Source organism: Cibotium barometz, chromosome 36 (assembly GCF_041138505.1).
Source record: "Cibotium barometz isolate CiBa-2024 chromosome 36, ASM4113850v1, whole genome shotgun sequence".
NCBI classification, from domain to species: Eukaryota; Viridiplantae; Streptophyta; class Polypodiopsida; order Cyatheales; family Cibotiaceae; genus Cibotium; species Cibotium barometz.
The window spans coordinates 16,169,220-16,241,308 of record NC_141081.1 but is presented as its reverse complement, the minus strand read 5'-3'; positions in this window follow the sequence as shown (position 1 = coordinate 16,241,308).

Below are 72,089 nucleotides of genomic sequence, written 5' to 3'. Positions count from 1 at the left end.
TATTAAAATTACTCATAGTTTCTTACTAATAAACTTTATACATAGTCAACTCTTCATCTTATGTGAGCATTTATTAATAAACTTTGTACATAGTCAACTCTTCATCTTATGTGAGCATTTACTCATTTTTTGGGTATCTTCTTTTACAAAATTGGATTTATCTCTTTCCCACACATGGATTGATGCTATTGGCCCATAGGAACCTTAATTGGACCATAGTCCTCAATATTCTCTCTCTAGAATATTTTCTCTCTCTATGTCAAAATAGGCAAAGACAAGATCTTTTATATTTCTGAAGAGGAGATTGATTACAGGGGAAGATGCTGGACATCTTGAGAGGTTGGGGAGGAATCTTACATTCTCTCCCACTTGAAAAACGCGAGATGCCCTCATCTTGCAAACTGGGGATAATTTCGCAAGATGCACGAATATGAGATAGAGAAAATTTTTAATTAAGATTTACCACCAAGAAAAGTCTCAAAGAGAGCAAGACTCAAGACAAGAACAAAGATTTCAACTTTATTCATTCTTGGAACATATACAGTAAAGATAGAAGAACTTTTTACACTTCCATAAGCCCGTCCATCATATGGTCACAAAAGCAGCACTCACAAGCTGCACACGTATAAGGTAATTCATCTATGGAAATAATTCGGCCGGTTATTGCAGCACCTATCTCACTGGTATGAGGTGACCTATTAAAAGGACCTCTGAGAGGCAAGCCAAAAACGGGATAAAGGCATATCTTCTGATGAGGAAGAAAACACGCCAGTAAGAAGACCCGCTCAGAAAACCCAACATGCCTTGATCTCATCACGCAGTAGTATCGGGGTCCCAAACCCAAAGCTTCAATAACCATAGCCAAGCGAACATTGTTACAAAAGTGCAGTTGACCCCACGGTGTTACCCTAGTTATGTCTTGATAGGTCCGCCATTTGGTCTGAGCTACAGAAGTTCCCAAGTGAGGGAAAAGTGAGCGCTCATACAGTGCTATAAAATCCTTCTTCACAGACTCGCTTGCGTCTTGAAGGTGAGAAATCATCATGGATAAAACCAATTCTTGTTGCCAAGCCATAAAGGAGATTAAGAAAGAAAGGGAATCGATGGAAGTAAGATTACTGCGAGTGACAAGTAAGAGTTACGACTTATATAAAAGAAGGAACTAGCGTAACCTAGAAGCCAACGAGGTATCTTGCCACTGAAGTTTTACCGTCTTTCCATGATTTGGGTTTGGCACATATTTCTATAGAAGGCTTACATGAGATACGTTATGAACTTTGAGATGAGGATATAAAAGAAGCTCGTAGGCTAAGTCACCTACTTTCTTTGAATTCAGATAAGGCCCACAATATCTGGGGGATAATTTCGTACTCGAATGAAGACCAAAACCTTGATATCCAAAACACCGATTTTCACTTCTGAACTCATTGTTCTGAATCCTTAAAACAGGGGACTTCTGAGAAGTATTCTAGGGAAAGGGTCTTCCTTTTTTAAACAGAATCTTTCTTTTATTTTAGAGAGGGAATAATTATAAGATCAGAAAGGGAGATTCTTACTCCTGCATACCTTGAAGGCTGGGGGGAGGAATCTTACATTCTACCCCACTTAAAAAGTGTGAGATGTCCTCATCTCGCAAGTAGAGGACAACTCATTTTTCTTAAGATCCAATTTATTCTGGGATTCCTTATATTCAGGTCAACCCAACAGAATACGGGGATAAATATCCCTTATATAGAATTCATCATTAAATAACAATTCATTCAGATCATATCATTCATAACTTTAACACGATAATGGTCCATTAGACCGAAAAATTTCCTTCTGAACATTCTTCCACGGGAATTTCAGTTAAGTAAGTTCTCAATTTGACATCCCTTAATGTGATCATCTGTGTCAAGTATTAACAGTAGCAATTTGACAACACAATCCACTAATCTCATAGTGATTTGCTGAAATCATTATCATCATTTATCATCACAGGGACTCGTCCCATTCATCCTCGTTGTGGTGTTGCTCAGGTTATTATATTTCAACTAAATTTCAGAAATCATCATTTTTCAATCAGAATCCAAATCAATTCATCAATTCTCAAACAAAATTAAAATCATATCAACCACATTCAAAATCATCATCTGGATAACATTAACGCTTATAATTTCAAGTCTTAGATTTACTCGTATATACTGTCGGTAAAGAGCTACAGTTATACCCTCGGTATATAGGTTTAGTCATGATATAAGGTAAATACTATCATGTCTAAGCCTCAAGCAAGTCAGGGTTCCATATAATTGCAGTACTTCCATTTGAAGACCCAATTACTAATTTACGAAATTAGTTTGAATATCAATTTGTATGAATTATATCACACAATTACAACCTTTTTGTGCTACTTGATAAATCTTTGACATATTTGGCTTCTCAGTTGATCTTTATTAGCCAATTCGCTCTGATACCAACTGTGAGATCCCTGTTTCTACCGCGCAACGGATTCGGGGTACTAGCAGTGGAAGTAGCACTTCATGTGCGAGGCAGGGTCCCACACTCGGGGCCTCGTCCCACGGATATCCGGCGGACAAAAGACTAATCCGTCGGTTTTTCCAAAATCGAACCCGGAAAAACTTCCCTTATCCGGAAAGCACGCGCGATTCCACCAGGATAACTTTTACTCTAACGTAGTCAAGACCATTTCTGATCAAGCTGATCCGACTGTATCTATAAAGATACTTGGTCAGATCAAGGAAGAAACTTGCACTTGGATCATTGGGATCAACGCTTTTTTCCCCATCAAGAGGCATAGCCGTTGATTCCTATCCATAGAACAATTACTATCTGGGATTTACTTTATCTATCGTAGTAACAGAAATTGAGTCTCGATTTATGGATCCATCAGTCTAGCCTAACCCCATCCAGTCCCATGGATTAGCCAACCGCCCAACCACTGTAGTGATGGGATCCAATTTAGAATTTGATTTTTGTCCCGGGTACTAGGGAAAAGAGTTCCCAGGCCCCCTAACCGGATGTTCATGCAAAAATAAAACTAGTCACACTACTTACACACCCAATATGAAATTGCCTTTTTCACAAATTCAACCAGTTTTAAAACAATCCTTTAATCAACCATAGTATCACTGATCATAATCTTCCAAATCATCCGGTTGATTCTTAACTTCCCATTATTCCTTCATCAGAGTATCTATGGCATCATTGGTAACCAGAACGCTCACCACCTGTCCACTCGGGGGCCTTTTCAATAGTTCCTAGCCCATAATACTCGGCAATATAATCACTTATCAAGATGGACTCTCCGTTGAAGATCAGCAAGATCAACCAACAGATCCATATAAAGAGCCATGGACTCATCCATTGAAGACCAGCAAGGTCAATCAATGAAATCCATGCTCGGTTTCAGAAAACAACTCTTACTCCTTGTTCCAATATATTCCTCGACGCACGTGTGGGTATCCTAGGTGACCCAGAGCCCGAGCACCGTATGGTCAGTACCCTCTAGGATCCTTTCGCAGGTGACCTAGCGCTTCACTCATAGGCCGATTCCTTGGTCCCTCATCCACCGTACTGGAAGCTCACCATTTTAATCAAACCGAGGCTGGTCAAGACCTCGGCCGACTTTGCTACGCGAGACGTCCTCCATTGACTCTCTGTCAACAGTTGTAACTTTATCAGTTAGGTCTCCACGACCTTAATCACAAGACGGTCAAAATGCTTCTCCAGCATTCTTGACATAAAACAGCCATTTACAAACAGTTTACAAATACAATTTCTATATTAACTCTCATTTTTTCACATTATCCCTCATCAATCCACTTTACTTATTCCACATTCCTTTTATATGTGTACTCATCCAATCACATCATTTTCCATCTCGTCACTTCAGATTCCTTCACATCACATATCATATATTCATATTCATACATATATCCACATCCACATCCGCATTCACATCCATACATCTACATCTACATCCATGCATCCATTTTCACATCCACCTACATACTTCCACATCCACACATACACATCCACATCTATATGCATGCATCCATTTTCACATCCTCATTCATACATCCACTTCCACATACTTACATCCACATCCATTTCTACATCCATACATCCACATCCACATCCACATTCATATCCATACCTCCACATCCACATCCACATTCACATTCTTACATACACATCCACATTCATTCATACATATCCGTATCTACATCCATACATCCATATTACATCCATTCTCGCCCTAACACATTCCATATACATCTTATCATATCCTATCACATCTCATACACATCTTATCACATCTCATACACCTCTTATCACATCCTATCACTTCCCATACGCATCTTATCACATATTATCACATCTCATACACCTCTTATCACGTCTTATCACATTTCATATCTTTTTATAGAATACAAGAGAATTCTTATATTTGATATAAGATTTCTCTACATTTTTATTTATGCATAAACTCCATTTAAGGAGACTAACACTTTTGAATGAAAAATCAATCTTTTATGCATCTTCCTATGCATAATTTCATTTTAAATGAAAATGGCATTTTTGAATTAAAATTCAATCTTTTATGCATCTTCCTATGCATAAATTCAATTTGGATGAAAATTGACATTTTTGAATTAAAAATCCATCTTTTATCCATCTTTCTATGCATAAATTCAATTTGGATGAGAATAACATTTTTGAATTGAAATTTTATTCTTTTATGCATCTTCCTATGCATAAATTCAATTTAGATGAGAATGACACTTTGAATTAAAAATCAAACTTTTATGCATCTTCTTACGCATAAATTCAATTTGGTAGGAATTACACTTTTAGAATAAAAGAATTTCTCTTATGCATCTAAGTTATGCAAAAAATCCATTTATGATAAAAATCACACTTTTAGTATAAAAAGAATATCTTTTATGCATACCTCTATGCATGAAATCCAATATGATAAAAGTAACACTTTTACAATGAACTTTTATGCATACCTCTATGCATGAAATTCAATTATGATAAAAGTCACACTTTTATAATGAAATAATCAACTTTTATGCATACCTCTATGCATGAAATCCAATTATAATAAAAGTAACACTTTTATAATAAATAATCAACTCTTATGCATACTTCTATGCATGAAATTCAATTGTGATAAAAGTAACACTTTTATAATAAAATAATCAACTTTTATGCATACCTCTATGCATGAAATCCAAATATGATAAAAATAACACTTTTATAATAAAATAATCAACTCTTATGCATACTTCTATGCATGAAATTTAATTGTGATAAAAGTAACACTTTTATAATAAAATAATCAACTTTTATGCATACCTCTATGCATGAAATCCAAATATGATAAAAGTAACACTTTTATAATAAAATAATCAACTCTTATGCATACTTCTATGCATGAAATTCAATTGTGATAAAAGTAACACTTTTATAATAAAATAATCATCTTTTATGCATACCTCTATGCATGAAATTCAAATATGATAAAAGTAACACTTTTACATTAAAAGGTGTAATATGAATGGCTACGCTTTTTTGAATATTCGTGGATTATTATACTATAATCTTTGTTTGTAAAAGCGTTAAAATAATAATCTTTTATGCATACCTCTATGCATGAAATCTAATTATGATAAAAGTAACACTTTTATGTTAAAATAATAATCTTTTATGCATACCTCTATGCATGAAAATTAATTATGCATAATATAAAAATCAATTTCTCTATGATTACAATGAATATCTTCAATTAATCTAGGATGATAATTCCTAGAATATGGTAGGAAGTCCTCTTTTCATGCTTTGAATGAAATTATTTTTTGCGTAATTTTTATAAAAATTTTGCCATAGCTCTGCTGCTATGAGGACTGATAAATCTCAATTTTTCTAAGGGATAAAGCTTATCATTAAGAAATAATTAGAATGATCCCTAATTGGATCAATAATCCATAATGCATTGAATCATCAATATTCATTAAATACATAAACTAAAAGCATAGAAAAAAGCCATTAATTTGGCCTCAAGCATAGATTAATCTTGGATTAAGGAAAAGCTTTATGAAAAGCTTCATTTGGATTGAGAATGGGTCATGAGTATGACCATTTCTTGAGTGAGAGAGAGAAATTACATAAAAACCATTTGAATTAAGCATAAATAAAAATTTATGTAATTCTTAACTATCATTAATCAATTAAATTCAATAGCATTCATCAAATTATGTAACTCTTCACTACCATTCATCAATTAACTTCAATAGCATTCAAAAACCATTCCAATTAAGCTTCTCAAGCTTGAGAGAGGTTGAAAGAGAGAAGCATTGAGAAATTATAGAAAAGATCAAAATTCACCATTTACCTTACAAATTGCTTGATTCTTTGTTCACGGTAGAGGCCCCCAACCAATCAATTGGTTAAGTATGTTGATGGAGCCACCAATGGGGATTGAAGAAAGAGGAAAGCTCCAATTTCTTCAATTTGGAGAGAATTTTAGAGAATAGTAGAAATTAGCAGTATTTCAGCATAACTCTAGTATAGTAAAATTCTTCCTTTTTGTTATTCCACCCTTCACCAATCCATACCGCTCAAAAAGAGGCCTCTCCCAACTCTGGACACCCAATTGCCTCGCGTTTTCTCCCCACTACCCAACTCTCCAACAGCCCAATCCAACCTCCCCAATGCCACCAAAGTTACTGACCCCCCTGCAAAACTAACCTCACTAACAACACTAACCCTACTAACAAATCTAATTGACGCACACAAGGCAAACATTCTTGCTAGTGGATACCTAAGAAGCTTCTCACAGCCCAGGGGTATTATGAAGGTAACACTACTCTGTGGATCCCTTGCCGATCCACTCCCCATACTCATATATCAACAACATCATCGCCAAATTTGGGTCCCCAAATCACCAAGGTACCAACTTCCTACTCTCGTCATCTCACAATTACCAACCTTCCAATGGAAGCCCAAAGTGGCCTCGGCCACTACTTTTGCACAGGGAAAAGGGGAACAAAAACTTTATGAAGCACCCTTATGAATCCAACCGAAGCTGATGGTCCCTAACTATGATATACCCTTGACTTTGGCTACTCTCCCACCTCTTGTTATCTGGCTACCTTTGAGTACTCCTGCTAAGCCCTTGGCCTCTCCACCCTCAACTACTCCCTCTTGAAAGCCTTTGAAATTCCGAGGGATATACCAACCTTGCCATCACTCAATTGGAACCGTCTTCTCACTTTGGCAAATTGGGCACAGAGTCAGTACAAAACCCGCAATGGGGTGCTGGCCACATAGCCCAGGGGTACTAAACCTGTTTGTAGGGTTCCCAAAAAAAAAAATGCCACAGTCGTACCAAAATTAGCCATGGCCGTACCAAACCAAAGCCACAGTCGTACCATTCTCTATCCAGGTTGCCACCACGACTATTCCAACGTCAAAAGCCATGGCCATACCATTCTATATCTCAAGTGCCACGGCCGTACCAACTCGATTCCATGTCCGTTTCATCTACTGTGCCCACGCCCGTACCATCTAAAGTGTAGACCCTTCGCTAGAGATCCCAAATCCGTACCAAACTTTGCCATGGCCGCGTCCTTCCTGCAAAACTATAAATAGGGGCCCTCCACTTCATTTTTCTCACTCTTTGCTCTCTCCCTAGCCAAACTCTTGTAAATTATTTTCTTGAGCTTGCACCTCCCTGCCTCCTATATTCCTCCCAATGGCTGAACACTCAGACTTCTCCCTAGAGGTCCTTCCCCACACTCCCCAGAAAAAGAAGCGCCGAGCTCGAGGACACTTTGAGGAGTGTGGCCGGCACCCAACAGAGTTGTCCCACCTCGAGGAGAACTTGATGAAGCAGGTCAATGGCTTTGGACACACTATCCAAAGCCTTTTGCTGAAGAACAATCATAAGGTGGAGCACATGAGTTCTATGGTCTAAAAACGAGTTTCAATGAGTCACTAGCATAATTTCTTAGCAAGATGAAAAGCATAATGACACAACTAGATGCCAAGATAGGAGATAAAGATGCATTAGTCATTTTCTTAAAAAGCATACCAAAAGTTTACAATGCATGGGTGTGACTACACTACAAAATTTGCGAGAACCAACCTTTGAAGATGTGCTTCCTCTCTTCTTGAAGAAGAAAAAGAGATAAAGCAAGGAAGCACAATTGTGCAACACACACTCTTCAACAAAACAACAAAGAAATGCTTTCACTGTGGAAGCATGGGGCATTACCAAAGCGAATACAAAGTCAATCACAAGCCAAAGTGTCACCATTGCAAGAAGCTAGGACACAAAGAAGAAGAATGTATATTCAAGAACCAAGAAGCCAACTACATCGAGCAAAAGAGGAGATTCCCAAACAATGAAAGACTCTTCTAAGAGCTACATCAACAAACCTCATTACACTTGAGCCTATCTTTCAGCCTACATGTAAAAGAGGGGTCACCATATGAGAGTGGAGACCCATCTCATCTCATTTCAGTTGTTTCCACTACACCTTACCACCTTAAGTAGCTATCTTGGCACTAAGGGGGGGTGATGACATGGTGTAACCAACCAAAACTTACCACTTAAGAGTAGCACATAAAGCACCTAGGGGGGGGGGTATTGGAGTTTTGAAACCTTATCTCCAGCCACGTTGCAGTATCCTAAGAATATGGCACCAAAGGGGAAGTGTTGAGAAATATGGTGCCATGAGCACAAGGAAGGTAGGGAGTGAGTGTAAGTCTAACAAGCTGCCACATGAGTAAGCAAGAACTATTCCACATGAGTAAGCAAGAATTATCCCACATGAGCTAACAAATCCAAGATGTGCCCACCTCATATAAAAGGGATCACTTTCAAGCAATCAAATCAAGCAAGTTTTGAAGCCTTTCTACAAGTACAAGTCTCAATCTTGTAACCTAACTAAACTTGAGTCTAAAGCTTAATTAGTTTAGTTTTTTATCGATATAAGTGTCCTTAGGAAACATCCACCTCAGCTTAAGGTTTAACATCATCTCTTTAGCCCACAAGCCTCCATAGCCATAGCTTGAGGAACTCATGTTTTTAACAGAAGCCAAGCCCAAGAGCAATCGAGACTAGCTAAGAGGGTACACGTGAAGACTCTATAGAGTCTCCATCTCCAATCATGGTTCGTAGACCTAAATGAACAACGGCGATAGAGTTTATCTCTTTCATAAAGCGACCCACATCATCCCCTAGACCTTCATAGAGTTTGTAATAGCAAAAACAAATTCAGCCAGCACCTATTCAAGAGAATCTAATCAAAATATAGAACATCCAGGAGAGCCCTAACAAGAAGAAGAGGCACATGTATCTCCCCGCATGCCAGGATTCCTTTGTGGAAATGAAGTGCCAAGTGAAGACATCGAGGCGAGAAAAAAGCTAGCACAAGAAAGTATCTCAAAGTTAGACAAAGATGAAGAGGTAAAGAGGCAAAGAATTGAATATCTATAGAAGGAAAGGGAAAAGATCAATATGGAGCATGTATGGGACATCCTTGCACACAATGCAAAACTCAACGAGAGCAAGAAACAACTTGTAATTGAGAGTTGGGAGCCACCACAAAGTGGTAGCTCACTTAACCACATCGCCATCAGCTTTGCCAGCAGCCTTTGTAGTTGGGTGTGTGGTAGCCCAAGTCGGTGAACATAAGAAGGATTTTCCCATCAGCTTTGTCAGCTGTGCCAACTCAACGATGTAGAATGAAATTATACCACCACTAAGAGGGAAGGGTTAGCTATGGTTTACATGGTCAAGAAGTTTTGCCATTATCTTCTGACGACCAAATTTATTTGTTAAAGATCATCAAGCTCTTCTCAACAAACCTTGCACAACCGAAAGAATCACCCGATGGTTGCTGATCTTGCTTGAGTTCGACTTAACAGTGCGGAAGGGCTCACAGCATGTCTTGGCAGACCATATGCCACGCATTCCCAACAGCGAGCCACCGGTGGGAGTTGTTGATGACGATTTACCAAACGTTGCCTTATTCCAACTATGCTTAATTCCGAAATGGGGAGAGGAGGTTGCACACTTCCTAGCCAATGGCCTACTAGTTAACCCACTCCTCAAGAAACACCATGCATAACACCTCATTAACACAGGCAACCCCCTACCAATTAATTGCAAGCCAACTCTATACATGCAGGGAAAAGACAAAATTATAAGACACTATTTCTGAGAAGAAGAATATGTCTTCCTTTTAGGACAGGCTCACTCCGCCTGTGTGCTGGGGGGGCAGTTCGCAGTAGATATCAATGCACATAAAGTCCTCACCACAGGACTACGGTGGCCCACCTTAATGGTCAATGCAATGGAATATGTCAAGCAGTGTGGTGAATGCCAAAAACGACGACGAGTAATAATTCCACGCTTTAAGGAAAATATGTCCTCAACCCAGTTGTGTTCTATGAGTGATCTACTGCAGAATTCTTGTATGAGTCAATGATTATATGCTTCAAATGCACTCTTAAAATCCTGACAATGGCATGCACTTCATTAATGAGGTAATCTAATGCCTCTTACAAGAATTCCTTATCACATTCACAAGAAATCTTCCCCACACTACCCCTAAGCCAATGGCCAAGCAAAGGGCACCAATAAAGTTCTTTGTGCCATTTTAACTAAAATAGGTTAAGCGAGCTGCAAACGATTAGGAACAAAAGTTGTATGTGGCATGTTGGGCTTATTGAACATTCTCCTACAAGGCTGCTACTAATGTGATACCCTTCACTATGACCTATGGTACTGTACGGAGCTCTTGCTCGCAAGTTTCTGAATTGCAGTAAATGAAAAACAAATGGGCAATGTCCTCGGCTCTATCCTATTTGAGCTTAAAAAACTTGACAAAACACGCCTCCTCGCTATCTATAGTATAAGTGTCAAAAAAATGAGGCGTAAACAGTGGTTTGATTATGACCAGCTTAAGGGGACAAACAAATGAATGAGGGCGACATGGTCCTCGTGTTTAGCACAAAAACCCATAAAAAGAAACTCAAGCTCAGAGCCTTAGGACCTTTCCTAGTCACTGAGATAACCCTGCAAAAACAAGAAGGCGGAGTGCGCATAGAGACACTCGGTCACGTCGCGATAGCGGGATATTTGAATTGTAGCAAATTGAAACGCTACTATGGCCACTAACTAAAACCACCCTCATGGCCATTCATGACAAAAAACAATGGTGGAAAACCAAACACGAACAGATGAAACACGTAGTCCAACAAGAGACTAAGGAACGGCAAGCCAAACTTTGGGAGGAAAACATTGTGGTTAACATGGCCCAAGTTGTAGACCTTGAAGAAGAAGATTGGGAGGTGAAACATGCTCGGTTATGGTTAGGAATAACCACCCCGTCAAGCTCCACCCAAAAATTGACTCTTGTCGATACAGGGGCTATTTGCAACTTGATGTCTTATGACACATGGCTTTCCCTCATGAGGCTCATATTGAAAGACACCCCCTTCCATAGTCACAACCGTGGCCTCTCAAAAAGTAGCTTAATGTTTAGTCACAACAATCACAACCTTATTCCACATTGGAAATAATCCCTTAGAAGGGAAGTTTTATTTGATGTCTCCAGGAACTATGCGTGAGTAAATTCTTCTCGGATGAGGATGGATGGGACACAACCGCTGCAACATCGACTCGGACGCAAGAACTGCCACCCTACAATTGGCCTCCTCTGGCCAAGTTACAGTCCTAATAATGGATGAAGAACCCGTGCCCTCCAATCACTCATGCCAAGATGATAACCCCCATCCTACCCTCACTATTGTTATTCCACCCTTCACCAATCCATACCGCTCAAAAAGAGGCCTCTCCCAACTCTGGACACCCAATTGCCTCGCGTTTTCTCCCCACTACCCAACTCTCCAACAGCCCAATCCAACCTCCCCAATGCCACCAAAGTTACTGACCCCCCCGCAAAACTAACCTCACTAACAACACTAACCCTACTAACAAATCTAATTGACGCACACAAGGCAAACATTCTTGCTAGTGGATACCTAAGAAGCTTCTCACAGCCCAGGGGTATTATGAAGGTAACACTACTCTGTGGATCCCTTGCCGGTCCACTCCCCATACTCATATATCAACAACATCATCTCCTCGTCTCTCTCAAAGGAAACCCTTTGGTAACCCCAAGCCCACAGGGTACAAGACAATCGTCGCCAAAACACTCCCCAAGGCCAAACCATCCTCCCCCACACCCTAACCCTTGCCCACCAACAAATTATCGATGGATTCCCAAACCTTTACATCAAGCTCAAAATTACTAATCAAGACAATCGCCAAATTTGGGTCCCAAAATCACCAAGGTACCAACTTCCTACTCTCGTCATCTCACAATTACCAACCTTCCAATGGAAGCCCAAAGTGGCCTCGGCCACTACTTTTGCACAGGGAAAAGGGGAACAAAAACTTTATGAAGCACCCTTATGAATCCAACCGAAGCTGATGGTCCCTAACTATGATATACCCTTGACTTTGGCTACTCTCCCACCTCTTGTTATCTGGCTACCTTTGAGTACTCCCGCTAAGCCCTTGGCCTCTCCACCCTCAACTACTCCCTCTTGAAAGCCTTTGAAATTCCGAGGGATATACCAACCTTGCCATCACTCAATTGGAACCGTCTTCTTACTTTGGCAAAATGGGCACAGAGTCAGTACAAAACCCGCAATGGGGTGCTGGCCACATAGCCCAGGGGTACTAAACCTGTTTGTAGGGTGCCCCCAAAAAAAAAACAAATGCCACAGTCGTACCAAAATTAGCCATGGCCGTACCAAACCAAAGCCACAGTCATACCATTCTCTATCCAGGTTGCCACCACGACTATTCCAACGTCAAAAGCCATGGCCATACCATTTTATATCTCAAGTGCCACGGCCGTACCAACCCGATTCCATGTCTGTTTCATCTACTGTGCCCACGCCCGTACCATCTAAAGCGTAGACCCTTCACTGGAGATCCCACCTCCGTACCAAACTTTGCCATGGTCGCGTCCTTCCTGCAAAACTATAAATAGGGGCCCTCCACTTCATTTTTCTCACTCTTTGCTCTCTCCCTAGCCAAACTCTTGCAAATTGTTTTCTTGAGCTTGCACCTCCCTGCCTCCTATATTCCTTCCAATGGCTGAACACTCAGACTTCTCCCTAGAGGTCCTTCCCCACACTCCCCCAGAAAAAGAAGTGCCGAGCTCGAGGACACTTTGAGGAGTGTGGCCGGCACCCAACAGAGTTGTCCCACCTCGAGGAGAACTTGATGAAGCAGGTCAATGGCTTTGGACACACTATCCAAAGCCTTCTGCTGAAGAACAATCATAAGGTGGAGCACATGAGTTCTATGGTCTAAAAACGAGTTACAATGTGTCACTAGCATAATTTCTTAGCAAGATGAAAAGCATAATGACACAACTAGATGCCAAGATAGGAGATAAAGATGCATTAGTCATTTTCTTAAAAAGCATACCAAAAGTTTACAATGCATGGGTGTGACTACACTACAAAATTTGCGAGAACCAACCTTTGAAGATGTGCTTCCTCTCTTCTTGAAGAAGAAAAAGAGATAAAGCAAGGAAGCACAATTGTGCAACACACACTCTTCAACAAAACAACAAAGAAATGCTTTCACTGTGGAAGCATGGGGCATTACCAAAGCGAATACAAAGTCAATCACAAGCCAAAGTGTCACCATTGCAAGAAGCTAGGACACAAAGAAGAAGAATGTATATTCAAGAACCAAGAAGCCAACTACATCGAGCAAAAGAGGAGATTCCCAAACAATGAAAGACTCTTCTAAGAGCTACATCAACAAACCTCATTACACTTGAGCCTATCTTTCAGCCTACATGTAAAAGAGGGGTCACCATATGAGAGTGGAGACCCATCTCATCTCATTTTAGTTGTTTCCACTACACCTTACCACCTTAAGTAGCTATCTTGGCACTAAGGGGGGGTGATGACATGGTGTAACCAACCAAAACTTACCACTTAAGAGTAGCACATAAAGCACCTAGGGGGGGGGTATTGGAGTTTTGAAACCTTATCTCCAGCCACGTTGCAGTATCCTAAGAATATGGCACCAAAGGGGAAGTGTTGAGAAATATGGTGCCATGAGCACAAGGAAGGTAGGGAGTGAGTGTAAGTCTAACAAGCTGCCACATGAGTAAGCAAGAACTATTCCACATGAGTAAGCAAGAATTATCCCACATGAGCTAACAAATCCAAGATGTGCCCACCTCATATAAAAGGGATCACTTTCAAGCAATCAAATCAAGCAAGTTTTGAAGCCTTTCTACGAGTACAAGTCTCAATCTTGTAACCTAACTAAACTTGAGTCTAAAGCTTAATTAGTTTAGTTTTTTATCGATATAAGTGTCCTTAGGAAACATCCACCTTAGCTTAGGGTTTTACATCATCTCTTTAGCCCACAAGCCTCCATAGCCATAGTTTGAGGAACTCATGTTTTTAACAGAAGCCAAGCCCAAGAGCAATCGAGACTAGCTAAGAGGGTACACGTGAAGACTCTATAGAGTCTCCATCTCCAATCATGGTTCCTAGACCTAAATGAACAACGGCAATAGAGTTTGTCTCTTTCATAAAGCAACCCACATCATCCCCTAGACCTTCATAGAGTTTGTAATAGCAAAAACAAATTCAGCCAGCACCTATTCAAGAGAATCTAATCAAAATATAGAACATCCAGGAGAGCCCTAACAAGAAGAAGAGGCACATGTATCTCCCCGCATGCCAAGATTCCTTTGTGGAAATGAAGTGCCAAGTGAAGACATCGAGGCGAGAAAAAAGCTAGCACAAGAGAGTATCTCAAAGTTAGACAAAGATGAAGAGGTAAAGAGGCAAAGAATTGAATATCTAGAGAAGGAAAGGGAAAAGATCAATATGGAGCATGTATGGGACATCCTTGCACACAATGCAAAACTCAACGAGAGCAAGAAACAACTTGTAATTGAGAGTTGGGAGCCACCACAAAGTGGTAGCTCACTTAACCACATCGCCATCAGCTTTGCCAGCAGCCTTTGCAGTTGGGTGTGTGGTAGCCCAAGTCGGTGAACATAAGAAGGATTTTCCCATCAGCTTTGCCAGCTGTGCCAACTCAACGAGGTAGAATGAAATTATACCACCACTAAGAGGGAAGGGTTAGCTATGGTTTACATGGTCAAGAAGTTTTGCCATTATCTTCTGAAGACCAAATTTATTTGTTAAAGATCATCAAGCTCTTCTCAACAAACCTTGCACAACCAAAAGAATCACCTGATGGTTGTTGATCTTGCTTGAGTTCGACTTACCAGTGCGGAAGGGCTCACAGCATGTCTTGGCAGACCATATGCCACGCATTCCCAACAGCGAGCCACCGGTGGGAGTTGTTGATGACGATTTACCAAACGTTGCCTTATTCCAACTATGCTTAATTCCGAAATGGGGAGAGGAGGTTGCACACTTCCTAGCCAATGGCCTACTAGTTAACCCACTCATCACTACACTCAAGCTCGATACATCTTGCAACCACATACTATTGCACAAAGTGAGCCAAAGCAAGGACTATCCACAAGGCTAATGAGTGATCTATTGCAAAATTCCTGTATGAGTCAATGATTATATGCTTCAAATGCACTCTTAAAATCCTGACAATGGCATGCACTTCATTAATGAGGTAATCTAATGCCTCTTACAAGAATTCCTTATCACATTCACAAGAAATCTTCCCCACACTACCCCTAAGCCAATGGCCAAGCAAAGGGCACCAATAAAGTTCTTTGTGCCATTTTAACTAAAATAGGTTAAGCGAGCTGCAAACGATTAGGAACAAAAGTTGTATGTGGCATGTTGGGCTTATTGAACATTCTCCTACAAGGCTGCTACTAATGTGATACCCTTCACTATGACCTATGGTACTGTACGGAGCTCTTGCTCGCAAGTTTTTGAATTGCAATAAATGAAAAACACATGGGCAATGTCCTCGGCTCTATCCTATTTGAGCTTAAAAAACTTGACAAAACACGCCTCCTCGCTATCTATAGTATAAGTGTCAAAAAAATGAGGTGTAAACAGTGGTTTGATGATGACCAGCTTAAGGGGACAAACAAATGAATGAGGGCGACATGGTCCTCGTGTTTAGCACAAAAACCCATAAAAAGAAACTCAAGCTCAGAGGCTTAGGACCTTTCCTAGTCACTGAGATAACCCTGCAAAAACAAGAAGGCGGAGTGCGCATAGAGACACTCGGTCACGTCGCGATAGCGGGATATTTGAATTGTAGCAAATTGAAACGCTACTATGGCCACTAACTAAAACCACCCTCATGGCCATTCATGACAAAAAACAATGGTGGAAAACCAAACACGAACTGATGAAACACGTAGTCCAACAAGAGACTAAGGAACGGCAAGCCAAACTTTGGGAGGAAAACATTGTGGTTAACATGGCCCAAGTTGTAGACCTTGAAGAAGAAGATTGGGAGGTGAAGCATGCTCGGTTATGGTTAGGAATAACCACCCCGTCAAGCTCCACCCAAAAATTGGCTCTTGTCGATACAGGGGCTATTTGCAACTTGATGTCTTATGACACATGGCTTTCCCTCATGAGGCTCATATTGAAAGACACCCCCTTCCATAGTCACAACCGTGGCCTCTCAAAAAGCAGCTTAATGTTTAGTCACAACAATCACAACCTTATTCCACATTGGAAATAATCCCTTAGAAGGGAAGTTTTATTTGATGTCTCCAGGAACTATGCGTGAGTAAATTCTTCTCGGATGAGGATGGATGGGACACAACCGCTGCAACATCGACTCGGACGCAAGAACTGCCACCCTACAATTGGCCTCCTCTGGCCAAGTTACAGTCCTAAAAATGGATGAAGAACCCGTGCCCTCCAATCACTCATGCCAAGATGATAACCCCCATCCTACCCTCACTATTGTTATTCCACCCTTCACCAATCCATACCGCTCAAAAAGAGGCCTCTCCCAACTCTGGACACCCAATTGCCTCGCGTTTTCTCCCCACTACCCAACTCTCCAACAGCCTAATCCAACCTCCCCAATGCCACCAAAGTTACTGACCCCCCCGCAAAACTAACCTCACTAACAACACTAACCCTACTAACAAATCTAATTGACGCACACAAGGCAAACATTCTTGCTAGTGGATACCTAAGAAGCTTCTCCACAGCCCAGGGGTATTATGAAGGTAACACTACTCTGTGGATCCCTTGCCGATCCACTCCCCATACTCATATATCAACAACATCATCTCCTCGTCTCTCTCAAAGGAAACCCATTTGGTAACCCCAAGCCCACAGGGTACAAGACAATCGTCGCCAAAACACTCCCCAAGGCCAAACCATCCTCGCCCACACCCTAACCCTTGCCCACCAACAAATTATCGATGGATTCCCAAACCTTTACATCAAGCTCAAAATTACTAATCAAGGCAATCACCAAATTTGGGTCCCCAAATCACCAAGGTACCAACTTCCTACTCTCGTCATCTCACAATTACCAACCTTCCAATGGAAGCCCAAAGTGGCCTCGGCCACTACTTTTGCACAGGAAAAAGGGGAACAAAAACTTTACGAAGCACCCTTATGAATCCAACCGAAGCTGATGGTCCCTAACTATGATATACCCTTGACTTTGGCTACTCTCCCACCTCTTGTTATCTGGCTACCTTTGAGTACTCCTGCTAAGCCCTTGGCCTCTCCACCCTCAACTACTCCCTCTTGAAAGCCTTTGAAATTCCGAGGGATATACCAACCTTGCCATCACTCAATTGGAACCGTCTTCTCACTTTGGCAAATTGGGCACAGAGTCAGTACAAAACCCGCAATGGGGTGCTGGCCACATAGCCCAGGGGTACTAAACCTGTTTGTAGGGTGCCCAAAAAAAAAAACAAATGCCACAGTCGTACCAAAATTAGCCATGGCCGTACCAAACCAAAGCCACAGTCGTACCATTCTCTATCCAGGTTGCCACCACGACTATTCCAACGTCAAAAGCCATGGCCATACCATTCTATATCTCAAGTGCCACGGCCATACCAACTCGATTCCATGTCCGTTTCATCTACTGTGCCCACGCCCGTACCATCTAAAGCATAGACCCTTCGCTGGAGATCCCACCTCCGTACCAAACTTTGCCATGGCCGCGTCCTTCCTGCAAAACTATAAATAGGGGCCCTCCACTTCATTTTTCTCACTCTTTGCTCTCTCCCTAGCCAAACTCTTGCAAATTGTTTTCCTTAGCTTGCACCTCCCTGCCTCCTATATTCCTTCCAATGGCTGAACACTTAGACTTCTCCCTAGAGGTCCTTCCCCACACTCCCCCAGAGAAAGAAGCACCGAGCTCGAGGACACTTTGAGGAGTGTGGTCGGCACCCAACAGAGTTGTCCCACCTCGAGGAGAACTTGATGAAGCAGGTCAATGGCTTTGGACACACTATCCAAAGCCTTCTGCTGAAGAACAATAATAAGGTGGAGCACATGAGTTCTATGGTCTAAAAATGAGTTTCAATGAGTCACTAGCATAATTTCTTAGCAAGATGAAAAGCATAATGACACAACTAGATGCCAAGATAGGAGATAAAGATGCATTAGTCATTTTCTTAAAAAGCATACCAAAAGTTTACAATGCATGGGTGTGACTACACTACAAAATTTGCGAGAACCAACCTTTGAAGATGTGCTTCCTCTCTTCTTGAAGAAGAAAAAGAGCTAAAGCAAGGAAGCACAATTGTGCAACACACACTCTTCAACAAAACAACAAAGAAATGCTTTCACTGTGGAAGCATGGGGCATTACCAAAGCGAATACAAAGTCAATCACAAGCCAAAGTGTCACCATTGCAAGAAGCTAGGACACAAAGAAGAAGAATGTATATTCAAGAACCAAGAAGCCAACTACATCGACGAGCAAAAGAGGAGATTCCCAATGAAAGACTCTTCTAAGAGCTACATCAACAAACCTCATTACACTTGAGCCTATCTTTCAGCCTACATGTAAAAAAGGGGTCACCATATGAGAGTGGAGACCCATCTCATCTCATTTCAGTTGTTTCCACTACACCTTACCACCTTAAGTAGCTATCTTGGCACTAAGGGGGGGTGATGACATGGTGTAACCAACCAAAACTTACCACTTAAGATTAGCACATAAAGCACCTGGAGTTTTGAAACCTTATCTCCAGCCACGTTGCAATATCCTAAGAGTATGGCACCAAAGGGGAAGTGTTGAGAAATATGGTGCCATGAGCACAAGGAAGGTAGGGAGTGAGTGTAAGTCTAACAAGCTGCCACATGAGTAAGCAAGAACTATTCCACATGAGTAAGCAAGAATTATCCCACATGAGCTAACAAATCCAAGATGTGCCCACCTCATATAAAAGGGATCACTTTCAAGCAATCAAATCAAGCAAGTTTTGAAGCCTTTCTACGAGTACAAGTCTCAATCTTGTAACCTAACTAAACTTGAGTCTAAAGCTTAATTAGTTTAGTTTTTTATCGATATAAGTGTCCTTAGGAAACATCCACCTCAGCTTAGGGTTTTACATCATCTCTTTAGCCCACAAGCCTCCATAGCCATAGTTTGAGGAACTCATGTTTTTAACAGAAGCCAAGCCCAAGAGCAATCGAGACTAGCTAAGAGGGTACACGTGAAGACTCTATAGAGTCTCCATCTCCAATCATGGTTCCTAGACCTAAATGAACAACGGCGATAGAGTTTGTCTCTTTCATAAAGCAACCCACATCATCCCCTAGACCTTCATAGAGTTTGTAATAGCAAAAAAAAATTCAGCCAGCACCTATTCAAGAGAATCTAATCAAAATATAGAACATCCAGGAGAGCCCTAACAAGAAGAAGAGGCACATGTATCTCCCCGCATGCCAGGATTCCTTTGTGGAAAAGAAGTGCCAAGTGAAGACATCGAGGCGAGAAAAAAGCTAGCACAAGAGAGTATCTCAAAGTTAGACAAAGATGAAGAGGTAAAGAGGCAAAGAATTGAATATCTAGAGAAGGAAAGGGAAAAGATCAATATGGAGCATGTATGGGACATCCTTGCACACAATGCAAAACTCAACGAGAGCAAGAAACAACTTGTAATTGAGAGTTGGGAGCCACCACAAAGTGGTAGCTCACTGAACCACATCGCCATCAGCTTTGCCAGCAGCCTTTGCAGTTGGGTGTGTGGTAGCCCAAGTCGGTGAACATAAGAAGGATTTTCCCATCAGCTTTGCCAGCTGTGCCAACTCAACGAGGTAGAATGAAATTATACCACCACTAAAAGGGAAGGGTTAGCTATGGTTTACATGGTCAAGAAGTTTTGCCATTATCTTCTGACGACCAAATTTATTTGTTAAAGATCATCAAGCTCTTCTCAACAAACCTTGCACAACCGAAAGAATCACCCGATGGTTGCTGATCTTGCTTGAGTTCGACTTAACAGTGCGGAAGGGCTCACAGCATGTCTTGGCAGACCATATGCCACGCATTCCCAACAGCGAGCCACCGGTGGGAGTTGTTGATGACGATTTACCAAACGTTGCCTTATTCCAACTATGCTTAATTCCGAAATGGGGAGAGGCGGTTGCACACTTCCTAGCCAATGGCCTACTAGTTAACCCACTCCTCAAGAAACACCATGCATAACACCTCATTAAACAGGCAACCCCCTACCAATTAATTGCACGCCAACTCTATACATGCAGGGAAAAGACAAAATTATAAGACACTATTTCTGAGAAGACGAATATGTCTTCCTTTTAGGACAGGCTCACTCCGCCTGTGTGCTGGGGGGGGCAGTTCGCAGTAGATATCAATGCACATAAAGTCCTCACCACAGGACTACGGTGGCCCACCTTAATGGTCAATGCAATGGAATATGTCAAGCAGTGTGGTGAATGCCAAAAACGACGACGAGCAATAATTCCACGCTTTAAGGAAAATATGTCCTCAACCCAGTTGTGTCCTTGCAATCGTTTGAAAAATGGGGCATTGATTTTATTAGAGCTATTAGTCCCGCCACTCACTACAGTCAAGCTCGATACATCTTGCAACCACATACTATTGCACGAAATGAGCCAAAGCAAGGACTATCCACAAGGCTAATGAGTGATCTACTGCAAAATTCCTGTATGAGTCAATGATTATATGCTTCAAATGCACTCTTAAAATCCTGACAATGGCATGCACTTCATTAATGAGGTAATCTAATGCCTCTTACAAGAATTCCTCATCACATTCATAAGAAATCTTCCCCACACTACCCCTAAGCCAATGGCCAAGCAAAGGGCACCAATAAAGTTCTTTGTGCCATTTTAACTAAAATAGGTTAAGCGAGCTGCAAACGATTAGGAACAAAAGTTGTATGTGGCATGTTGGGCTTATTGAACATTCTCCTACAAGGCTGCTACTAATGTGATACCCTTCACTATGACCTATGGTACTGTACGGAGCTCTTGCTCGCAAGTTTTTGAATTGCAGTAAATGAAGAACACATGGGCAATGTCCTCGGCTCTATCCTATTTGAGCTTAAAAAGCTTGACAAAACACGCCTCCTCGCTATCTATAGTATAAGTGTCAAAAAAAAATGAGGCGTAAACAGTGGTTTGATGATGACCAGCTTAAGCGGACAAACAAATGAATGAGGGCGACATGGTCCTCGTGTTTAGCATAAAAACCCATAAAAAGAAACTCAAGCTCAGAGGCTTAGGACCTTTCCTAGTCACTGAGATAACCCTGCAAAAACAAGAAGGCGGAGTGCGCATAGAGACACTCGGTCACGTCGCGATAGCGGGATATTTGAATTGTAGCAAATTGAAACGCTACTATGGCCACTAACTAAAACCACCCTCATGGCCATTCATGACAAAAAACAATGGTGGAAAACCGAACACGAACAGATGAAACACGTAGTTTAACAAGAGACTAAGGAACGGCAAGCCAAACTTTGGGAGGAAAACATTGTGGTTAACATGGCCCAAGTTGTAGACCTTGAAGAAGAAGATTGGGAGGTGAAACATACTCGGTTATGGTTAGGAATAACCACCCCGACAAGCTCCACCCAAAAATTGGCTCTTGTCGATACAGGGGCTATTTAAACCTGATGCCTTATGACACATGGCTTTCCCTCATGAGGCTCATATTGAAAGACACCCCCTTCCATAGTCACAACCGTGGCCTCTCAAAAAGCAGCTTAATGTTTAGTCACAACAATCACAACCTTATTCCACATTGGAAATAATCCCTTAGAAGGGAAGTTTTATTTGATGTCTCCAGGAACTATGCGTGAGTAAATTCTTCTCGGATGAGGATGGATGGGACACAACCGCTGCAACATCGACTCGGACGCAAGAACTGCCACCCTACAATTGGCCTCCTCTGGCCAAGTTACAGTCCTAATAATGGATGAAGAACCCGTGCCCTCCAATCACTCATGCCAAGATGATAACCCCCATCCTACCCTCACTATTGTTATTCCACCCTTCACCAATCCATACCGCTCAAAAAGAGGCCTCTCCCAACTCTGGACACCCAATTGCCTCGCGTTTTCTCCCCACTACCCAACTCTCCAACAGCCCAATCCAACCTCCCCAATGCCACCAAAGTTACTGACCCCCCCGCAAAACTAACCTCACTAACAACACTAACCCTACTAACAAATCTAATTGACGCACACAAGGCAAACATTCTTGCTAGTGGATACCTAAGAAGCTTCTCACAGCCCAGGGGTATTATGAAGGTAACACTACTCTGTGGATCCCTTGCCGATCCACTCCCCATACTCATATATCAACAACATCATCTCCTTGCCTCTCTCAAAGGAAACCCGTTTGGTAACCCCAAGCCCACAGGGTACAAGACAATCGTCGCCAAAACACTCCCCAAGGCCAAACCATCCTCGCCCACACCCTAACCCTTGCCCACCAACAAATTATCGATGGATTCCCAAACCTTTACATCAAGCTCAAAATTACTAATCAAGGCAATCGCCAAATATGGGTCCCCAAATCACCAAGGTACCAACTTCCTACTCTCGTCATCTCACAATTACCAACCTTCCAATGGAAGCCCAAAGTGGCCTCGGCCACTACTTTTGCACAGGGAAAAGGGGAACAAAAACTTTATGAAGCACCCTTATGAATCCAACCGAAGCTGATGGTCCCTAACTATGATATACCCTTGACTTTGGCTACTCTCCCACCTCTTGTTATCTGACTACCTTTGAGTACTCCTGCTAAGCCCTTGGCCTCTCCACCCTCAACTACTCCCTCTTGAAAGCCTTTGAAATTCCGAGGGATATACCAACCTTGCCATCACTCAATTGGAACCGTCTTCTCACTTTGGCAAATTGAGCACAGAGTCAGTACAAAACCTGCAATGGGGTGCTGGCCACATAGCCCAGGGGTACTAAACCTGTTTGTAGGGTGCCCAAAAAAAAAAACAAATGCCACAGTCGTACCAAAAGTAGCCATGGCCGTACCAAACCAAAGCCACAGTCGTACCATTCTCTATCCAGGTTGCCACGACTATTCCAACGTCAAAAGCCATGGCCATACCATTCTATATCTCAAGTGCCACTGTCGTACCAACTCGATTCCATGTCCGTTTCATCTACTGTGCCCACGCCACCTCCGTACCAAACTTTGCCATGGCCGCGTCCTTCCTGCAAAACTATAAATAGGGGCCCTCCACTTCATTTTTCTCACTCTTTGCTCTCTCCCTAGCCAAACTCTTGCAAATTGTTTTCTTGAGCTTGCACCTCCCTGCCTCCTATATTCCACCCAATGGCTGAACACTCAGACTTCTCCCTAGAGGTCCTTCCCCACACTCCCTAGAAAAAGAAGCGCCGAGCTCGAGGACACTTTGAGGAGTGTGGCCGGCACCCAACAGAGTTGTCCCACCTCGAGGAGAACTTGATGAAGCAGGTCAATGGCTTTGGACACACTATCCAAAGCCTTCTGCTGAAGAACAATTATAAGGTGGAGCACATGAGTTCTATGGTCTAAAAACGAGTTTCAATGAGTCACTAGCATAATTTCTTAGCAAGATGAAAAGCATAATGACACAACTAGATGCCAAGATAGGAGATAAAGATGCATTAGTCATTTTCTTAAAAAGCATACCAAAAGTTTACAATGCATGGGTGTGACTACACTACAAAATTTGCGAGAACCAACCTTTGAAGATGTGCTTCCTCTCTTCTTGAAGAAGAAAAAGAGCTAAAGCAAGGAAGCACAATTGTGCAACACACACTCTTCAACAAAACAACAAAGAAATGCTTTCACTGTGGAAGCATGGGGCATTACCAAAGCGAATACAAAGTCAATCACAAGCCAAAGTGTCACCATTGCAAGAAGCTAGGACACAAAGAAGAAGAATGTATATTCAAGAACCAAGAAGCCAACTACATCGAGCAAAAGAGGAGATTCCCAAACAATGAAAGACTCTTCTAAGAGCTACATCAACAAACCTCATTACACTTGAGCCTATCTTTCAGCCTACATGTAAAAAAGGGGTCACCATATGAGAGTGGAGACCCATCTCATCTCATTTCAGTTGTTTCCACTACACCTTACCACCTTAAGTAGCTATCTTGGCACTAAGGGGGGGGTGATGACATGGTGTAACCAACCAAAACTTACCACTTAAGAGTAGCACATAAAACACCTAGGGGGGGTATTGGAGTTTTTAAACCTTATCTCCAGCCACGTTGCAGTATCCTAAGAATATGGCACCAAAGGGGAAGTGTTGAGAAATATGGTGCCATGAGCACAAGGAAGGTAGGGAGTGAGTGTAAGTCTAACAAGCTGCCACATGAGTAAGCAAGAACTATTCCACATGAGTAAGCAAGAATTATCCCACATGAGCTAACAAATCCAAGATGTGCCCACCTCATATAAAAGGGATCACTTTCAAGCAATCAAATCAAGCAAGTTTTGAAGCCTTTCTACGAGTACAAGTCTCAATCTTGTAACCTAACTAAACTTGAGTCTAAAGCTTAATTAGTTTAGTTTTTTATCGATATAAGTGTCCTTAGGAAACATCCACCTCAGCTTAGGGTTTTACATCATCTCTTTAGCCCACAAGCCTCCATAGCCATAGCTTGAGGAACTCATGTTTTTAACAGAAGCCAAGCCCAAGAGCAATCGAGACTAGCTAAGAGGGTACACGTAAAGACTCTATAGAGTCTCCATCTCCAATCATGGTTCCTAGACCTAAATGAACAACGGCGATAGAGTTTGTCTCTTTCATAAAGCAACCCACATCATCCCCTAGACCTTCATAGAGTTTGTAATAGCAAAAACAAATTCAGCCAGCACCTGTTCAAGAGAATCTAATCAAAATATAGAACATCCAGGAGAGCCCTAACAAGAAGAAGAGGCACATGTATCTCCCCGCATGCCAGGATTCCTTTGTGGAAAAGAAGTGCCAAGTGAAGACATCGAGGCGAGAAAAAAGCTAGCACAAGAAAGTATCTCAAAGTTAGACAAAGATGAAGAGGTAAAGAGGCAAAGAATTGAATATCTAGAGAAGGAAAGGGAAAAGATCAATATGGAGCATGTATGGGACATCCTTGCACACAATGCAAAACTCAACGAGAGCAAGAAACAACTTGTAATTGAGAGTTGGGAGCCACCACAAAGTGGTAGCTCACTTAACCACATCGCCATCAGCTTTGCCAGCAGCCTTTGCAGTTGGGTGTGTGGTAGCCCAAGTCGGTGAACATAAGAAGGATTTTCCCATCAGCTTTGCCAGCTGTGCTAACTCAACGAGGTAGAATGAAATTATACCACCACTAAGAGGGAAGGGTTAGCTATGGTTTACATGGTCAAGAAGTTTTGCCATTATCTTCTGACGACCAAATTTATTTGTTAAAGATCATCAAGCTCTTCTCAACAAACCTTGCACAACCGAAAGAATCACCTGATGGTTGCTGATCTTGCTTGAGTTCGACTTAACAGTGCGGAAGGGCTCACAGCATGTCTTGGCAGAGCATATGCCACGCATTCCCAACAGCGAGCCACCGGTGGGAGTTGTTGATGAGGATTTACCAAACGTTGCCTTATTCCAACTATGCTTAATTCCGAAATGGGGAGAGGAGGTTGCACACTTCCTAGCCAATGGCCTACTAGTTAACCCACTCACTACACTCAAGCTCGATACATCTTGCAACCACATACTATTGCACGAAATGAGCCAAAGCAAGGACTATCCACAAGGCTAATGAGTGATCTACTGCAGAATTCTTGTATGAGTCAATGATTATATGCTTCAAATGCACTCTTAAAATCCTGACAATGGCATGCACTTCATTAATGAGGTAATCTAATGCCTCTTACAAGAATTCCTTATCACATTCACAAGAAATCTTCCCCACACTACCCCTAAGCCAATGGCCAAGCAAAGGGCACCAATAAAGTTCTTTGTGCCATTTTAACTAAAATAGGTTAAGCGAGCTGCAAACGATTAGGAACAAAAGTTGTATGTGGCATGTTGGGCTTATTGAACATTCTCCTACAAGGCTGCTACTAATGTGATACCCTTCACTATGACCTATGGTACTGTACGGAGCTCTTGCTCGCAAGTTTCTGAATTGCAGTAAATGAAAAACAAATGGGCAATGTCCTCGGCTCTATCCTATTTGAGCTTAAAAAACTTGACAAAACACGCCTCCTCGCTATCTATAGTATAAGTGTCAAAAAAATGAGGCGTAAACAGTGGTTTGATTATGACCAGCTTAAGGGGACAAACAAATGAATGAGGGCGACATGGTCCTCGTGTTTAGCACAAAAACCCATAAAAAGAAACTCAAGCTCAGAGGCTTAGGACCTTTCCTAGTCACTGAGATAACCCTGCAACAAGAAGGCAGAGTGCGCATAGAGACACACGGTCACGTCGCGATAGCGGGATATTTGAATTGTAGCAAATTGAAATGCTACTATGGCCACTAACTAAAACCACCCTCATGGCCATTCATGAAAAAAAACAATGGTGGAAAACCGAACACGAACAGATGAAACACGTAGTCCAACAAGAGACTAAGGAACGGCAAGCCAAACTTTGGGAGGAAAACATTGTGGTTAACATGGCCCAAGTTGTAGACCTTGAAGAAGAAGATTGGGAGGTGAAGCATGCTCGGTTATGGTTAGGAATAACCACCCTGACAAGCTCCACCCAGAAATTGGCTCTTGTCGATATAGGGGCTATTTGCAACTTGATGTCTTATGACACATGGCTTTCCCTCATGAGGCTCATATTGAAAGACACCCCCTTCCATAGTCACAACCGTGGCCTCTCAAAAAGCAGCTTAATGTTTAGTCACAACAATCACAACCTTATTCCACATTGGAAATAATCCCTTAGAAGGGAAGTTTTATTTGATGTCTCCAGGAACTATGCGTGAGTAAATTCTTCTCGGATGAGGATGGATGGGACACAACCGCTGCAACATCGACTCGGACGCAAGAACTGCCACCCTACAATTGGCCTCCTCTGGCCAAGTTACAGTCCTAATAATAGATGAGGAACCCGTGCCCTCCAATCACTCATGCCAAGATGATAACCCCCATCCTACCCTCACTATTGTTATTCCACCCTTCACCAATCCATACCGCTCAAAAAGAGGCCTCTCCCAACTCTGGACACCCAATTGCCTCGCGTTTTCTCCCCACTACCCAACTCTCCAACAGCCCAATCCAACCTCCCCACCAATGCCACCACCAAAGTTACTGACCCCCCCGCAAAACTAACCTCACTAACAACACTAACCCTACTAACAAATCTAATTGACGCACACAAGGCAAACATTCTTGCTAGTGGATACCTAAGAAGCTTCTCACAGCCCAGGGGTATTATGAAGGTAACACTACTCTGTGGATCCCTTGCCGATCCACTCCCCATACTGATATATCAAGAACATCATCTCCTCGTCTCTCTCAAAGGAAACCCATTTGGTAACCGCAAGCCCACAGGGTACAAGACAATCGTCGCCAAAACACTCCCCAAGGCCAAACCATCCTCGCCCACACCCTAACCCTTGCCCACCAACAAATTATCGATGGATTCCCAAACCTTTACATCAAGCTCAAAATTACTAATCAAGGCAATCGCCAAATTTGGGTCCCCAAATCACCAAGGTACCAACTTCCTACTCTCGTCATCTCACAATTACCAACCTTCCAATGGAAGCCCAAAGTGGCCTCGGCCACTACTTTTGCACAGGGAAAAGGGGAACAAAAACTTTATGAAGCACCCTTATGAATCCAACCGAAGCTGATGGTCCCTAACTATGATATACCCTTGACTTTGGCTACTCTCCCACCTCTTGTTATCTGGCTACCTTTGAGTACTCCTGCTAAGCCCTTGGCCTCTCCACCCTCAACTACTCCCTCTTGAAAGCCTTTGAAATTCCGAGGGATATACCAACCTTGCCATCACTCAATTGGAACCGTCTTCTAACTTTGGCAAATTGGGCACAGAGTCAGTACAAAACCCGCAATGGGGTGCTGGCCACATAGCCCAGGGGTACTGAACCTGTTTGTAGGGTGCCCAAAAAAAAAACAAATGCCACAGTCGTACCAAAATTAGCCATGGCCGTACCAAACCAAAGCCACAGTCGTACCATTCTCTATCCAGATTGCCACCATGACTATTCCAACGTCAAAAGCCATGGCCATACCATTCTATATCTCAAGTGCCACAGCCGTACCAACTCGATTCCATGTCCGTTTCATCTACTGTGCCCACGCCCGTACCATCTAAAGCGTAGACCCTTCGCTGGAGATCGCACCTCCGTACCAAACTTTGCCATGGCCGCGTCCTTCCTGCAAAACTATAAATAGGGGCCCTCCACTTCATTTTTCTCACTCTTTGCTCTCTCCCTAGCCAAACTCTTGCAAATTGTTTTCTTGAGCTTGCACCTCCCTGCCTCCTATATTCCTCCCAATGGCTGAACACTCAGACTTATCCCTAGAGGTCCTTCCCCACACTCCCCAGAAAAAGAAGCGCCGAGCTCGAGGACACTTTGAGGAGTGTGGCCGGCACCCAACAGAGTTGTCCCACCTCGAGGAGAACTTGATGAAGCAGGTCAATGGCTTTGGACACACTATCCAAAGCCTTCTGCTGAAGAACAATCATAAGGTCGAGCACATGAGTTCTATGGTCTAAAAACGAGTTTGAATGAGTCACTAGCATAACTTCTTAGCAAGATGAAAAGCATAATGACACAACTAGATGCCAAGATAGGAGATAAAGATGCATTAGTCATTTTCTTAAAAAGCATACCAAAAGTTTACAATGCATGGGTGTGACTACACTACAAAATTTGTGAGAACCAACCTTTGAAGATGTGCTTCCTCTCTTCTTGAAGAAGAAAAAGAGCTAAAGCAAGGAAGCACAATTGTGCAACACACACTCTTCAACAAACCAACAAAGAAATGCTTTCACTGTGGAAGCATGGGGCATTACCAGAGCGAATACAAAGTCAATCACAAGCCAAAGTGTCACCATTGCAAGAAGCTAGGACACAAAGAAGAAGAATGTATATTCAAGAACCAAGAAGCCAACTACATCGAGCAAAAGAGGAGATTCCCAAACAATGAAAGACTCTTCTAAGAGCTACATCAACAAACCTCATTACACTTGAGCCTATCTTTCAGCCTACATGTAAAAAAGGGGTCACCATATGAGAGTGGAGACCCATCTCATCTCATTTCAGTTGTTTCCACTACACCTTGCCACCTTAAGTAGCTATCTTGGCACTAAGGGGGGGTGATGACATGGTGTAACCAACCAAAACTTACCACTTAAGAGTAGCACATAAAGCACCTAGGGGGGGGTATTGGAGTTTTTAAACCTTATCTCCAGCCACGTTGCAGTATCCTAAGAATATGGCACCAAAGGGGAAGTGTTGAGAAATATGGTGCCATGAGCACAAGGAAGGTAGGGAGTGAGTGTAAGTCTAACAAGCTGCCACATGAGTAAGCAAGAACTATTCCACATGAGTAAGCAAGAATTATCCCACATGAGCTAACAAATCCAAGATGTGCCCACCTCATATAAAAGGGATCACTTTCAAGCAATCAAATCAAGCAAGTTTTGAAGCCTTTCTACGAGTACAAGTCTCAATCTTGTAACCTAACTAAACTTGAGTCTAAAGCTTAATTAGTTTAGTTTTTTATCGATATAAGTGTCCTTAGGAAACATCCACCTCAGCTTAGGGTTTTACATCATCTCTTTAGCCCACAAGCCTCCATAGCCATAGCTTGAGGAACTCATGCTTTTAACAGAAGCCAAGTCCAAGAGCAATCGAGACTAGCTAAGAGGGTACACGTGAAGACTCTATAGAGTCTCCATCTCCAATCATGGTTCCTAGACCTAAATGAACAACGGAGATAGAGTTTGTCTCTTTCATAAAGCGACCCACATCATCCCCTAGACCTTCATAGAGTTTGTAATAGCAAAAATAAATTCAGCCAGCACCTATTCAAGAGAATTTAATCAAAATATAGAACATCCAGGAGAGCCCTAACAAGAAGAAGAGGCACATGTATCTCCCCGCATGCCAGGATTCCTTTGTGGAAAACAAGTGCCAAGTGAAGACATCGAGGCGAGAAAAAAGCTAGCACAAGAAAGTATCTCAAAGTTAGACAAAGATGAAGAGGTAAAGAGGCAAAGAATTGAATATCTAGAGAAGGAAAGGGAAAAGATCAATATGGAGCATGTATGGGACATCCTTGCACACAATGCAAAACTCAACGAGAGCAAGAAACAACTTGTAATTGAGAGTTGGGAGCCACCACAAAGTGGTAGCTCACTTAACCACATCGCCATCAGCTTTGCCAGCAGCCTTTGCAGTTGGGTGTGTGGTAGCCCAAGTCGGTGAACATAAGAAGGATTTTCCCATCAGCTTTGCCAGCTGTGCCAACTCAACGAGGTAGAATGAAATTATACCACCACTAAGAGGGAAGGGTTAGCTATGGTTTACATGGTCAAGAAGTTTTGCCATTATCTTCTGACGACCAAATTTATTTGTTAAAGATCATCAAGCTCTTCTCAACAAACCTTGCACAACCGAAAGAATCACTCGATGGTTGCTGATCTTGCTTGAGTTCGACTTAACAGTGCGGAAGGGCTCACAGCATGTCTTGGCAGACCATATGCCACGCATTCCCAACAGCGAGCTTAATTCCGAAATGGGGAGAGGAGGTTGCACACTTCCTAGCCAATGGCCTACTAGTTAACCCACTCCTCAAGAAACACCATGCAATAACACCTCATTAACACAGGCAACCCCCTACCAATTAATTGCAAGCCAACTCTATACATGCAGGGAAAAGACAAAATTATAAGACACTATTTCTGAGAAGACGAATATGGCTTCCTTTTAGGACAGGCTCACTCCGCCTGTGTGCTGAGGGGGGGGGGGCAGTTCGCAGTAGATATCAATGCACATAAAGTCCTCACCACAGGACTACGGTGGCCCACCTTAATGGTCAATGCAATGGAATATGTCAAGCAGTGTGGTGAATGCCAAAAACGACGACGAGCAATAATTCCACGCTTTAAGGAAAATATGTCCTCAACCCAGTTGTGTCCTTGCAATCGTTTGAAAAATGGGGCATTGATTTTATTAGAGCTATTAGTCCCGCCACTCACTACACTCAAGCTCGATACATCTTGCAACCACATACTATTGCACGAAATGAGCCAAAGCAAGGACTATCCACAAGGCTAATGAGTGATCTACTGTAAAATTCCTGTATGAGTCAATGATTATATGCTTCAAATGCACTCTTAAAATCCTGACAATGGCATGCACTTCATTAATGAGGTAATCTAATGCCTCTTACAAGAATTCCTCGTCACATTCACAAGAAATCTTCCCCACACTACCCCTAAGCCAATGGCCAAGCAAAGAGCACCAATAAAGTTCTTTGTGCCATTTTAACTAAAATAGGTTAAGCGAGCTGCAAACGATTAGGAACAAAAGTTGTATGTGGCATGTTGGGCTTATTGAACGTTCTCCTACAAGGCTGCTACTAATGTGATACCCTTCACTATGACCTATGGTACTGTACGGAGCTCTTGCTCGCAAGTTTTTTAAGCTCAAATAGGATAGAGCCGAGGACATTGCCCATGTGTTTTTCATTTACTATCTAAAGCATAGACCCTTCCCTGGAGATGCCACCTCCGTACCAAACTCTGCCATAGCCGCGTCCTTCCTGCAAAACTATAAATAGGGGCCCTTCACTTCATTTTTCTCACTCTTTGCTCTCTCCCTAGCCAAACTCTTGCAAATTGTTTTCTTGAGCTTGCACCTCCCTGCCTCCTATATTCCTCCCAATGGCTGAACACTCAGACTTCTCCCTAGATGTCCTTCCCCACACTCCCCAGAAAAAGAAGCGCCGAGCTCGAGGACACTTTGAGGAGTGTGGCCGGCACCCAACAGAGTTGTCCCACCTTGAGGAGAACTTGATGAAGCACGTCAATGGCTTTGGACATACTATCCAAAGCCTTCTGCTGAACAATCATAAGGTGGAGCACATGAGTTCTATGGTCTAAAAACGAGTTTCAATGAGTCACTAGCATAATTTCTTAGCAAGATGAAAAGCATAATGACACAACTAGATGCCAAGATAGGAGATAAAGATGCATTAGTCATTTTCTCAAAAAGCATACCAAAAGTTTACAATGCATGGGTGTGACTACACTACAAAATTTGCGAGAACCAACCTTTGAAGATGTGCTTCCTCTCTTCTTGAAGAAGAAAAAGAGCTAAAGCAAGGAAGCACAATTGTGCAACACACACTCTTCAACAAAACAACAAAGAAATGCTTTCACTGTGGAAGCATGGGGCATTACCAAAGCGAATACAAAGTCAATCACAAGCCAAAGTGTCACCATTGCAAGAAGCTAGGACACAAAGAAGAAGAATGTATATTCAAGAAGCCAACTACATCGAGCAAAAGAGGAGATTCCCAAACAATGAAAGACTCTTCTAAGAGCTACATCAACAAACCTCATTACACTTGAGCCTATCTTTCAGCCTACATGTAAAAAAGGGGTCACCATATGAGAGTGGAGACCCATCTCATCTCATTTCAGTTGTTTCCACTACACCTTACCACCTTAAGTAGCTATCTTGGCACTAAGGGGGGGTGATGACATGGTGTAACCAACCAAAACTTACCACTTAAGAGTAGCACATAAAGCACCTAGGGGGGGGGGTATTGGAGTTTTGAAACCTTATCTCCAGCCACGTTGCAGTATCCTAAGAATATGGCACCAAAGGGGAAGTGTTGAGAAATATGGTGCCATGAGCACAAGGAAGGTAGGGAGTGAGTGTAAGTCTAACAAGCTGCCACATGAGTAAGCAAGAACTATTCCACATGAGTAAGCAAGAATTATCCCACATGGCAAGAATTATCCCACATGTGGGATAATTCTTGCTTACTCATGTGGAATAGTTCTTGCTTACTCATGTGGCAGCTTGTTAGACTTACACTCACTCCCTACCTTCCTTGTGCTCATGGCACCATATTTCTCAACACTTCCCCTTTGGTGCCATATTCTTAGGATACTGCAACGTGGCTGGAGATAAGGTTTCAAAACTCCAATACCCCCCCCCCCCCCCCTAGGTGCTTTATGTGCTACTCTTAAGTGGTAAGTTTTGGTTGGTTACACCATGTCATCACCCCCCCTTAGTGCCAAGATAGCTACTTAAGGTGGTAAGGTGTAGTGGAAACAACTGAAATGAGATGAGATGGGTCTCCACTCTCATATGGTGACCCCTTTTTTACATGTAGGCTGAAAGATAGGCTCAAGTGTAATGAGGTTTGTTGATGTAGCTCTTAGAAGAGTCTTTCATTGTTTGGGAATCTCCTCTTTTGCTCGATGTAGTTGGCTTCTTGAATATACATTCTTCTTCTTTGTGTCCTAGCTTCTTGCAATGGTGACACTTTGGCTTGTGATTGACTTTGTATTCGCTTTGGTAATGCCCCATGCTTCCACAGTGAAAGCATTTCTTTGTTGTTTTGTTGAAGAGTGTGTGTTGCACAATTGTGCTTCCTTGCTTTAGCTCTTTTTCTTCTTCAAGAAGAGAGGAAGCACATCTTCAAAGGTTGGTTCTCGCAAATTTTGTAGTGTAGTCACACCCATGCATTGTAAACTTTTGGTATGCTTTTTGAGAAAATGACTAATGCATCTTTATCTCCTATCTTGGCATCTAGTTGTGTCATTATGCTTTTCATCTTGGTAAGAAATTATGCTAGTGACTCATTGTAACTCGTTTTTAGACCATAGAACTCATGTGCTCCACCTTATGATTGTTCTTCAGCAGAAGGCTTTGGATAGTGTGTCCAAAGCCATTGACCTGCTTCATCAAGTTCTCCTCGAGGTGGGACAACTCTGTTGGGTGCCGGCCACACTCCTCAAAGTGTCCTCGAGCTCGGCACTTCTTTTTCTGGGGGAGTGTGGGGAAGGACCTCTAGGGAGAAGTCTGAGTGTTCAGCCATTGGGAGAAATATAGGAGGCAGGGAGGTGCAAGCTCAAGAAAACAATTTGCAAGAGTTTGGCTAGGGAGAGAGCAAAGAGTGAGAAAAAATGAAGTGGAGGGCCCCTATTTTTATAGTTTTGCAGGAAGGACGCGGCCATGGCAAAGTTTCGTACGGAGGTGGGATCTCCAGTGAAGGGTCTACGCTTTAGATGGTACGGGCGTGGGCACAGTAGATGAAACGGACATGGAATCGTGTTGGTACGACCGTGGCACTTGAGATATAGAATGGTATGGCCATGGCTTTTGACGTTGGAATAGTCGTGGTGGCAACCTGGATAGAGAATGGTACGACTGTGGCTTTGGTTTGGTACGGCCATGGCTAATTTTGGTACGACTGTGGCATTTTTTTTTTGGGGCACCCTACAAACAGGTTTAGTACCCCTGGGCTATGTGGCCAGCACCCCATTGCGGGTTTTGTACTGACTCTGTGCCCAATTTGCCAAAGTGAGAAGACGGTTCCAATTGAGTGATGGCAAGGTTGGTATATCCCTCGGAATTTCAAAGGCTTTCAAGAGGGAGTAGTTGAGGGTGGAGAGGCCAAGGGCTTAGCGGGAGTACTCAAAGGTAGCCAGATAACAAGAGGTGGGAGAGTAGCCAAAGTCAAGGGTATATCATAGTTAGGGACCATCAGCTTCGGTTGGATTCATAAGGGTGCTTCATAAAGTTTTTGTTCCCCTTTTCCCTGTGCAAAAGTAGTGGCCGAGGCCACTTTGGGCTTCCATTGGACGGTTGTTAATTGTGAGATGACGAGAGTAGGAAGTTGGTACCTTGGTGATTTGGGGACCCAAATTTGGTGATTGCCTTGATTAGTAATTTTGAGCTTGATGTAAAGGTTTGGGAATCCATCGATAATTTGTTGGTGGGCAAGGGTTAGGGTGTGGGCGAGGATGGTTTGGCCTTGGGGAGTGTTTTGGCGACGATTGTCTTGTACCCTGTGGGCTTGGGGTTACCAAATGGGTTTCCTTTGAGAGAGACGAGGAGATGATGTTGTTGATATATGAGTATGGGGAGTGGACCGGCAAGGGATCCACAAAGTAGTGTTACCTTCATAATACCCCTGGGCTGTGAGAAGCTTCTTAGGTATCCACTAGCAAGAATGTTTGCCTTGTGTGCGTCAATTAGATTTGTTAGTAGGGTTAGTGTTGTTGGTGAGGTTAGTTTTGCGGGGGGGTCAATAACTTTGGTGGTGGCATTGGTGGGGAGGTTGGATTGGGCTGTTGGAGAGTTGGGTAGTGGGGAGAAAACGCGAGGCAATTGGGTGTCCAGAGTTGGGAGAGGCCTCTTTTTGAGCGGTACGGATTGGTGAAGGGTGGAATAACAATAGTGAGGGTAGGATGGGGGTTATCATCTTGGCATGAGTGATTGGAGGGCACGGGTTCTTCATCCATTATTAGGACTGTAACTTGGCCAGAGGAGGCCAATTGTAGGGTGGCAGTTCTTGCGTCCGAGTAGCGGTTGTGTCCCATCCATCCTCATCCGAGAAGAATTTACTCACGCATAGTTCCTGGAGACATCAAATAAAACTTCCCTTCTAAGGGATTATTTCCAATGTGGAATAAGGTTGTGATTGTTGTGACTAAACATTAAGCTGCTTTTTGAGAGGCCACGGTTGTGACTATGGAAGGGGGTGTCTTTCAATATGAGCCTCATGAGGGAAAGCCATGTGTCATAAGACATCAAGTTTCAAATAGCCCCTGTATCGACAAGAGCCAATTTTTGGGTGGAGCTTGTCGGGGTGGTTATTCCTAACCATAACCGAGCATGTTTCACCTCCCAATCTTCTTCTTCAAGGTCTACAACTTGGGCCATGTTAACCACAATGTTTTCCTCCCAAAGTTTGGCTTGCCGTTCCTTAGTCTCTTGTTGGACTACGTGTTTCATCTGTTCGTGTTCGGTTTTCCACCATTGCTTTTTGTCATGAATGGCCATGAGGGTGGTTTTAGTTAGTGGCCATAGTAGCGTTTCAATTTGCTACAATTCAAATATCCCGCTATCGCGACGTGACCGAGTGTCTCTATGCGCACTCCGCCTTCTTGTTTTTGCAGGGTTATCTCAGTGACTAGGAAAGGTCCTAAGCCTCTGAGCTTGAGTTTCTTTTTATGGGTTTTTGTGCTAAACACGAGGACCATGTCGCCCTCATTCATTTGTTTGTCCCCTTAAGCTGGTCATCATCAAACCACTGTTTACGCCTCATTTTTTTGACACTTATACTATAGATAGCGAGGAGGCGTGTTTTGTCAAGTTTTTTAAGCTCAAATAGGATAGAGCCGAGGACATTGCCCATGTGTTTTTCATTTACTGCAATTCAAAAACTTGCGAGCAAGAGCTCCGTACAGTACCATAGGTCATAGTGAAGGGTATCTTATTAGTAGCAGCCTCGTAGGAGAATGTTCAATAAGCCCAACATGCCACATACAGCTTTTGTTCCTAATCGTTTGCAGCTCGCTTAACCTATTTTAGTTAAAATGGCACAAAGAACTTTATTGGTGCCCTTTGCTTGGCCATTGGCTTAGGGGTAGTGTGGGGAAGATTTCTTGTGAATGTGACGAGGAATTCTTGTAAGAGGCATTAGATTACCTCATTAATGAAGTGCATGCCATTGTCAGGATTTTAAGAGTGCATTTGAAGCATATAATCATTGACTCATACAGGAATTTTGCAGTAGATCACTCATTAGCCTTGTGGATAGTCCTTGCTTTGGCTCATTTCATGCAATAGTATGTGGTTGCAAGATGTATCGAGCTTGAGTGTAGTGAGTGGCGGGACTAATAGCTCTAATAAAATCAATGCCCCATTTTTCAAACGATTGCAAGGACACAACTGGGTTGAGGACATATTTTCCTTAAAGCGTGGAATTATTGCTCGTCGTCGTTTTTGGCATTCACCACACTGCTTGACATATTCCATTGCATTGACCATTAAGGTGGGCCATCGTAGTCCTGTGGGTGAGGACTTTATGTGCATTGATATCTACTGCGAACTGCCCCCCCAGCACACAGGCGGAGTGAGCCTGTCCTAAAAGGAAGACATATTCGTCTTCGCAGAAATAGTGTCTTATAATTTTGTCTTTTCCCTGCATGTATAGAGTTGGCTTGCAATTAATTGGTAGGGGGTTGCCTGTGTTAATGAGGTGTTATTGCATGGTGTTTCTTGAGGAGTGGGTTAACTAGTAGGCCATTGGCTAGGAAGTGTGCAACCTCCTCTCCCCATTTCGGAATTAAGCATAGTTGGAATAAGGCAACGTTTATCAACAACACCCACCGGTGGCTCGCTGTTGGGAATGCGTGGCATATGGTCTGCCAAGACATGCTGTGAGCCCTTCCGCACTGTTAAGTCGAACTCAAGCAAGATCAGCAACCATCGGGTGATTCTTTCGGTTGTGCAAGGTTTGTTGAGAAGAGCTTGATGATCTTTAACAAATAAATTTGGTCGTCAGAAGATAATGGCAAAACTTCTTGACCATGTAAACCATAGCTAACCCTTCCCTCTTAGTGGTGGTATAATTTCATTCTACCTCGTTGAGTTGGCACAGCTGGCAAAGCTGATGGGAAAATCCTTCTTATGTTCACCGACTTGGGCTACCACACACCCAACTGCAAAGGCTGCTGGCAAAGCTGATGGCGATGTGGTTAAGTGAGCTACCACTTTGTGGTGGCTCCCAACTCTCAATTACAAGTTGTTTCTTGCTCTCGTTGAGTTTTGCATTGTGTGCAAGGATGTCCCATACATGCTCCATATTGATCTTTTCCCTTTCCTTCTCTAGATATTCAATTCTTTGCCTCTTTACCTCTTCATCTTTGTCTAGCTTTGAGATACTTTCTTGTGCTAGCTTTTTTCTCGCCTCGATGTCTTCACTTGGCACTTCTTTTCCACAAAGGAATCCTGGCATGCGGGGAGATACATGTGCCTCTTCTTCTTGTTAGGGCTCTCCTGGATGTTCTATATTTTGATTAGATTCTCTTGAATAGGTGCTGGCTGAATTTGTTTTTGCTATTACAAACTCTATGAAGGTCTAGGGGATGATGTGGGTTGCTTTATGAAAGAGACAAACTCTATCGCCGTTGTTCATTTAGGTCTAGGAACCATGATTGGAGATGGAGACTCTATAGAATCTTCACGTGTACCCTCTTAGCTAGTCTCGATTGCTCTTGGGCTTGGCTTCTGTTAAAAACATGAGTTCCTCAAGCTATGGCTATGGAGGCTTGTGGGCTAAAGAGATGATGTAAAACCCTAAGCTGAGGTGGATGTTTCCTAAGGACACTTATATCGATAAAAAAACTAAACTAATTAAGCTTTAGTAGACTCAAGTTTAGTTAGGTTACAAGATTGAGACTTGTACTCGTAGAAAGGCTTCAAAACTTGCTTGACTTGATTGCTTGAAAGTGATCCCTTTTATATGAGGTGGGCACATCTTGGATTTGTTAGCTCATGTGGGATAATTCTTGCTTACTCATGTGGAATAGTTCTTGCTTACTCATGTGGCAGCTTGTTAGACTTACACTCACTCCCTACCTTCCTTGTGCTCATGGCACCATATTTCTCAACACTTCCCCTTTGGTGCCATACTCTTAGGATATTGCAACGTGGCTGGAGATAAGGTTTCAAAACTCCAGGTGCTTTATGTGCTACTCTTAAGTGGTAAGTTTTGGTTGGTTACACCATGTCATCACCCCCCCTTAGTGCCAAGATAGCTACTTAAGGTGGTAAGGTGTAGTGGAAACAACTGAAATGAGATGAGATGGGTCTCCACTCTCATATGGTGACCCCTTTTTTACATGTAGGCTGAAAGATAGGCTCCAGTGTAATGAGGTTTGTTGATGTAGCTCTTAGAAGAGTCTTTCATTGGGAATCTCCTCTTTTGCTCGTCGATGTAGTTGGCTTCTTGGTTCTTGAATATACATTCTTCTTCTTTGTGTCCTAGCTTCTTGCAATGGTGACACTTTGGCTTGTGATTGACTTTGTATTCGCTTTGGTAATGCCCCATGCTTCCACAGTGAAAGCATTTCTTTGTTGTTTTGTTGAAGAGTGTGTGTTGCACAATTGTGCTTCCTTGCTTTAGCTCTTTTTCTTCTTCAAGAAGAGAGGAAGCACATCTTCAAAGGTTGGTTCTCGCAAATTTTGTAGTGTAGTCACACCCATGCATTGTAAACTTTTGGTATGCTTTTTAAGAAAATGACTAATGCATCTTTATCTCCTATCTTGGCATCTAGTTGTGTCATTATGCTTTTCATCTTGCTAAGAAATTATGCTAGTGACTCATTGAAACTCGTTTTTAGACCATAGAACTCATGTGCTCCACCTTATGATTGTTCTTCAGCAGAAGGCTTTGGATAGTGTGTCCAAAGCCACTGACCTGCTTCATCAAGTTCTCCTCGAGGTGGGACAACTCTGTTGGGTGCCGGCCACACTCCTCAAAGTGTCCTCGAGCTCGGCGCTTCTTTTTCTAGGGAGTGTGGGGAAGGACCTCTAGGGAGAAGTCTGAGTGTTCAGCCATTGGGAGGAATATAGGAGGCAGGGAGGTGCAAGCTCAAGAAAACAATTTGCAAGAGTTTGGCTAGGGAGAGAGCAAAGAGTGAGAAAAATGAAGTGGAGGGACCGTATTTATAGTTTTGCAGGAAGGACGCGGCCATGGCAAAGTTTGGTACGGAGGTGGCATCTCCAGGGAAGGGTCTATGCTTTAGATGGTACGGGCGTGGGCACAGTAGATGAAACGGACATGGAATCGGGTTGGTACGGCCGTGGGACTTGAGATATAGAATGGTATGGCCATGGCTTTTGACGTTGGAAGAGTCGTGGTGGCAACCTGGATAGAGAATGGTACGACTGTGGCTTTGGTTTGGTACGACCATGGCTAATTTTGGTACGACTGTGGCATTTGTTTTTTTTTTTTGGCACCCTACAAACAGGTTTAGTACCCCTGGGCTATGTGGCCAGCACCCCATTGCGGGTTTTGTACTGTGACTCTGTGCCCAATTTGCCAAAGTGAGAAGACGGTTCCAATTGAGTGATGGCAAGGTTGGTATATCCCTCGGAATTTCAAAGGCTTTCAAGAGGGAGTAGTTGAGGGTGGAGAGGCCAAGGGCTTAGCAGGAGTACTCAAAGGTAGCTAGATAACAAGAGGTGGGAGAGTAGCCAAAGTCAAGGGTATATCATAGTTAGGGACCATCAGCTTCGGTTGGATTCATAAGGGTGCTTCATAAAGTTTTTGTTCCCCTTTTCCCTGTGCAAAAGTAGTGGCCGAGGCCACTTTGGGCTTCCATTGGAAGGTTGGTAATTGTGAGATGACGAGAGTAGGAAGTTGGTACCTTGGTGATTTGGGGACCCAAATTTGGCAATTGCCTTGATTAGTAATTTTGAGCTTGATGTAAAGGTTTGGGAATCCATCGATAATTTGTTGGTGGGCAAGGGTTAGGGTGTGGGCGAGGATGGTTTGGCCTTGGGGAGTGTTTTGGCGATGATTGTCTTGTACCCTGTGGGCTTGGGGTTACCAAACGGGTTTCCTTTGAGAGAGACGAGGAGATGATGTTGTTGATATATGAGTATGGGGAGTGGATCGGCAAGGGATCCACAGAGTAGTGTTACCTTCATAATACCCCTGGGCTGTGAGAAGCTTCTTAGGTATCCACTAGCAAGAATGTTTGCCTTGTGTGCGTCAATTAGATTTGTTAGTAGGGTTAGTGTTGTTAGTGAGGTTAGTTTTGCGGGGGGGTCAGTAACTTTGGTGGCATTGGGGAGGTTGGATTGGGCTGTTGGAGAGTTGGGTAGTGGGGAGAAAACGCGAGGCAATTGGGTGTCCAGAGTTGGGAGAGGCCTCTTTTTGAGCGGTACGGATTGGTGAAGGGTGGAATAACAATAGTGAGGGTAGGATGGGGGTTATCATCTTGGCATGAGTGATTGGAGGGCACGGGTTCTTCATCCATTATTAGGACTGTAACTTGGCCAGAGGAGGCCAATTGTAGGGTGGCAGTTCTTGCGTCCGAGTCGATGTTGCAGCGGTTGTGTCCCATCCATCCTCATCCGAGAAGAATTTACTCACGCATAGTTCCTGGAGACATCAAATAAAACTTCCCTTCTAAGGGATTATTTCCAATGTGGAATAAGGTTGTGATTGTTGTGACTAAACATTAAGCTGCTTTTTGAGAGGCCACGGTTGTGACTATGGAAGGGGGTGTCTTTCAATATGAGCCTCATGAGGGAAAGCCATGTGTCATAAGACATCAAGTTGCAAATAGCCCCTGTATCGACAAGAGCCAATTTTTGGGTGGAGCTTGTCGGGGTGGTTATTCCTAACCATAACCGAGCATGTTTCACCTCCCAATCTTCTTCTTCAAGGTCTACAACTTGGGCCATGTTAACCACAATGTTTTTCTCCCAAAGTTTGGCTTGCCGTTCCTTAGTCTCTTGTTGGACTACGTGTTTCATCTGTTCGTGTTCGGTTTTCCACCATTGCTTTTTGTCATGAATGGCCATGAGGGTGGTTTTAGTTAGTGGCCATAGTAGCGTTTCAATTTTCTACAATTCAAATATCCCGCTATCGCGACGTGACCGAGTGTCTCTATGCGCACTCCGCCTTCTTGTTTTTGCAGGGTTATCTCAGTGACTAGGAAAGGTCCTAAGCCTCTGAGCTTGAGTTTCTTTTTATGGGTTTTTGTGCTAAACATGAGGACCATGTCGCCCTCATTCATTTGTTTGTCCCCTTAAGCTGGTCATCATCAAACCACTGTTTACGCCTCATTTTTTTGACACTTATACTATAGATAGCGAGGAGGCGTGTTTTGTCAAGTTTTTTAAGCTCAAATAGGATAGAGCCGAGGACATTGCCCATGTGTTTTTCATTTACTGCAATTCAAAAACTTGCGAGCAAGAGCTCCGTATAGTACCATAGGTCATAGTGAAGGGTATCACATTAGTAGCAGCCTCGTAGGAGAATGTTCAATAAGCCCAACATGCCACATACAACTTTTGTTCCTAATCGTTTGCAGCTCGCTTAACCTATTTTAGTTAAAATGGCACAAAGAACTTTATTGGTGCCCTTTGCTTGGCCATTGGCTTAGGGGTAGTGTGGGGAAGATTTCTTGTGAATGTGACGAGGAATTCTTGTAAGAGGCATTAGATTACCTCATTAATGAAGTGCATGCCATTGTCAGGATTTTAAGATTGCATTTGAAGCATATAATCATTGACTCATACAGGAATTTTGCAGTAGATCACTCATTAGCCTTGTAGATAGTCCTTGCTTTGGCTCATTTCGTGCAATAGTATGTGGTTGCAAGATGTATCGAGCTTGAGTGTAGTGAGTGGCGGGACTAATAGCTCTAATAAAATCAATGCCCCATTTTTCAAACGATTGCAAGGACACAACTGGGTTGAGGAGATATTTTCCTTAAAGCGTGGAATTATTGCTCGTCGTCGTTTTTGGCATTCACCACACTGCTTGACATATTCCATTGCATTGACCATTAAGGTGGGCCACAGTAGTCCTATGGTGAGGACTTTATGTGCATTGATATCTACTGCGAACTGCCCCCCCCAGCACACAGGCGGAGTGAGCCTGTCCTAAAAGGAAGACATATTCGTCTTCTCAGAAATAGTGTCTTATAATTTTGTCTTTTCCCTGCATGTATAGAGTTGGCTTGCAATTAATTGGTAGGGGGTTGCCTGTGTTAATGAGGTGTTATTGCATGGTGTTTCTTGAGGAGTGGGTTAACTAGTAGGCCATTGGCTAGGAAGTGTGCAACCTCCTCTCCCCATTTCGGAATTAAGCATAGTTGGAATAAGGCAACGTTTATCAACAACACCCACCGGTGGCTCGCTGCTGGGAATGCGTGGCATATGGTCTGCCAAGACATGCTGTGAGCCCTTCCACACTGTTAAGTCGAACTCAAGCAAGATCAGCAACCATCGGGTGATTCTTTCGGTTGTGCAAGGTTTGTTGAGAAGAGCTTGATGATCTTTAACAAATAAATTTGGTCGTCAGAAGATAATGGCAAAACTTCTTGACCATGTAAACCATAGCTAACGCTTCCCTCTTAGTGGTGGTATAATTTCATTCTACCTCGTTGAGTTGGCACAGCTGGCAAAGCTGATGGGAAAATCCTTCTTATGTTCACCGACTTGGGCTACCACACACCCAACTGCAAAGGCTGCTGGCAAAGCTGATGGCGATGTGGTTAAGTGAGCTACCACTTTGTGGTGGCTCCCAACTCTCAATTACAAGTTGTGTCTTGCTCTCGTTGAGTTTTGCATTGTGTGCAAGGATGTCCCATACATGCTCCATATTGATCTTTTCCCTTTCCTTCTCTAGATATTCAATTCTTTGCCTCTTTACCTCTTCATCTTTGTCTAGCTTTGAGATACTTTCTTGTGCTAGCTTTTTTCTCGCCTCGATGTCTTCACTTGGCAATTCTTTTCCACAAAGGAATCCTGGCATGCGGGGAGATACATGTGCCTCTTCTTCTTGTTAGGGCTCTCCTGGATGTTCTATATTTTGATTAGATTCTCTTGAATAGGTGCTGGCTGAATTTGTTTTTGCTATTACAAACTCTATGAAGGTCTAGGGGATGATGTGGGTTGCTTTATGAAAGAGACAAACTCTATCGCCGTTGTTCATTTAGGTCTAGGAACCATGATTGGAGATGGAGACTCTATAGAGTCTTCACGTGTACCCTCTTAGCTAGTCTCGATTGCTCTTGGGCTTGGCTTCTGTTAAAAACATGAGTTCCTCAAGCTATGGCTATGGAGGCTTGTGGGCTAAAGAGATGATGTAAAACCCTAAGCTGAGGTGGATGTTTCCTAAGGACACTTATATCGATAAAAAAACTAAACTAATTAAGCTTTAGTAGACTCAAGTTTAGTTAGGTTACAAGATTGAGACTTGTACTCGTAGAAAGGCTTCAAAACTTGCTTGATTTGATTGCTTGAAAGTGATCCCTTTTATATGAGGTGGGCACATCTTGGATTTGTTAGCTCATGTGGGATAATTCTTGCTTACTCATGTGGAATAGTTCTTGCTTACTCATGTGGCAGCTTGTTAGACTTACACTCACTCCCTACCTTCCTTGTGCTCATGGCACCATATTTCTCAACACTTCCCCTTTGGTGCCATACTCTTAGGATATTGCAACGTGGCTGGAGATAAGGTTTCAAAACTCCAGGTGCTTTATGTGCTACTCTTAAGTGGTAAGTTTTGGTTGGTTACACCATGTCATCACCCCCCCTTAGTGCCAAGATAGCTACTTAAGGTGGTAAGGTGTAGTGGAAACAACTGAAATGAGATGAGATGGGTCTCCACTCTCATATGGTGACCCCTTTTTTACATGTAGGCTGAAAGATAGGCTCCAGTGTAATGAGGTTTGTTGATGTAGCTCTTAGAAGAGTCTTTCATTGGGAATCTCCTCTTTTGCTCGTCGATGTAGTTGGCTTCTTGGTTCTTGAATATACATTCTTCTTCTTTGTGTCCTAGCTTCTTGCAATGGTGACACTTTGGCTTGTGATTGACTTTGTATTCGCTTTGGTAATGCCCCATGCTTCCACAGTGAAAGCATTTCTTTGTTGTTTTGTTGAAGAGTGTGTGTTGCACAATTGTGCTTCCTTACTTTAGCTCTTTTTCTTCTTCAAGAAGAGAGGAAGCACATCTTCAAAGTTTGGTTCTCGTAAATTTTGTAGTGTAGTCACACCCATGCATTGTAAACTTTTGGTATGCTTTTTAAGAAAATGACTAATGCATCTTTATCTCCTATCTTGGCATCTAGTTGTGTCATTATGCTTTTCATCTTGCTAAGAAATTATGCTAGTGACTCATTGAAACTCGTTTTTAGACCATAGAACTCATGTGCTCCACCTTATGATTGTTCTTCAGCAGAAGGCTTTGGATAGTGTGTCCAAAGCCACTGACCTGCTTCATCAAGTTCTCCTCGAGGTGGGACAACTCTGTTGGGTGCCGGCCACACTCCTCAAAGTGTCCTCGAGCTCGGCGCTTCTTTTTTTGGGGAGTGTGGGGAAGGACCTCTAGGGAGAAGTCTGAGTGTTCAGCCATTAGGAGGAATATAGGAGGCAGGGAGGTGCAAGCTCAAGAAAACAATTTGCAAGAGTTTGGCTAGGGAGAGAGCAAAGAGTGAGAAAAATGAAGTGGAGGGCCCCTATTTATAGTTTTGCAGGAAGGACGCGGCCATGGCAAAGTTTGGTACGGAGGTGGCATCTCCAGGGAAGGGTCTATGCTTTAGATGGTACGGGCGTGGGCACAGTAGATGAAACGGACATGGAATCGGGTTGGTACGGCCGTGGGACTTGAGATATAGAATGGTATGGCCATGGCTTTTGACGTTGGAAGAGTCGTGGTGGCAACCTGGATAGAGAATGGTACGACGGTGGCTTTGGTTTGGTACGGCCATGGCTAATTTTGGTACGACTGTGGCATTTGTTTTTTTTTTTGGCACCCTACAAACAGGTTTAGTACCCCTGGGCTATGTGGCCAGCACCCCATTGCGGGTTTTGTACTGTGACTCTGTGCCCAATTTGCCAAAGTGAGAAGACGGTTCCAATTGAGTGATGGCAAGGTTGGTATATCCCTCGGAATTTCAAAGGCTTTCAAGAGGGAGTAGTTGAGGGTGGAGAGGCCAAGGGCTTAGCAGGAGTACTAAAGGTAGCCAGATAACAAGAGGTGGTAGAGTAGCCAAAGTCAAGGGTATATCATAGTTAGGGACCATCAGCTTCGGTTGGATTCATAAGGGTGCTTCATAAAGTTTTTGTTCCCCTTTTCCCTGTGCAAAAGTAGTGGCCGAGGCCACTTTGGCTTCCATTGGAAGGTTGGTAATTGTGAGATGACGAGAGTAGGAAGTTGGTACCTTGGTGATTTGGGGACCCAAATTTGGCGATTGCCTTGATTAGTAATTTTGAGCTTGATGTAAAGGTTTGGGAATCCATCGATAATTTGTTGGTGGGCAAGGGTTAGGGTGTGGGCGAGGATGGTTTGGCCTTGGGGAGTGTTTTGGCGACGATTGTCTTGTACCCTGTGGGCTTGGGGTTACCAAACGGGTTTCCTTTGAGAGAGACGAGGAGATGATGTTGTTGATATATGAGTATGGGGAGTGGATCGGCAAGGGATCCACAGAGTAGTGTTACCTTCATAATACCCCTGGGCTGTGAGAAGCTTCTTAGGTATCCACTAGCAAGAATGTTTGCCTTGTGTGCGTCAATTAGATTTGTTAGTAGGGTTAGTGTTGTTAGTGAGGTTAGTTTTGCGGGGGGGTCAGTAACTTTGGTGGCATTGGGGAGGTTGGATTGGGCTGTTGGAGAGTTGGGTAGTGGGGAGAAAACGCGAGGCAATTGGGTGTCCAGAGTTGGGAGAGGCCTCTTTTTGAGCGGTACGGATTGGTGAAGGGTGGAATAACAATAGTGAGGGTAGGATGGGGGTTATCATCTTGGCATGAGTGATTGGAGGGCACGGGTTCTTCATCCATTATTAGGACTGTAACTTGGCCAGAGGAGGCCAATTGTAGGGTGGCAGTTCTTGCGTCCGAGTCGATGTTGCAGTGGTTGTGTCCCATCCATCCTCATCCGAGAAGAATTTACTCACGCATAGTTCCTGGAGACATCAAATAAAACTTCCCTTCTAAGGGATTATTTCCAATGTGGAATAAGGTTGTGATTGTTGTGACTAAACATTAAGCTGCTTTTTGAGAGGCCACGGTTGTGACTATGGAAGGGGGTGTCTTTCAATATGAGCCTCATGAGGGAAAGCCATGTGTCAGAAGACATCAAGTTGCAAATAGCCCCTGTATCGACAAGAGCCAATTTTTGGGTGGAGCTTGTCGGGGTGGTTATTCCTAACTGTTAGGGGTTAACTTTACCTAAGTTGGAATATCCGAATTCTATATATGTGAATGATCCTTTTGGGTAGTTGCTTAGGAGTTCGTGAGAAGGGAGAGATATGAAGAGATATAGTTAGTTGATCATGGGAAGGCGCATAGCGGATATTCAGAATTGTAGAAGATGAGGAAGCGGAAATGTAATCCCTTACATGATTATGATATCAATGAATTTTGATCATCTGTTCAGGGTTATTGTGTGTAGCGGATTTTCTGCATGATGTTTCGTATTCCGTTTTACTGTTATGATTTTCTGCTAAAGGGAATGTCTTTGTGCTAGTGTTTGTTCTTTTATGATATTTTCCATTACCAAGTATCAGGCATTTAGTGCCCAGAGACACATTGGCGATCCTGCGGTGTTCGCATACTCAGCATTGTCTTGTTTTGTTGGGTATGGGGTTGTGTTGTGCTGCCATGGCAATGGTTGATTCACAAGCGGCAGTAATTGATTGAATCAGCAATCTGTAGTAGAATCACAAAATCTGCTCCGAAATCTGCAATCTGCAGCAGCAGAAATCTGTTTTCCTGAATCTGCAGTCTGCAGCAACAGCAATCTGTTTTTCTGAATTTGCAGACAACATCTGAATCTGTAGCAGCCTGAATATCTGAATCTATAAGCCTGATTGTTACAGTTATTTTCTTGACTGTCTTTATGAGTGGAGAGTACAATTTCAATGACAGTAGAAGCAATTGATGTGATTGCGGCGACATTTAACCAATGCAAGCAAGAAGGGCTCATCATTGCTACAAATGTGAGACATGGAGAAATGCCCAAAATCAATTTATGCAAGTAAGCATACATTTTACATTTTCAAGGAGTCATACATAAAACATCAATTTGACAATGCTAAGTACAAGCCAAAGCAACCACATATTGTGCATTGTTTGGATCTCGGTATAGCACCGAGCTCTCCTTGCTATGTGCTTATGCGGTCTCGCATGGGTGTGGTGCACCTATTGCGGGCGCTAAGGCATGTTATGAGTATTTTCTAAGTGATATGATGGCTAAAATGCAGAAGAAGAAGTGTGCACTTTGCTTGAAACTTGACCATATCATGGATGATTGTCAATACATTTGTGAAGATTGTTGCATGGGAGATGATTGTAAGAAGTTTTGCATGGTGGATATGTGCACAAAATTGCATAAGATCATCATGAGATTCCATAATGCATCATCATGTGAGAAGATGAGGAAAGTCAGGGAGAAGTTAGATGATTTTGAGGTTTTTCTTGAAGATGCATATGAGTATCATAAAGAGCATAAGGGTAGAAGATGTCGATCTTGTTCTAGCAAGAAGAGGGTGAAAATGTTAGAGAAAGCTTGTGTGAAATTGAGGGAGAAGTATGAGGATGATTTTCAGGATGAGAGTGATGATGATGATTGGTTTATCTACCCAATGGTGATGCCAATGATTGGTGTGAAGGAGGTGCATGAGGGTGTGAGCCAAGAGAGCCACCAAGAATCCCTAGATACCCCTAGCCCAACATTAGAGCTAGCTCATGGAGGAGTTAAAGATCATTCATCCACACAAGAAAATGTGTATGATGAAGATGACATTGTGATGGAAGATTTTCTTCTTTGTCTTCAAGATGTTGAGTTTCATGTTGATGAGATGTTGGGAAAGAAGGTTACAAAAGAGGACCTAGAGAGCCAACAGAGCCAGGTAGTGTCCCTAGATGACCCTAATTCCACATCTACAATTCCTTATGAGTTTCTTGAAGGAAATCATGATGCACAAAGTCAGCTAGTGGAAGTGGGTAGAAGCCAAAGGAGTGAGGAAACCCTAGCTATCCCCAAATCTGATTTGCATGCGGAAGAAATTATCAATGAGAAGCATGTTGTTGATGTGCTCAATGATGGGAAGTGTGGTTTTCTATTTGATGTTGTGGATGATGACCATATGGATGATTTTTTCATGATGCATGATGTTTTTGATGTGTATGAGCGTTTTGGGCAATGCCATGATGAAGCCAAAGGGCCACATGGTCCATTATTTCTCACAAACACTGCAAAAATTCAGAAAAAAGAAGTCAGCCACAATCAGGAAGTCTTTCCTGACATTCAGGAAGCTTATCAAATGGTGAATTTGAAATTAACTAACCAATGGAATGATCAACATAATCAAAGACAGATGCAAGGTGGGCAAATTTTTGCACAACAAGAAGTTGGAGCCTTTCAGTTTGAAGTGTTACTCAATCAAGTTTTCAGTTCAGTGAATATTTGTGGTGTTCAATTCAAACCTGAATATCCAGTGACTCAAAAATTAGTTATTTTTACCAAATCCATGATCAAGTTGGATCAGATGGTACAAAAACAGAATCAGATCAATTTCAGGTGCAATCTTGAAATTGAAAAAGAGAAGGAGATGGAAAAGATGATTCAAATCAGTTCAAAGATGATTCAAACCAGTTTGAATCAGTCATTATATGCAGGAGACATAATCAGAATGGATCAGATTTGGTTAAAACTAATTCAGTTACAGGTTTTACTATATCAGTTTCTTGGTTCAGGGAGTTTTTGTCAAAGTCAGGTACTATCTGAATGTTCTGTACCTAGTTCATGGGTAATCAAGGCACAATTGATGTTCCAGATGGATCAGACGTGTCAAAAACAAAGTCAGATCAAGTCAGCTGTAGTCCGGGATATTCAACAAAGTCAGGATAGTTTTCAGTTACAAAGAGATCAATCTTTGTGTGGTCACAATGAAGGTGATCAGAATCAGATGAATCAGATTTCAGTACAAGATGATGTTGAATCAGTCAGATTTGAAGGACTAGAGATTTTCAATCATATGATGGACCTGATTTCAAATCAGAGAAAACTGAAGTTAAATCAAATGTTCCTGACATGTTTCTCAATTCCATTGTTAATCAATGGAGGAAGAACAATGATCAAAGTGGATCAGTTTCAAATGCAACTAAAGAATATCTACCTGAATGTAATTTCTAACTCCAAAAGTCAATCTGACAGAAGGGAAGTGTTCATTCAGCTTTTATTTTATGACTACAATGATCAAAGTGAGGTGCAAGTTGCATATTTTCAAGAGAATTCAGTTAGAAGCAAGTCAGTAAATCCTGTCGAGATGAAAAAGTTTCCCATTGATTGGAAAATCAGTTTTTCAGCATTACAGAGTTTAAATAATTCATAGAAGCAATCAGATTACTGTTCCAGTCGTCAATCTGGAGCCGGTGGAAGATTCAAAGATTAAAGATGATCCGCCGAAGCCGTTGGAGCCGGTGGTGTTACCTTAGTAATTTATGCTTTTCTAGTGTTTTAGGATTTCTAGTTTAGTAGGATTTTGTTTTCAGTTTGCAGTTCTGTTTTCTTTTTGAAGCAATGTAAAGACAATGGATGGTTTGATCAGGGATTTATGGGTCCGAGTCGGGTTTTCTCGAAAACCCAACCACCGGGCTGTGCCATGTGTTAGGGGTTAACTTTACCTAAGTTGGAATATCCGAATTCTATATATGTGAATGATCCTTTTGGGTAGTTGCTTAGGAGTTCGTGAGAAGGGAGAGATATGAAGAGATATAGTTAGTTGATCATGGGAAGGCGCATAACGGATATTCAGAATTGTAGAAGATGAGGAAGCGGAAATGTAATCCCTTACATGATTATGATATCAATGAATTCTGATCATCTGTTCAGGGTTATTGTGTGTAGCGGATTTTCTGCATGATGTTTCGTATTCCGTTTTACTGTTATGATTTTCTGCTAAAGGGAATGTCTTTGTGCTAGTGTTTGTTCTTTTATGATATTTTCCATTACCAAGTATCAGGCATTTAGTGCCCAGATACACTAACCATAACCGAGCATGTTTCACCTCCCAATCTTCTTCTTCAAGGTCTACAACTTGGGCCATGTTAACCACAATGTTTTCCTCCCAAAGTTTGGCTTGCCGTTCCTTAGTCTCTTGTTGGACTACGTGTTTCATATGTTCGTGTTCGGTTTTCCACCATTGTTTTTTGTCATGAATGGCCATGAGGGTGGTTTTAGTTAGTGGCCATAGTAGCGTTTCAATTTGCTACAATTCAAATATCCCGCTATCGCGACGTGACCGAGTGTCTCTATGTGCACTCCGCCTTCTTGTTTTTGCAGGGTTATCTCAGTGACTAGGAAAGGTCCTAAGCCTCTGAGCTTGAGTTTCTTTTTATGGGTTTTTGTGCTAAACACGAGGACCATGTCGCCCTCATTCATTTGTTTGTCCCCTTAAGCTGGTCATCATCAAACCACTGTTTACGCCTCATTTTTTTGACACTTATACTATAGATAGCGAGGAGGCGTGTTTTGTCAAGTTTTTTAAGCTCAAATAGGATAGAGCCGAGGACATTGCCCATGTGTTTTTCATTTACTGCAATTCAAAAACTTGCGAGCAAGAGCTCCGTACAGTACCATAGGTCATAGTGAAGGGTATCACATTAGTAGCAGCCTCGTAGGAGAATGTTCAATAAGCCCAACATGCCACATACAACTTTTGTTCCTAATCATTTGCAGCTCGCTTAACCTATTTTAGTTAAAATGGCACAAAGAACTTTATTGGTGCCCTTTGCTTGGCCATTGGCTTAGGGGTAGTGTGGGGAAGATTTCTTGTGAATGTGACGAGGAATTCTTGTAAGAGGCATTAGATTACCTCATTAATGAAGTGCATGCCATTGTCAGGATTTTAAGAGTGCATTTGAAGCATATAATCATTGACTCATACAGGAATTTTGCAGTAGATCACTCATTAGCCTTGTGGATAGTCCTTGCTTTGGCTCATTTCGTGCAATAGTATGTGGTTGCAAGATGTATCGAGCTTGAGTGTAGTGAGTGGCGGGACTAATAGCTCTAATAAAATCAATGCCCCATTTTTCAAACGATTGCAAGGACAACTGGGTTGAGGACATATTTTCCTTAAAGCGTGGAATTATTGCTCGTCGTCGTTTTTGGCATTCACCACACTGCTTGACATATTCCATTGCATTGACCATTAAGGTGGGCCACCATAGTCCTGTGGTGAGGACTTTATGTGCATTGATATCTACTGCGAACTGCCCCCCCCCAGCACACAGGCGGAGTGAGCCTGTCCTAAAAGGAAGACATATTCGTCTTCTCAGAAATAGTGTCTTATAATTTTGTCTTTTCCCTGCATGTATAGAGTTGGCTTGCAATTAATTGGTAGGGGGTTGCCTGTGTTAATGAGGTGTTATTGCATGGTGTTTCTTGAGGAGTGGGTTACCTAGTAGGCCATTGGCTAGGAAGTGTGCAACCTCCTCTCCCCATTTCGGAATTAAGCATAGTTGGAATAAGGCAACGTTTATCAACAACACCCACCGGTGGCTCGCTGTTGGGAATGCGTGGCATATGGTCTGCCAAGACATGCTGTGAGCCCTTTCGCACTGTTAAGTCGAACTCAAGCAAGATCAGCAACCATCGGGTGATTCTTTCGGTTGTGCAAGGTTTGTTGAGAAGAGCTTGATGATCTTTAACAAATAAATTTGGTCGTCAGAAGATAATGGCAAAACTTCTTGACCATGTAAACCATAGCTAACCCTTCCCTCTTAGTGGTGGTATAATTTCATTCTACCTCGTTGAGTTGGCACAGCTGGCAAAGCAGATGGGAAAATCCTTCTTATGTTCACCGACTTGGGCTACCACACACCCAACTGCAAAGGCTGCTGGCAAAGCTGATGGCGATGTGGTTAAGTGAGCTACCACTTTGTGGTGGCTCCCAACTCTCAATTACAAGTTGTTTCTTGCTCTCGTTGAGTTTTGCATTGTGTGCAAGGATGTCCCATACATGCTCCATATTGATCTTTTCCCTTTCCTTCTCTAGATATTCAATTCTTTGCCTCTTTACCTCTTCATCTTTGTCTAGCTTTGAGATACTTTCTTGTGCTAGCTTTTTTCTCGCCTCGATGTCTTCACTTGGCACTTCTTTTCCACAAAGGAATCCTGGCATGCGGGGAGATACATGTGCCTCTTCTTCTTGTTAGGGATCTCCTGGATGTTCTATATTTTGATTAGATTCTCTTGAATAGGTGCTGGCTGAATTTGTTTTTGCTATTACAAACTCTATGAAGGTCTAGGGGATGATGTGGGTTGCTTTATGAAAGAGACAAACTCTATCGTCGTTGTTCATTTAGGTCTAGGAACCATGATTGGAGATGGAGACTCTATAGAGTCTTCACGTGTACCCTCTTAGCTAGTCTCGATTGCTCTTGGGCTTGGCTTCTGTTAAAAACATGAGTTCCTCAAGCTATGGCTATGGAGGCTTGTGGGCTAAAGAGATGATGTAAAACCCTAAGCTGAGGTGGATGTTTCCTAAGGACACTTATATCGATAAAAAAACTAAACTAATTAAGCTTTAGTAGACTCAAGTTTAGTTAGGTTACAAGATTGAGACTTGTACTCGTAGAAAGGCTTCAAAACTTGCTTGATTTGATTGCTTGAAAGTGATCCCTTTTATATGAGGTGGGCACATCTTGGATTTGTTAGCTCATGTGGGATAATTCTTGCTTACTCATGTGGAATAGTTCTTGCTTACTCATGTGGCAGCTTGTTAGACTTACACTCACTCCCTACCTTCCTTGTGCTCATGGCACCATATTTCTCAACACTTCCCCTTTGGTGCCATACTCTTAGGATATTGCAACGTGGCTGGAGATAAGGTTTCAAAACTCCAGGTGCTTTATGTGCTACTCTTAAGTGGTAAGTTTTGGTTGGTTACACCATGTCATCACCCCCCCTTAGTGCCAAGATAGCTACTTAAGGTGGTAAGGTGTAGTGGAAACAACTGAAATGAGATGAGATGGGTCTCCACTCTCATATGGTGACCCCTTTTTTACATGTAGGCTGAAAGATAGGCTCAAGTGTAATGAGGTTTGTTGATGTAGCTCTTAGAAGAGTCTTTCATTGGGAATCTCCTCTTTTGCTCGTCGATGTAGTTGGCTTCTTGGTTCTTGAATATACATTCTTCTTCTTTGTGTCCTAGCTTCTTGCAATGGTGACACTTTGGCTTGTGATTGACTTTGTATTCGCTTTGGTAATGCCCCATGCTTCCACAGTGAAAGCATTTCTTTGTTGTTTTGTTGAAGAGTGTGTGTTGCACAATTGTGCTTCCTTGCTTTAGCTCTTTTTCTTCTTCAAGAAGAGAGGAAGCACATCTTCAAAGGTTGGTTCTCGCAAATTTTGTAGTGTAGTCACACCCATGCATTGTAAACTTTTGGTATGCTTTTTAAGAAAATGACTAATGCATCTTTATCTCCTATCTTGGCATCTAGTTGTGTCATTATGCTTTTCATCTTGCTAAGAAATTATGCTAGTGACTCATTGAAACTCGTTTTTAGACCATAGAACTCATGTGCTCCACCTTATGATTGTTCTTCAGCAGAAGGCTTTGGATAGTGTGTCCAAAGCCACTGACCTGCTTCATCAAGTTCTCCTCGAGGTGGGACAACTCTGTTGGGTGCCGGCCACACTCCTCAAAGTGTCCTCGAGCTCGGCGCTTCTTTTTTTGGGGAGTGTGGGGAAGGACCTCTAGGGAGAAGTCTGAGTGTTCAGCCATTGGGAGGAATATAGGAGGCAGGGAGGTGCAAGCTCAAGAAAACAATTTGCAAGAGTTTGGCTAGGGAGAGAGCAAAGAGTGAGAAAAATGAAGTGGAGGGACCCTATTTATAGTTTTGCAGGAAGGACGCGGCCATGGCAAAGTTTGGTACGGAGGTGGCATCTCCAGGGAAGGGTCTCTGCTTTAGATGGTACGGGCGTGGGCACAGTAGATGAAACGGACATGGAATCGGGTTGGTACGGCCGTGGGACTTGAGATATAGAATGGTATGGCCATGGCTTTTGACGTTGGAAGAGTCGTGGTGGCAACCTGGATAGAGAATGGTACGACGGTGGCTTTGGTTTGGTACGGCCATGGCTAATTTTGGTACGACTGTGGCATTTGTTTTTTTTTTGGCACCCTACAAACAGGTTTAGTACCCCTGGGCTATGTGGCCAGCACCCCATTGCGGGTTTTGTACTGTGACTCTGTGCCCAATTTGTCAAAGTGAGAAGACGGTTCCAATTGAGTGATGGCAAGGTTGGTATATCCCTCGGAATTTCAAAGGCTTTCAAGAGGGAGTAGTTGAGGGTGGAGAGGCCAAGGGCTTAGCAGGAGTACTCAAAGGTAGCCAGATAACAAGAGGTGGGAGAGTAGCCAAAGTCAAGGGTATATCATAGTTAGGGACCATCAGCTTCGGTTGGATTCATAAGGGTGCTTCATAAAGTTTTTGTTCCCCTTTTCCCTGTGCAAAAGTAGTGGCCGAGGCCACTTTGGGCTTCCATTGGAAGGTTGGTAATTGTGAGATGACGAGAGTAGGAAGTTGGTACCTTGGTGATTTGGGGACCCAAATTTGGCGATTGCCTTGATTAGTAATTTTGAGCTTGATGTAAAGGTTTGGGAATCCATCGATAATTTGTTGGTGGGCAAGGGTTAGGGTGTGGGCGAGGATGGTTTGGCCTTGGGGAGTGTTTTGGCGACGATTGTCTTGTACCCTATGGGCTTGGGGTTACCAAACGGGTTTCCTTTGAGAGAGACGAGGAGATGATGTTGTTGATATATGAGTATGGGGAGTGGATCGGCAAGGGATCCACAGAGTAGTTTTACCTTCATAATACCCCTGGGCTGTGAGAAGCTTCTTAGGTATCCACTAGCAAGAATGTTTGCCTTGTGTGCGTCAATTAGATTTGTTAGTAGGGTTAGTGTTGTTAGTGAGGTTAGTTTTGCGGGGGGGTCAGTAACTTTGGTGGCATTGGGGAGGTTGGATTGGGCTGTTGGAGAGTTGGGTAGTGGGGAGAAAACGCGAGGCAATTGGGTGTCCAGAGTTGGGAGAGGCCTCTTTTTGAGCGGTACGGATTGGTGAAGGGTGGAATAACAATAATGAGGGTAGGATGGGGGTTATCATCTTGGCATGAGTGATTGGAGGGCACGGGTTCTTCATCCATTATTAGGACTGTAACTTGGCCAGAGGAGGCCAATTGTAGGGTGGCAGTTCTTGCGTCCGAGTCGATGTTGCAGCGGTTGTGTCCCATCCATCCTCATCCGAGAAGAATTTACTCACGCATAGTTCCTAGAGACATCAAATAAAACTTCCCTTCTAAGGGATTATTTCCAATGTGGAATAAGGTTGTGATTGTTGTGACTAAACATTAAGCTGCTTTTTGAGAGGCCACGGTTGTGACTATGGAAGGGGGTGTCTTTCAATATGAGCCTCATGAGGGAAAGCCATGTGTCAGAAGACATCAAGTTGCAAATAGCCCCTGTATCGACAAGAGCCAATTTTTGGGTGGAGCTTGTCGGGGTGGTTATTCCTAACCATAACCGAGCATGTTTCACCTCCCAATCTTCTTCTTCAAGGTCTACAACTTGGGCCATGTTAACCACAATGTTTTCCTCCCAAAGTTTGGCTTGCCGTTCCTTAGTCTCTTGTTGGACTACGTGTTTCATCTGTTCGTGTTCGGTTTTCCACCATTGTTTTTTGTCATGAATGGCCATGAGGGTGGTTTTAGTTAGTGGCCATAGTAGCGTTTCAATTTGCTACAATTCAAATATCCCGCTATCGCGACGTGACCGAGTGTCTCTATGCGCACTCCGCCTTCTTGTTTTTGCAGGGTTATCTCAGTGACTAGGAAAGGTCCTAAGCCTCTGAGCTTGAGTTTCTTTTTATGGGTTTTTGTGCTAAACACGAGGACCATGTCGCCCTCATTCACTTGTTTGTCCCCTTAAGCTGGTCATCATCAAACCACTGTTTACGTCTCATTTTTTTGACACTTATACTATAGATAGCGAGGAGGCGTGTTTTGTCAAGTTTTTTAAGCTCAAATAGGATAGAGCCGAGGACATTGCCCATGTGTTTTTCATTTACTGCAATTCAAAAACTTGCGAGCAAGAGCTCCGTACAGTACCATAGGTCATAGTGAAGGGTATCACATTAGTAGCAGCCTCGTAGGAGAATTTTCAATAAGCCCAACATGCCACATACAACTTTTGTTCCTAATCGTTTGCAGCTCGCTTAACCTATTTTAGTTAAAATGGCACAAAGAACTTTATTGGTGCCCTTTGCTTGGCCATTGGCTTAGGGGTAGTGTGGGGAAGATTTCTTGTGAATGTGACGAGGAATTCTTGTAAGAGGTATTAGATTACCTCATTAATGAAGTGCATGCCATTGTCAGGATTTTAAGAGTGCATTTGAAGCATATAATCATTGACTCATACAGGAATTTTGCAGCAGATCACTCATTAGCCTTGTGGATAGTCCTTGCTTTGGCTCATTTCGTGCAATAGTATGTGGTTGCAAGATGTATCGAGCTTGAGTGTAGTGAGTGGCGAGACTAATAGCTCTAATAAAATCAATGCCCCATTTTTCAAACGATTGCAAGGACACAACTGGGTTGAGGACATATTTTCCTTAAAGCGTGGAATTATTGCTCGTCGTCGTTTTTGGCATTCACCACACTGCTTGACATATTCCATTGCATTGACAATTAAGGTGGGCCACCGTAGTCCTGTGGTGAGGACTTTATGTGCATTGATATCTACTGCGAACTGCCCCCCCAGCACACAGGCGGAGTGAGCCTGTCCTAAAAGGAAGACATATTCGTCTTCTCAGAAATAGTGTCTTATAATTTTGTCTTTTCCCTGCATGTATAGAGTTGGCTTGCAATTAATTGGTAGGGGGTTGCCTGTGTTAATGAGGTGTTATTGCATGGTGTTTCTTGAGGAGTGGGTTAACTAGTAGGCCATTAGCTAGGAAGTGTGCAACCTCCTCTCCCCATTTCGGAATTAAGCATAGTTGGAATAAGGCAACGTTTATCAACAACACCCACCGGTGGCTCGCTGTTGGGAATGCGTGGCATATGGTCTGCCAAGACATGCTGTGAGCCCTTCCGCACTGTTAAGTCGAACTCAAGCAAGATCAGCAACCATCGGGTGATTCTTTCGGTTGTGCAAGGTTTGTTGAGAAGAGCTTGATGATCTTTAACAAATAAATTTGGTCGTCAGAAGATAATGGCAAAACTTCTTGACCATGTAAACCATAGCTAACCCTTCCCTTTTAGTGGTGGTATAATTTCATTCTACCTCGTTGAGTTGGCACAGCTGGCAAAGCTGATGGGAAAATCCTTCTTATGTTCACCGACTTGGGCTACCACACACCCAACTGCAAAGGCTGCTGGCAAAGCTGATGGCGATGTGGTTAAGTGAGCTACCACTTTGTGGTGGCTCCCAACTCTCAATTACAAGTTGTTTCTTGCTCTCGTTGAGTTTTGCATTGTGTGCAAGGATGTCCCATACATGCTCCATATTGATCTTTTCCCTTTCCTTCTCTAGATATTCAATTCTTTGCCTCTTTACCTCTTCATCTTTGTCTAGCTTTGAGATACTTTCTTGTGCTAGCTTTTTTCTCGCCTCGATGTCTTCACTTGGCACTTCTTTTCCACAAAGGAATCCTGGCATGCGGGGAGATACATGTGCCTCTTCTTCTTGTTAGGGCTCTCCTGGATGTTCTATATTTTGATTAGATTCTCTTGAATAGGTGCTGGCTGAATTTGTTTTTGCTATTACAAACTCTATGAAGGTCTAGGGGATGATGTGGGTTGCTTTATGAAAGAGACAAACTCTATCGCCGTTGTTCATTTAGGTCTAGGAACCATGATTGGAGATGGAGACTCTATAGAGTCTTCACGTGTACCCTCTTAGCTAGTCTCGATTGCTCTTGGGCTTGGCTTCTGTTAAAAACATGAGTTCCTCAAGCTATGGCTATGGAGGCTTGTGGGCTAAAGAGATGATGTAAAACCCTAAGCTGAGGTGGATGTTTCCTAAGGACACTTATATCGATAAAAAACTAAACTAATTAAGCTTTAGTAGACTCAAGTTTAGTTAGGTTACAAGATTGAGACTTGTACTCGTAGAAAGGCTTCAAAACTTGCTTGATTTGATTGCTTGAAAGTGATCCCTTTTATATGAGGTGGGCACATCTTGGATTTGTTAGCTCATGTGGGATAATTCTTGCTTACTCATGTGGAATAGTTCTTGCTTACTCATGTGGCAGCTTGTTAGACTTACACTCACTCCCTACCTTCCTTGTGCTCATGGCACCATATTTCTCAACACTTCCCCTTTGGTGCCATACTCTTAGGATATTGCAACGTGGCTGGAGATAAGGTTTCAAAACTCCAGGTGCTTTATGTGCTACTCTTAAGTGGTAAGTTTTGGTTGGTTACACCATGTCATCACCCCCCCTTAGTGCCAAGATAGCTACTTAAGGTGGTAAGGTGTAGTGGAAACAACTGAAATGAGATGAGATGGGTCTCCACTCTCATATGGTGACCCCTTTTTTACATGTAGGCTGAAAGATAGGCTCAAGTGTAATGAGGTTTGTTGATGTAGCTCTTAGAAGAGTCTTTCATTGGGAATCTCCTCTTTTGCTCGTCGATGTAGTTGGCTTCTTGGTTCTTGAATATACATTCTTCTTCTTTGTGTCCTAGCTTCTTGCAATGGTGACACTTTGGCTTGTGATTGACTTTGTATTCGCTTTGGTAATGCCCCATGCTTCCACAGTGAAAGCATTTCTTTGTTGTTTTGTTGAAGAGTGTGTGTTGCACAATTGTGCTTCCTTGCTTTAGCTCTTTTTCTTCTTCAAGAAGAGAGGAAGCACGTCTTCAAAGGTTGGTTCTCGCAAATTTTGTAGTGTAGTCACACCCATGCATTGTAAACTTTTGGTATGCTTTTTAAGAAAATGACTAATGCATCTTTATCTCCTATCTTGGCATCTAGTTGTGTCATTATGCTTTTCATCTTGCTAAGAAATTATGCTAGTGACTCATTGTAACTCGTTCTTAGACCATAGAACTCATGTGCTCCACCTTATGATTGTTCTTCAGCAGAAGGCTTTGGATAGTGTGTCCAAAGCCACTGACCTGCTTCATCAAGTTCTCCTCGAGGTGGGACAACTCTGTTGGGTGCCGGCCACACTCCTCAAAGTGTCCTCGAGCTCGGCGCTTCTTTTTTTGGGGAGTGTGGGGAAGGACCTCTAGGGAGAAGTCTGAGTGTTCAGCCATTGGGAGGAATATAGGAGGCAGGGAGGTGCAAGCTCAAGAAAACAATTTGCAAGAGTTTGGCTAGGGAGAGAGCAAAGAGTGAGAAAAATGAAGTGGAGGGACCCTATTTATAGTTTTGCAGGAAGGACGCGGCCATGGCAAAGTTTGGTACGGAGGTGGCATCTCCAGGGAAGGGTCTCTGCTTTAGATGGTACGGGCGTGGGCACAGTAGATGAAACGGACATGGAATCGGGTTGGTACGGCCGTGGGACTTGAGATATAGAATGGTATGGCCATGGCTTTTGACGTTGGAAGAGTCGTGGTGGCAACCTGGATAGAGAATGGTACGACGGTGGCTTTGGTTTGGTACGGCCATGGCTAATTTTGGTACGACTGTGGCATTTGTTTTTTTTTTGGCACCCTACAAACAGGTTTAGTACCCCTGGGCTATATGTCCAGCACCCCATTGCGGGTTTTGTACTGACTCTGTGCCCAATTTGCCAAAGTGAGAAGACGGTTCCAATTGAGTGATGGCAAGGTTTGTATATCCCTCGGAATTTCAAAGGCTTTCAAGAGGGAGTAGTTGAGGGTGGAGAGGCCAAGGGCTTAGCAGCAGTACTCAAAGGTAGCCAGATAACAAGAGGTGGGAGAGTAGCCAAAGTCAAGGGTATATCATAGTTAGGGACCATCAGCTTCGGTTGGATTCATAAGGGTGCTTCATAAAGTTTTTGTTCCCCTTTTCCCTGTGCAAAAGTAGTGGCCGAGGCCACTTTGGGCTTCCATTGGAAGGTTGGTAATTGTGAGATGACGAGAGTAGGAAGTTGGTACCTTGGTGATTTGGGGACCCAAATTTGGCGATTGCCTTGATTAGTAATTTTGAGCTTGATGTAAAGGTTTGGGAATCCATCGATAATTTGTTGGTGGGCAAGGGTTAGGGTGTGGGCGAGGATGGTTTGGCCTTGGGGAGTGTTTTGGCGACGATTGTCTTGTACCCTGTGGGCTTGGGGTTACCAAACGGGTTTCCTTTGAGAGAGACGAGGAGATGATGTTGTTGATATATGAGTATGGGGAGTGGATCGGCAAGGGATCCACAGAGTAGTGTTACCTTCATAATACCCCTGGGCTGTTAGAAGCTTCTTAGGTATCCACTAGCAAGAATGTTTGCCTTGTGTGCGTCAATTAGATTTGTTAGTAGGGTTAGTGTTGTTAGTGAGGTTAGTTTTGCGGGGGGGGTCAGTAACTTTGGTGGCATTGGGGAGGTTGGATTGGGCTGTTGGAGAGTTGGGTAGTGGGGAGAAAACGCGAGGCAATTGGGTGTCCAGAGTTGGGAGAGGCCTCTTTTTGAGCGGTATGGATTGGTGAAGGGTGGAATAACAATAGTGAGGGTAGGATGGGGGTTATCATCTTGGCATGAGTGATTGGAGGGCACGGGTTCTTCATCCATTATTAGGACTGTAACTTGGCCAGAGGAGGCCAATTGTAGGGTGGCAGTTCTTGCGTCCGAGTCGATGTTGCAGCGGTTGTGTCCCATCCATCCTCATCCGAGAAGAATTTACTCACGCATAGTTCCTGGAGACATCAAATAAAACTTCCCTAAAAAGGGATTATTTCCAATGTGGAATAAGGTTGTGATTGTTGTGACTAAACATTAAGCTGCTTTTTGAGAGGCCACGGTTGTGACTATGGAAGGGGGTGTCTTTCAATATGAGCCTCATGAGGGAAAGCCATGTGTCAGAAGACATCAAGTTGCAAATAGCCCCTGTATCGACAAGAGCCAATTTTTGGGTGGAGCTTGTCGGGGTGGTTATTCCTAACCATAACCGAGCATGTTTCACCTCCCAATCTTCTTCTTCAAGGTCTACAACTTGGGCCATATTAACCACAATGTTTTCCTCCCAAAGTTTGGCTTGCCGTTCCTTAGTCTCTTGTTGGACTACGTGTTTCATCTGTTCGTGTTCGGTTTTCCACCATTGCTTTTTGTCATGAATGGCCATGAGGGTGGTTTTAGTTAGTGGCCATAGTAGCGTTTCAATTTGCTACAATTCAAATATCCCGCTATCGCGACGTGACCGAGTGTCTCTATGCGCACTCCGCCTTCTTGTTTTTGCAGGGTTATCTCAGTGACTAGGAAAGGTCCTAAGCCTCTGAGCTTGAGTTTCTTTTTATGGTTTTTTGTGCTAAACACGAGGACCATGTCGCCCTGATTCATTTGTTTGTCCCCTTAAGCTGGTCATCATCAAACCACTGTTTACGCCTCATTTTTTTGACACTTATACTATAGATAGCGAGGAGGCGTGTTTTGTCAAGTTTTTTAAGCTCAAATAGGATAGAGCCGAGGACATTGCCCATGTGTTTTTCATTTACTGCAATTCAAAAACTTGCGAGCAAGAGCTCCGTACAGTACCATAGGTCATAGTGAAGGGTATCACATTAGTAGCGGCCTCGTAGGAGAATGTTCAATAAGCCCAACATGCCACATACAACTTTTGTTCCTAATCGTTTGCAGCTCGCTTAACCTATTTTAGTTAAAATGGCACAAAGAACTTTATTGGTGCCCTTTGCTTGGCCATTGGCTTAGGGGTAGTGTGGGAAAGATTTCTTGTGAATGTGACGAGGAATTCTTGTAAGAGGCATTAGATTACCTCATTAATGAAGTGCATGCCATTGTCAGGATTTTAAGAGTGCATTTGAAGCATATAATCATTGACTCATACAGGAATTTTGCAGTAGATCACTCATTAGCCTTGTGGATAGTCCTTGCTTTGGCTCATTTCGTGCAATAGTATGTGGTTGCAAGATGTATCGAGCTTGAGTGTAGTGAGTGGCGGGACTAATAGCTCTAATAAAATCAATGCCCCATTTTTCAAACGATTGCAAGGACACAACTGGGTTGAGGACATATTTTCCTTAAAGCATGGAATTATTGCTCGTCGTCGTTTTTGGCATTCACCACACTGCTTGACATATTCCATTGCATTGACAATTAAGGTGGGCCACCGTAGTCCTGTGGTGAGGACTTTATGTGCATTGATATCTACTGCGAACTGCCCCCCCAGCACACAGGCGGAGTGAGCCTGTCCTAAAAGGAAGACATATTCGTCTTCTCAGAAATAGTGTCTTATAATTTTGTCTTTTCCCTGCATGTATAGAGTTGGCTTGCAATTAATTGGTAGGGGGTTGCCTGTGTTAATGAGGTGTTATTGCATGGTGTTTCTTGAGGAGTGGGTTAACTAGTAGGCCATTGGCTAGGAAGTGTGCAACCTCCTCTCCCCATTTCGGAATTAAGCATAGTTGGAATAAGGCAACGTTTATCAACAACACCCACCGGTGGCTCGCTGTTGGGAATGCGTGGCATATGGTCTGCCAAGACATGCTGTGAGCCCTTCCGCACTGTTAAGTCGAACTCAAGCAAGATCAGCAACCATCGGGTGATTCTTTCGGTTGTGCAAGGTTTGTTGAGAAGAGCTTGATGATCTTTAACAAATAAATTTGGTCGTCAGAAGATAATGGCAAAACTTCTTGACCATGTAAACCATAGCTAACCCTTCCCTTTTAGTGGTGGTATAATTTCATTCTACCTCGTTGAGTTGGCACAGCTGGCAAAGCTGATGGGAAAATCCTTCTTATGTTCACCGACTTGGGCTACCACACACGCAACTGCAAAGGCTGCTGGCAAAGCTGATGGCGATGTGGTTAAGTGAGCTACCACTTTGTGGTGGCTCCCAACTCTCAATTACAAGTTGTTTCTTGCTCTCGTTGAGTTTTGCATTGTGTGCAAGGATGTCCCATACATGCTCCATATTGATCTTTTCCCTTTCCTTCTCTAGATATTCAATTCTTTGCCTCTTTACCTCTTCATCTTTGTCTAGCTTTGAGATACTTTCTTGTGCTAGCTTTTTTCTCGCCTCGATGTCTTCACTTGGCACTTCTTTTCCACAAAGGAATCCTGGCATGCGGGGGAGATACATGTGCCTCTTCTTCTTGTTAGGGCTCTCCTGGATGTTCTATATTTTGATTAGATTCTCTTGAATAGGTGCTGGCTGAATTTGTTTTTGCTATTACAAACTCTATGAAGGTCTAGGGGATGATGTGGGTTGCTTTATGAAAGAGACAAACTCTATCGCCGTTGTTCATTTAGGTCTAGGAACCATGATTGGAGATGGAGACTCTATAGAGTCTTCACGTGTACCCTCTTAGCTAGTCTCGATTGCTCTTGGGCTTGGCTTCTGTTAAAAACATGAGTTCCTCAAGCTATGGCTATGGAGGCTTGTGGGCTAAAGAGATGATGTAAAACCCTAAGCTGAGGTGGATGTTTCCTAAGGACACTTATATCGATAAAAAACTAAACTAATTAAGCTTTAGTAGACTCAAGTTTAGTTAGGTTACAAGATTGAGACTTGTACTCGTAGAAAGGCTTCAAAACTTGCTTGATTTGATTGCTTGAAAGTGATCCCTTTTATATGAGGTGGGCACATCTTGGATTTGTTAGCTCATGTGGGATAATTCTTGCTTACTCATGTGGAATAGTTCTTGCTTACTCATGTGGCAGCTTGTTAGACTTACACTCACTCCCTACCTTCCTTGTGCTCATGGCACCATATTTCTCAACACTTCCCCTTTGGTGCCATATTCTTAGGATACTACAACGTGGCTGGAGATAAGGTTTCAAAACTCCAATACCCCCCCCTAGGTGCTTTATGTGCTACTCTTAAGTGGTAAGTTTTGGTTGGTTACACCATGTCATCACCCCCCCTTAGTGCCAAGATAGCTACTTAAGGTGGTAAGGTGTAGTGGAAACAACTGAAATGAGATGAGATGGGTCTCCACTCTCATATGGTGACCCCTTTTTTACATGTATGCTGAAAGATAGGCTCAAGTGTAATGAGGTTTGTTGATGTAGCTCTTAGAAGAGTCTTTCATTGGGAATCTCCTCTTTTGCTCGTCGATGTAGTTGGCTTCTTGGTTCTTGAATATACATTCTTCTTCTTTGTGTCCTAGCTTCTTGCAATGGTGACACTTTGGCTTGTGATTGACTTTGTATTCGCTTTGGTAATGCCCCATGCTTCCACAGTGAAAGCATTTCTTTGTTGTTTTGTTGAAGAGTGTGTGTTGCACAATTGTGCTTCCTTGCTTTAGCTCTTTTTCTTCTTCAAGAAGAGAGGAAGCACATCTTCAAAGGTTGGTTCTCGCAAATTTTGTAGTGTAGTCACACCCATGCATTGTAAACTTTTGGTATGCTTTTTAAGAAAATGACTAATGCATCTTTATCTCCTATCTTGGCATCTAGTTGTGTCATTATGCTTTCATCTTGCTAAGAAATTATGCTAGTGACTCATTGTAACTCGTTCTTAGACCATAGAACTCATGTGCTCCACCTTATGATTGTTCTTCAGCAGAAGGCTTTGGATAGTGTGTCCAAAGCCATTGACCTGCTTCATCAAGTTCTCCTCGAGGTGGGACAACTCTGTTGGGTGCCGGCCACACTCCTCAAAGTGTCCTCGAGCTCGGCGCTTCTTTTTCTGGGGAGTGTGGGGAAGGACCTCTAGGGAGAAGTCTGAGTGTTCAGCCATTGGGAGGAATATAGGAGGCAGGGAGGTGCAAGCTCAAGAAAACAATTTGCAAGAGTTTGGCTAGGGAGAGAGCAAAGAGTGAGAAAAATGAAGTGGAGGGCCCCTATTTATAGTTTTGCAGGAAGGACGCGGCCATGGCAAAGTTTGGTACGGAGGTGGCATCTCCAGGGAAGGGTCTATGCTTTAGATGGTACGGGCGTGGGCACAGTAGATGAAACGGACATGGAATCGGGTTGGTAGGGCCGTGGCACTTGAGATATAGAATGGTATGGCCATGGCTTTTGACGTTGGAATAGTCGTGGTGGCAACCTGGATAGAGAATGGTACGACTGTGGCTTTGGTTTGGTACGGCCATGGCTAATTTTGGTACGACTGTGGCATTTGTTTTTTTTTTGGGCACCCTACAAACAGGTTTAGTACCCCTGGGCTATGTGCCCAGCACCCCATTGTGGGTTTTGTACTGACTCTGTGCCCAATTTGCCAAAGTGAGAAGACGGTTCCAATTGAGTGATGGCAAGGTTGGTATATCCCTCGGAATTTCAAAGGCTATCAAGAGGGAGTAGTTGAGGGTGGAGAGGCCAAGGGCTTAGCAGGAGTACTCAAAGGTAGCCAGATAACAAGAGGTGGGAGAGTAGCCAAAGTCAAGGGTATATCATAGTTAGGGACCATCAGCTTCGGTTGGATTCATAAGGGTGCTTCATAAAGTTTTTGTTCCCCTTTTCCTTGTGCAAAAGTAGTGGCCGAGGCCACTTTGGGCTTCCATTGGAAGGTTGGTAATTGTGAGATGACGAGAGTAGGAAGTTGGTACCTTGGTGATTTGGGGACCCAAATTTGGCGATTGCCTTGATTAGTAATTTTGAGCTTGATGTAAAGGTTTGGGAATCCATCGATAATTTGTTGGTGGGCAAGGGTTAGGGTGTGGGCGAGGATGGTTTGGCCTTGGGGAGTGTTTTGGCGACGATTGTCTTGTACCCTGTGGGCTTGGGGTTACCAAACGGGTTTCCTTTGAGAGAGACGAGGAGATGATGTTGTTGATATATGAGTATGGGGAGTGGATCGGCAAGGGATCCACAGAGTAGTGTTACCTTCATAATACCCCTGGGCTGTGAGAAGCTTCTTAGGTATCCACTAGCAAGAATGTTTGCCTTGTGTGCGTCAATTAGATTTGTTAGTAGGGTTAGTGTTGTTAGTGAGGTTAGTTTTGCGGGGGGGTCAGTAACTTTGGTGGCATTGGGGAGGTTGGATTGGGCTGTTGGAGAGTTGGGTAGTGGGGAGAAAACGCGAGGCAATTGGGTGTCCAGAGTTGGGAGAGGCCTCTTTTTGAGCGGTATGGATTGGTGAAGGGTGGAATAACAATAGTGAGGGTAGGATGGGGGTTATCATCTTGGCATGAGTGATTGGAGGGCACGGGTTCTTCATCCATTATTAGGACTGTAACTTGGCCAGAGGAGGCCAATTGTAGGGTGGCAGTTCTTGCGTCCGAGTCGATGTTGCAGCGGTTGTGTCCCATCCATCCTCATCCGAGAAGAATTTACTCACGCATAGTTCCTGGAGACATCAAATAAAACTTCGCTTCTAAGGGATTATTTCCAATGTGGAATAAGGTTGTGATTGTTGTGACTAAACATGAAGCTGCTTTTTGAGAGGCCACGGTTGTGACTATGGAAGGGGGTGTCTTTCAATATGAGCCTCATGAGGGAAAGCCATGTGTCATAAGACATCAAGTTGCAAATAGCCCCTGTATCGACAAGAGCCAATTTTTGGGTGGAGCTTGTCGGGGTGGTTATTCCTAACCATAACCGAGCATGTTTCACCTCCCAATCTTCTTCTTCAAGGTCTACAACTTGGGCCATGTTAACCACAATGTTTTCCTCCCAAAGTTTGGCTTGTCGTTCCTTAGTCTCTTGTTGGACTACGTGTTTCATCTGTTGGTTCGGTTTTCCACCATTGTTTTTTGTCATGAATGGCCATGAGGGTGGTTTTAGTTAGTGGCCATAGTAGCGTTTCAATTTGCTACAATTCAAATATCCCGCTATCGCGACGTGACCGAGTGTCTCTATGCGCACTCCGCCTTCTTGATTTTGCATGGTTATCTCGGTGACTAGGAAAGGTCCTAAGCCTCTGAGCTTGAGTTTCTTTTTATGGGTTTTTGTGCTAAACACGAGAACCATGTCGCCCTCATTCATTTGTTTGTCCCCTTAAGCTGGTCATCATCAAACCACTGTTTACGCCTCATTTTTTTGACACTTATACTATAGATAGCTAGGAGACGTGTTTTGTCAAGTTTTTTAAGCTCAAATAGGATAGAGCCGAGGACATTGCCCATGTGTTTTTCATTTACTGCAATTCAAAAACTTGGGAGCAAGAGCTCCGTACAGTACCATAGGTCATAGTGAAGGGTATCACATTAGTAGCAGCCTTGTAGGAGAATGTTCAATAAGCCCAACATGCCACATACAACTTTTGTTCCTAATTGTTTGCAGCTCGCTTAACCTATTTTAGTTAAAATAGCACAAAGAACTTTATTGGTGCCCTTTGCTTGGCCATTGGCTTAGGGGTAGTGTGGGGAAGATTTCTTGTGAATGTGACAAGGAATTCTTGTAAGAGGCATATTCCATTGCATTGACCATTAAGGTGGGCCAGCGTAGTCCTGTGGTGGTGAGGACTTTATGTGCATTGATATCTACTGCGAACTGCCCCCCCCACCAGCACACAGGCGGAGTGAGCCTGTCCTAAAAGGAAGACATATTTGTCTTCTCAGAAATAGTGTCTTATAATTTTGTCTTTTCCCTGCATGTATAGAGTTGGCTTGCAATTAATTGGTAGGGGGTTGCCTGTGTTAATGAGGTGTTATGCATGGTGTTTCTTGAGGAGTGGGTTAACTAGTAGGCCATTGGCTAGGAAGTGTGCAACCTCCTCTCCCCATTTCGGAATTAAGCATAGTTGGAATAAGGCAACGTTTGGTAAATCGTCATCAACAACTCCCACCGGTGGCTCGCTGTTGGGAATGCGTGGCATATGGTCTGCCAAGACATGCTGTGAGCCCTTCCGCACTGTTAAGTCGAACTCAAGCAAGATCAGCAACCATCGGGTGATTCTTTCGGTTGTGCAAGGTTTGTTGAGAAGAGCTTGATGATCTTTAACAAATAAATTTGGTCGTCAGAAGATAATGGCAAAACTTCTTGACCATGTAAACCATAGCTAACCCTTCCCTCTTAGTGGTGGTATAATTTCATTCTACCTCGTTGAGTTGGCACAGCTGGCAAAGTTGATGGAAAAATCCTTCTTATGTTCACCCACTTGGGCTACCACACACCCAACTGCAAAGGCTGCTGGAAAAGCTGATGGCGATGTGGTTAAGTGAGCTACCACTTTGTGGTGGCTCCCAACTCTCAATTACAAGTTTCTTGCTCTCGTTGAGTTTTGCATTGTGTGCAAGGATGTCCCATTCATGCTCCATATTGATCTTTTCCCTTTCCTTCTCTAGATATTCAATTCTTTGCCTCTTTACCTCTTCATCTTTGTCTAACTTTGAGATACTTTCTTGTGCTAGCTTTTTTCTCGCCTCGATGTCTTCACTTGGCACTTCTTTTCCACAAAGGAATCCTGGCATGCGGGGAGATACATGTGCCTCTTCTTCTTGTTAGGGCTCTCCTGGATGTTCTATATTTTGATTAGATTCTCTTGAATAGGTGCTGGCTGAATTTGTTTTTGCTATTACAAACTCTATGAAGGTCTAGGGGATGATGTGGGTTGCTTTATGAAAGAGACAAACTCTATCGCCGTTGTTCATTTAGGTCTAGGAACCATGATTGGAGATGGAGACTCTATAGAGTCTTCACGTGTACCCTCTTAGCTAGTCTCGATTGCTCTTGGGCTTGGCTTCTGTTAAAAACATGAGTTCCTCAAGCTATGGCTATGGAGGCTTGTGGGCTAAAGAGATGATGTAAAACCCTAAGCTGAGGTGGATGTTTCCTAAGGACACTTATATCGATAAAAAACTAAACTAATTAAGCTTTAGTAGACTCAAGTTTAGTTAGGTTACAAGATTGAGACTTGTACTCGTAGAAAGGCTTCAAAACTTGCTTGATTTGATTGCTTGAAAGTGATCCCTTTTATATGAGGTGGGCACATCTTGGATTTGTTAGCTCATGTGGGATAATTCTTGCTTACTCATGTGGAATAGTTCTTGCTTACTCATGTGGCAGCTTGTTAGACTTACACTCACTCCCTACCTTCCTTGTGCTCATGGCACCATATTTCTCAACACTTCCCCTTTGGTGCCATATTCTTAGGATACTACAACGTGGCTGGAGATAAGGTTTCAAAACTCCAATACCCCCCCCTAGGTGCTTTATGTGCTACTCTTAAGTGGTAAGTTTTGGTTGGTTACACCATGTCATCACCCCCCCTTAGTGCCAAGATAGCTACTTAAGGTGGTAAGGTGTAGTGGAAACAACTGAAATGAGATGAGATGGGTCTCCACTCTCATATGGTGACCCCTTTTTTACATGTAGGCTGAAAGATAGGCTCAAGTGTAATGAGGTTTGTTGATGTAGCTCTTAGAAGAGTCTTTCATTGGGAATCTCCTCTTTTGCTCGTCGATGTAGTTGGCTTCTTGGTTCTTGAATATACATTCTTCTTCTTTGTGTCCTAGCTTCTTGCAATGGTGACACTTTGGCTTGTGATTGACTTTGTATTCGCTTTGGTAATGCCCCATGCTTCCACAGTGAAAGCATTTCTTTGTTGTTTTGTTGAAGAGTGTGTGTTGCACAATTGTGCTTCCTTGCTTTAGCTCTTTTTCTTCTTCAAGAAGAGAGGAAGCACATCTTCAAAGGTTGGTTCTCGCAAATTTTGTAGTGTAGTCACACCCATGCATTGTAAACTTTTGGTATGCTTTTTAAGAAAATGACTAATGCATCTTTATCTCCTATCTTGGCATCTAGTTGTGTCATTATGCTTTCATCTTGCTAAGAAATTATGCTAGTGACTCATTGTAACTCGTTCTTAGACCATAGAACTCATGTGCTCCACCTTATGATTGTTCTTCAGCAGAAGGCTTTGGATAGTGTGTCCAAAGCCATTGACCTGCTTCATCAAGTTCTCCTCGAGGTGGGACAACTCTGTTGGGTGCCGGCCACACTCCTCAAAGTGTCCTCGAGCTCGGCGCTTCTTTTTCTGGGGAGTGTGGGGAAGGACCTCTAGGGAGAAGTCTGAGTGTTCAGCCATTGGGAGGAATATAGGAGGCAGGGAGGTGCAAGCTCAAGAAAACAATTTGCAAGAGTTTGGCTAGGGAGAGAGCAAAGAGTGAGAAAAATGAAGTGGAGGGCCCCTATTTATAGTTTTGCAGGAAGGACGCGGCCATGGCAAAGTTTGGTTCGGAGGTGGCATCTCCAGGGAAGGGTCTATGCTTTAGATGGTACGGGCGTGGGCACAGTAGATGAAACGGACATGGAATCGGGTTGGTACGGCCGTGGCACTTGAGATATAGAATGGTATGGCCATGGCTTTTGACGTTGGAATAGTCGTGGTGGCAACCTGGATAGAGAATGGTACGACTGTGGCTTTGGTTTGGTACGGCCATGGCTAATTTTGGTACGACTGTTGCATTTGTTTTTTTTTTGGGGCACCCTACAAACAGGTTTAGTACCCCTGGGGTATGTGCCCAGCACCCCATTGTGGGTTTTGTACTGACTCTGGGAGAGTAGCCAAAGTCAAGGGTATATCATAGTTAGGGACCATCAGCTTCGGTTGGATTCATAAGGGTGCTTCATAAAGTTTTTGTTCCCCTTTTCCCTGTGCAAAAGTAGTGGCCGAGGCCACTTTGGGCTTCCATTGGAAGGTTGGTAATTGTGAGATGACGAGAGTAGGAAGTTGGTACCTTGGTGATTTGGGGACCCAAATTTGGCGATTGCCTTGATTAGTAATTTTGAGCTTGATGTAAAGGTTTGGGAATCCATCGA